General features: G+C 43.4%; 1 protein-coding gene across 1 annotated transcript; it reads right to left on the bottom strand.

The window, feature by feature from the left end:
• Positions 1 to 16,247: 16,247 nt before the first annotated feature.
• On the bottom strand, positions 16,248 to 41,722 carry LOC311126889 (zinc finger protein 516-like). The gene is made up of 5 exons (XM_084158581.1): positions 41,437 to 41,722; positions 25,609 to 27,289; positions 22,910 to 24,283; positions 20,413 to 20,477; positions 16,248 to 19,595 (listed from the first exon to the last, which is right to left on the bottom strand). The coding sequence occupies exons 2-5, from the start codon at positions 27,128 to 27,130 to the stop codon at positions 19,545 to 19,547; spliced, it is 3,012 nt and encodes a 1,003-aa protein (XP_084014707.1). The 5' UTR covers positions 27,131 to 27,289; positions 41,437 to 41,722; the 3' UTR covers positions 16,248 to 19,544.
• Between the last annotated feature and the right edge of the window lie 30,367 nt (positions 41,723 to 72,089).

A 72,089-nucleotide genomic window follows, 5' to 3' on the forward strand; every position in this document is an offset into this window, starting at 1 on the left:
TATTATCAGTGGAGGCTGCTAAGGGGAGGATTGCTCATAATAATTTCTGGAACGGAGCGAATGGAATGTCATCAAACACATGGAAACCATGTGTTTGATGTATTTGATACCATTCCGCTCCAGCCATTACCACGAGCCCGTCTTTCCCAATTAAGGTGCCACCAACCTCCTGTGGTGAGGATGGAGCCCAAAAAAGGTTGAAGGTGTGTGAGCTATTCGGAACTGGAGGGGGTCTATGGTAAAGGGTGAGGAGCGAGTAATGAGATGGGGTGATATAGGGCGAGCGAAGATGAGATCAGAGCAATGCAAAGAAAGACAGAATGTATTATGGAGATGAGAATGCAGAATGTGTGTTCTGTCTAAGCGAAGCCAAAAGAGTGAATGCCGGCCTGTGCTTGTGTGTTTAGCTGAAATAGAGTGGGAGACAACAGAATGTTCTTGCCACTGAGGTATGGAAGGTACTCAGCTTGTACCTTACAGTTCAACTGAAACAGAGCGCATGGGGGAATATTCAGTGTACTTCAGGACCTGCCTGTGTGCTGTTATAGGTTCAATCACCACAAAGCTATGTTACGACGTACAGTACAAGCTACATCTGACATCCGACAAAAACTACAAGCTAGGCTACATCAGATTAAAGTGGTCTGTGTGTTGCGTTTAGTTGTACCAGAAAGGGAGTGTTCAGGTTTAGGCCACTGCAGGCCAAGCCTCATGTCCTCACAGTGTCCTTCCCCACGCCGCTGAAGTCGCTCATCACTCACGCTTTCTCCGTGAACTCCAGATGCTCCCACCCGGGAGAATGGAGTCGGTTCCCGCTCATCCCTCTTCATTCCCGCTAACAATTTGGTAATGAAATATTGATTTTTAGTTAGATTCATATTGATGCTATTAGCTTTGCATTGATAAATCACCCTGGCCAGGGGCTCGGCCGTGACCGCGGCTGGCTACAATAGAGTTGTGGGAGATAACAATCAAGTAGCCCATGTGTTAATTTGATTGATACGTCTTATTTCTCTTCTGTGTCTCTTAGCTGGCTCGCTCTGTCTCTCTCTCCATCTCTCTTAGTCTCGGAACACAGTTTCATAACAATGGCTCAGTACAAATCGCATTTGTGCTGTATTTATGGCTGTCCATTACCTAACTCAGCCCTCAGCCTCTTTCTCTCTAACACACACACACCCACACACCCCAATATTGGTACTCTGATACCTCCTTCAAATTCAACACAATTGGTTACTGGTACAAACTGTTTTGCTCAAATTAGCCTTTTCCAAGTACAATTGTTATTATCAAGAGCATATCATATGCTTTTCGCAGTGCCCTACCGAACTGTTGTTTATAATCTCAAGTTAAGCAGTTCAGCAGTCCCAAATCCATTATTTTTACCTGCTCCGTATCTGCATGATTTAGTTAAGCGCATGTATCATGAAAGTCCCAAGCCATTGCATGTATCCGGGTTGTGTTCATTTAACAGTGTTTTGCAATGGAACACGCTTCCTATTGAACAAGTGCAAGTAGTCTCTCTCTGTTTGACCCTGTTTGCTTCTGTTTGGTGCCTAATGAACACGACCCAGAGGTCGATTATACTGTAGGCACTCAAATGTTGAGAGAGAGGAGTTTGGATGGAAGTCAGTGGCTATATTTGATTTGATTTTATAGGAATCTGGTGAGATGAAACACTAACATTGAATATACTATAGAATTTGTATATGGGTCAGCTTTTTATATGTTACAAACCCATAATCATAAAGTACATGGAACAAACATGTACAGTAAATTTAAACATACAAACCAAACCACACCTCGTGGGTTTGAAGCAAGTACTTTCAAAGAGTTAAGTGGGCTGCTGTTGTAGATGCAAACCTTAATATTAAATCAATATTTAATGCAGCGCTGATATGAGTATGGCTTCAGTCATATGTTTAAGAGTGTAATATAGACGGGTTGGTTGTTTAGCAACTATGAGGCAAAACAGACGGGGTTGGCTTAGATTGTTGACAACATGTAAACTATATTTTGTCTCCAATGTTTATTGAAAACATAGTTGCACAATGAGCAGTTGCCTCTCAAATACATTGTTACAGTTGTTACAGCAAATGTTTTGCCATATTAGCATAGCCATGACATCAGTCAAAACACCTCAAAACAAGACATGGTGTCAACAACAAGATCAAACGATTCACCACACCTTGTCATTGTTGCTAGCTATCTGGCCATCCAGAAACATAACCACACACATCCTTCTCCCCCTTTGAAGCGCGTGCATCGTTTTGTGACGTTGTCAGCTAACCAGTCTGTGTCATAGTATATGACTTGAGTAGACTAAGAGTTACAGTAAGCAGACACCACTAGGGAGGAGAGAGTCTGAAAAAGCAGCTTTTTTCTAATATAAAGATGGAGTGTTCTCCTCGCGTGGTGTGGTGATGGCTCTTTATCAGGAGAGTAATAGCGCTGCACTTCTAACCAGGAGACCCAAGGCTGTTTGTTTTCCTCTAACAAGGTGAGTTTTTGCTTTTTCTTTCCCTCCTCTCTCCTTCCCTCTCTTTATTTCCTTCTCCTGGGAAAGTTGGAGAAGCTGACCAGTTACAGGGGGTCAAAATTGATGCCACTCTGCTCTGGGGTAACACATCACAGCATAGAACAGGGTCAGGCACACAAAGAAAAACGTGTGTTTCTGTTTTTCTTCAGAAATGGCAACTATTCAGGTTGTAGTACCTAAAATGTCTTGGCACTAGATGAGGTAAAAATATTAGATCACAATGCTGCCAAACATTGCATACACTAATGAACATGGCCCAGGTGTACAGGTGATTCTACCTAGAATCATCGTTCTCTATCACGTCCCCGAACCCACTTCAATTTCCTATCATAGGATGTCAAACATCGGTCAGTGAAAGGGAGCGAGGGGGTGGGAGAGTGCTCTAAAGAGGGGTCAGGAGGCTTTCAGGGGTCCTCTAATCACCCTGTCCTCTTCAATCGGTTGCCAATACCAACAGCCGCCGATGGCCATCCTTCACCCCAGCTGGGGCTATAATGATGGCGCCCTCGTTAGCAGTGCAATCACCGAGTGCTTGAGCCAGTGAGATCCATCAGTCGGCCCAGAGAGAGCGCTGCAACTGCCGCTACTGTGCCCCGTAATGGCTGCCACTCCGATTGTCGCCCATACCTCAAGAGGTGTGACAAAATCCCCTGACAGAGAACAGGGCGATGCAGTCATCGGGGATAGAGGGGGTGGAAAGGGAGGAAGGAAGAGAATCGAGGGAAGGGTGAGAGAAAATACTATGCACAGAAGGAGAAAAGAAGAGTGGAGAGGAAAATAGGAGATACAGGAGATATCTCTATGAGAAAGAGAGGGGTGATGATAGAGGGAGGATGAGGGCGGGAGGAGGGGTGAAGTGTTGAGGAAGCGACGGGATCAGCTCAAACATTTCAGGCACAACGCCCCGGAGGCACTGGGTAATGAGGCATCACAGCAGAATATACCCAGGTCGCCGTTTTGATAAAGGCGAGCTGAAACCGGAGCGTGGATAGGTGCTTTTGTGATGCAGACACATGTCCATCCATCACTTCTCTGCACTCCTGAGGGGGAGGTGTGTGTGTGTGTGTGTGTGTGTGTGTGTGTGTGTGTGTGTGTGAGAGGGAGAAAGATAATGAAAAAGTGAGAGAGAGTGTCTAGGTACTGAAATGGTCCAGGAACGGTCACAAACAGGGAAAACAAATGGGATCCAACTACACAGCATAATGATGGGACCCTTAAAGAGAGCAAAAAATATATTTAAAAAACCGAATGGAATCAAACTAGACTAGAATACACTGAGTAAAGGTGAGGCCCTGCTGTACAGTGCTCTTCAATCCTGGTCCTAGAGACCCACAGGTGTGCAGCCCCAAGACCTGGGTCATGTTCAGTAGGGCACACTGTAGCAAAACGTATTATAACAAGTTCAACAGCTAAATAAAATGTCTGGAATGTGAGGCCACAATCAGGGTTTGTTCATTCAAAACATTTGATTTGTTTCATGAATTAACAACAATGAGGAGACTTTTACACCCAAAATTGGATGCTATACTAACTGTACACAGCCATAATGCCAGAACACAATTCCACCCCTCAGCAGAAACAAACAAAGCCCCACTTTGTTCCATTGTTCTCCACATATTGTTCCTCGACTTCCACAGTTGTTTGTTGAACAATGAGTACGCAGTACTGTTCACGTGAAGAAGACATATAATTCTGTAAATTATCTATTGACTTTAGGTTCGATTTATAACCCATCGTCACCTGTTTCTAGTTCAAAAGGCGACCGATACATAACACGGCTGCTGTTGTTTGGTTCTTCGTCACGTGGGAATAAACTGCTTACACGCTTAATAACATGTGGACCCTGCCTTGAGTAGTAGCACCCCCCCCCCCCTCCCCCACTCCAGGAAAAAGTGCTGACTTGATTTTCACAGCACTTGTTGTCTTCCTTTCCACACAATTTCATCAACGTGTTGTTGGTTCAGCATCTATTATTTTCAAGATGGCCACCTGTCCCTATTGATCTCCTGAGATGAGAGACAGGACAGACATTTACACATACTGCATGTGCCAGAGCATAACAAGCACATAATTTACAGTAAAGCTATACAGCTTCTATGTCCATATTAGGACAGCCTCAGACTGTGAGGCAGCCTGACACTTTCTCTGAGTCTGTCCTATTACGGACACTGTATTAGTACAGACTACAGTACGTGATCCTGTTGCTGGTCACAAAACATGATATACTTAAATTAAAAGGCCCTGGTTGAAAATAAAATGCCAATTGAATTGCAAAAAAAAAAGAAAAATGACCCCAACCGTGTATGGGCAGATCATATTTGGTGTTTCCCCAGTCAGACCTTTCAAATCCATAGTAGAATAGACTCTGGGCTGTTCATGACACACGCAAGGGTTCTCAAGCTCTGCAGGTAATGTAGCAGTAAGAGTATCATTAACCTTGTGTGTTAAGTGGCTTTAACTAATGATTCATAAACAGGGTCTGAGAGAAAATGAATACAGCTCCCGTTAATGACTGTGTCTACCAGTCACCATGCCGTGTCAATCACATGGGAGATGGTTATGTTGTTGTATTGAAGAAGTTGTGCATTAATCTAATGTGTGTGTATATGTGTGTGTGTGTGTGTTCAGCAAGTCCCAGCTCGATTTCCTGCACCATTAAAGTCTACTGGCGACGCCCCTGCACGGTAGAAGCACAGGGCTATTGGTTGTCAGCAGCTGGGATTTTAGTGGGAGCTGCTCCCGGCCGAACCCTGTACATCTGAGCAGCTATATTTAGGAACCACACTGCTCACCCCGGCTGGGGAAAGGCCTAGAAAAGGTGACCTAAACATTACCCACTCTAACTCTCCTGGATAGGCTACCGCACCTACCAGGACATTCTGTTTCAGCGGTCGAAAAACGAAATTATAAGAAATATGTCCCCTTATGACTTGCAACATGGAACATAAGGACTCTCTTGGACTCGACACATGGCGCCAACAGGCCCAAACAAAGGACTGCACTCATCGCAGCAGCTGAAGCGATATAACATCGACATCGCTGCACTCAGTGAGCCAAGACTCCTAGGTGAAGGGTCGCTCAGGGAGGAAGGAGAGGGCTACACATTCTTCTGGAGGGATACCCCTCAGAAAGCAACATCTGCATGGTATGGGCACTGCCGTGAAGAACTGCCTCGTGCCAAATCTCACAGAAACACCAACTGGCATAAGCGAAAGGCTAATGTCACTCTGAATTCCCCTCGTTGAAAACCAGCATGCTTATGCAACAGTGCTTAGGAACCAACTCTACCATCAGAAGATGATGCAAAATACCGCTTTTTTAAGAGATGCTGAATGAGGCCCTCCACAGAGTACCAAAAATGACAACATATTGATATTGGATGACTTTAACACAAGACTGGGGAGAGATTGTGAGATATGGAGTGGGGTGATAGGACAGCACAGGCTTGGTCATGCCAATGCAAATGGATTGAGATTGCTAAGCCTTTGTGCTGAACATGAACTCACCATTACCAACACCATGTTCCAAATGAAAAACAAATACAAAACCTGGATGCACCCACGATCAAAGCACTGGCACCTCATAGACTACATGATTGTCAGGGGCTCTGATATCAGGGATGTCCTCATTACGCGAGCCATGAGAGGAGCGGAATGCTGGACAGATCATCGGATGATCTTAACCAAGGTCAGAATGAAGGTTCGCTCAGCTATCCGCCTCAAGAAGTCAACCAAAAAAGGCTGCACTGTGCTCAACTTCAGGAAACAGAGGCATGTAACAACCTAGGTCGCTCTCTAGCAGAACAACTAGATAACAAGAAGGACTCTCCTGAATGCAGAGGGTGCGATTGTAGGCAAATGGTCCTCCCTAAGCACATCACTCTATGTGTCAGCAGCCCACTCCATCAGCTACAGCAGCAAGAAACATCAGGACTGGTTATACGAAAACTCAACAACCCCGCTTCTGAGGCCCTCAAAAACCAATGGCAAGAGCAGCGGAAGGAGGCACAGAGTATTCTACGACAACTACAAAATGAGTGGTGGATCTCCAAAGCATAAGAAATCCAATCTGGTGGAAAAAGATATGACATGCACAACTTTTATGATGCACTGAAGACCACCCCACGGCCCAAGAAGTTGCTCTCTCTGTCTCCTCAGAAGTGCAGATGGGTCTACTCTCATAAAAGACCAAACTAAGATAGGCCAGAGGTGGGGTGAACACTTTGAAGCCCTCTTAAACCAGCCAAACCCAGTTGACTACTCAGTCCTGGATGAGCTCCCAACCTTGCCCACCCTGCCCACCCCACCCACCTTTTCTGAGGTCTGCGCCGCCATCAGGTCACTGAAGAACAACAAAACTCCTGGACCTGACCCCATCCCTGCTGAGATCCTAAAACAGAGGGGATATCTCTGTACCACAGCAGTTCACCTGTTCATCTCTGAGATATGGAGACAAGAGAGCATCCCCCATCAATGGAGGGATGCAAACATTGACATCATATACAAAAACAAGGGGGACAAATCCATCTGCGGCAACAGCAGGGGCATATCCCTCCTTGCAGTTGCTGGAAAAGACCTGGCGAAGGTCATGCTCCGCAGACTCATCGACACCATCACTGAGGACCTGCTACCTGAGTCCCAGCGCGGCTTCAGAAAGAACAGAAGCACGGTGGACATGATCTTCAGTGCACGCCAACTGCAGGAAAAGTGCCTTGAACAGAAAAAAGACCTGTTCATGGCCTTTGTGGACCTCTACAAAACCTTCAACACAGTACACTGTGAACTTCTTTGGAAGGTCCTCCTGCAGCATGGCTAAACCGTGTTGTTGGAGTCCGGCATGCTAGTTGGCTGTGGCGTCTTATGACTAGGTGCCCTGGACGATTTTCACGGAAGAATACTGTACCAAGTTAGCTAGCTGAATAAAATAAGTTAGTCTATTCCTAGAAAACATTGAACCGCTGTAGTTTACAACAATTATAGTTTCTGAGGTGGAAGTTGGGAGAGTTATATTTGGGTGTTTCAGTGAAACGTAAGTGAAGGAGGCCCCGCTCTCTCCTTTCCCAGATGTTTAGTTCATTTCATTCGGATCTCCTTTGCATTATTGTAGCCATTTTCTGTAGCCTGTCAGCTATGCCTCTGTCTATCCCTGTTCTCTCCTCTCCGCACAGGCTATACAAACGCCTCACACCGCGTGGCTGCTGCCTCTCTAACCTGGTGGTCCCTGCACGCACCACCCACGTGGAGTTCCAGGTCTCAGGCAGCCTCTGGAACTGCCATTCTGCTGCCAACAAGGCAGAGTTCATCTCAGCCTATGCTACCCTCCAGTCCCTCGACTTCTTGGCACTGACGGAAACATGGATTACCACTGAAAACACTGCTACTCCTACTGCTCTCTCCTCGTCTGACCATGTGTTCTCGCATACCCCGAGAGCATCTGGTCAGCGGGGTGGTGGCACAGGATTCCTCATCTCTCCCAAGTGGACATTCTCTCTTTTTCCCCTGACCCATCTGCTCATTTGAATTCCATGCTGTCACAGTCACTAGCCCATTCAAGCTTAACATCCTTGTTATTTATCGCCCTCCAGGTTCCCTTGGAGAGTTCATCAATGAGCTTGACGCCTTGATAAGTTCCTTTCCTGAGGATGGCTCACCCCTCACAGTTCTGGGTGACTTCAACCTCCCTACATCTACCTTTGACTCATTTCTCTCTGCCTCCTTCTTTCCACTCCTCTCCTCTTTTGACCTCACCCTCTCACCGTTCCCCCCCCCCCCTACTCACAAGGCAGGCAATACGCTTGACCTCATCTTTACTAGATGCTCTTCTACTAATCTCACTGCAACTCCCCTCCATGTCTCCGACCACTACTTTGTATCCTTTTCTCTCTCGCTCTCCTCCAACACTACTCACTCTGCCCCTACTCAGATGCTAATGCACCGTCGCAACCTTCACTCTCTCTCTCCCGCTACTCTCTCCTCTTCCATCCTATCATCTCTTCCCTCTGCTAAATCCTTCTCCCTCCAATCTCCTGATTCTGCCTCCTCAACCCTCCTCTCCTCCCTATCTGCATCCTTTGACTCTCTATGTCCCCTATCCTCCCGGCCGGCTCGGTCCTCCCCTCCTGCTCCGTGGCTTGATGACTCATTGCGAGCTCACAGAACAGGGCAGCCGAGCTGAAATGGAGGAAAACTAGACTCCCTGCGGACCTGGCATCTTTTCACTCCCTCCTCTCTACATTTTCTTCATCTGTTTCTGCTGCTAAAGCCACTTTCTACCACTCTGAATTCCAAGCATCTGCCTCTAACCCTGGGAAGCTCTTTGCCACCTTCTCCTCCCTGCTGAATCCTCCTCCCCCTCCCCCCGCCCCCTCCTCCCTCTCTGTGGATGACTTCGTCAACCATTTTGAAAAGAAGGTTGACGACATCCGATCCTTGTTTGTTAAGTCAAATGACACTGCTGGTCCTGCTCACACTGCCCTACCCTATGCTTTGACTTATTTCTCCCCTCTCTCTATAGATACAATCTTGCGACTTGTGACGGCCGGCCGCCCAACAACCTGCCCGCTTGACCCCTCCTCTCTTCTCCAGACCATCTCCGGTGACCTTCTTCCTTACCTCACCTCGCTCATCAACTCATCCTTGACCGCTGGCTATGTCCCTTCCGTCTTCAAGAGAGTGAGAGTAGCACCCCTTCTCAAAAAAACAAAACTAGATCCCTCTGATGTCAACAACTACAGACCAGTATCCCTTCTTTCTTTTTTCTCCAAAACTCTTGAGCATGCCGTCTTTAGCCAACTCTCTTGCTATCTCTCTCAGAAAAACCTTCTTGATCCAAACCAATCAGGTTTCAAGACTGGTCATTCAACTGAGACTGCTCTTCTCTTTGTCACGGAGGCTCTCCGCACTGCTAAAGCTAACTCTCTCTCCTCTGCTCTTGTCCTTCTAGACCTGTCTGCTGCCTTTGATACTGTGAACCATCAGATCCTCCTCTCCACCCTCTCTGAGCTGGGCATCTCCGGCGTGGCTCACTCTTGGATTGCGTCCTACCTGACCGGTCGCTCCTACCAAGTGGCGTGGCGAGAAGCTGTCTCCGCACCACGTGCTCTCACCACTGGTGTCCCCCAGGGCTCAGTTCTAGGCCCTCTTCTATTCTCGCTATACACCAAGTCACTTGGCTCTGTCATATCCTCACATGGCCTCTCCTATCATTGCTACGCAGACGACACACAACTAATCTTCTCCTTTCCCCCTTCTGATAACCAGGTGGTGAATCGCATCTCTGCATGTCTGGCAGACATATCAGTGTGGATGACGGATCACCACCTCAAGCTGAACCTCGGCAAGACGGAGCTGCTCTTCCTCCCGGGGAAGGACTGCCCATTCCATGATCTCGCCATCACGGTTGACAACTCCGTTGTGTCCTCCTCCCAGAGTGTGAAGAGCCTTGGCGTGACCCTGGACAACACCCTGTCATTCTCCGCTAACATCAAGCGGTGACCCGATCCTGTAGGTTCATGCTCTACAACATTCGGAGAGTACGACCCTGCCTTACACAGGAAGCGGCACAGGTCCTAATCCAGGCACTTGTCATCTCCCGTCTGGATTACTGCAACTCGCTGTTGGCTGAGCTCCCTGCCTGTGCCATTAAACCCCTACAACTCATCCAGAATGCCACAGCCCGTCTGGTGTTCAACCTTCCCAAGTTCTCTCACGTCACCCCGCTCCTCCGCACACTCCACTGGCTTCCAGTTGAAGCTCGCATCTGCTACAAGACCATGGTGCTTGCCTACGGAGCTGTGAGGGGAACGGCACCTCCGTACCTTCAGGCTCTGATCAGTCCCTACACCCAAACGAGGGCATTGCATTCATCCACCTCTGGCCTGCTGGCCCCCCTACCTCTGCGGAAGCACAGTTCCCGCTCAGCCCAGTCAAAATTGTTCGCTGCTCTGGCACCCCAATGGTGGAACAAGCTTCCTCACGACGCCAGGACAGCGGAGTCACTCACCACCTTCCGGAGACACTTGAAACCCCACCTCTTTAAGGAATACCTGGGATAGGATGAAGTAATCCTTCTACCCCCCCTTACCCCCCCCCCCCCCCCCCCCCAATTTAAAACAAAAAAACATATTGTAAAGTGGTTATCCCACTGTCTATAAGGTGAATGCACCAATTTGTAAGTCGCTCTGGATAAGAGCGTCTGCTAAATTACGTAAATGTAAATGTAATGGCAGCCCTGGGAAATTTGTGAACATTCTGCATCCGTTCCATGAGAATATGATGGCCAGAGTAACAGTTGGTGGTCAGGAGTCTGAACCCTTTAGAGTTGGCACTGGTGTGAGGCAAGGGTATGTGCTAGCGCCGGTCCTATTCCATGTCTTCCTCCTGTGTGTCACAACATTCCTGCACAAGGACATGAAAACAGAGAGTGGGGTGACCCTGGACTTCAGATTGAACGGGAACCTCTTCAACATTAGGAGGCTCCAAGTTCCACAAAGCTAAAATCTGAACGCGTACCAGTACGCAGATGATTGTGCTCTTGTGGCCCATACCCCAGAAGCTCTGCAAGCCAACCTCACAGCAGCTGTGAGAGCATACAGCAGAATGGGGATGTCTGTTAATATCCCAAAAACAGAGGTCCTATGTACTCTCCATCTCAGACTCCTCACTTGCCATTGTACCACACTTTAAATATCTTGGAAGTATCCTCTCGGGAGACTGCAACATCGACCAGGATATCCAGAATCGGGTCAAACAGGCCCCATCCTCCTTTGGACGGCTATTGAAGAGGGGTTTTAACAACCGCAACCTGCACCTACACACAAAAATTGCAGTCTACCAGGCAGTATGTGTATCTACACTCCTTTATGGATGTGAAACACCTAGAAGGCGGAGACAGTACAGGTGCATCAAAGCTGGGACCAAGAGACTGAAAAACAGCTTCTATCTCCAGGGCATCAGACTATCAAATAGTCACAACTAGCCGGCCTCTGCCCAGTACCCTGACCTGAACTTAGTCACTGTTACTAGCCGACTACCACCCACTTCATATGTATATACTGTATTCTATTCAAGGCTAATCCTATGTAACTACTGGAGTACACACCTTTTCTATTCATATACTGTCCATAATGTCTATATACACAATCATATACACTACCGGTCAAAGGTTTTAGAACACCTACTCATTCAAGGGTATTTCTTTATTTGATTTGAACATGAATAATCTAGAGCCGACACTTATAAAAACTAGAGTTCTTTCACATAAAATGCCTCCAACGCATTCTGAAAGTGACCAGGCAGGACCATGTTACACACTCAGAGATCCTACATAGAATCGACTGCAAACTGCAGGAGCATTGAGGCATCCATCCTAGAACACCAGCTTAGATGGCTCGGCCATGCCATCCGAATGCCAGAGGATCGCCTGCCGCGAAAGATGCTGTACGGACAGCTACAACTTGGCCGTCGCTCTGCAGGTGGCCAGAAAAAGCAGCTAAAGGACCACCTGAAGACATCACTAAAGAAGTGTGGGAAAAACCTGTTGCTGCGGATCGTTCCACCTGCCATCAAGGAGTGCAGTTGGCTGAGGAAAAGATAACTGAGCGTCGCCTGGCGAACCCACAAGCAGCAGTGGAAGTCAACATTGGATATGATGGACAAACTTAAGGGTGTGTGTGTGTGTGTGTGTGTGTGTGTGTGTGTGTGTGTGTGCGTGCGTGCGTGTGCCTGTGTGATATTACCTCCCACAGAAGACGTTTCTCTCTGCAGTAATCGAGCTGTGTGCATATGACCCCAACACACACACACACACACACACACACACACACACACACACACACACACACAGAGAGAGAGAGATCCTCCTCACAAGGACCGACAGGACAGCAGACGCCTGTCACTCCAATCAGCCACCAGTCCGTCTCTCCTCTTGCCTGCAAGAGGGCTGAACTAAAGCGAGGCAGTTTCCTGTCAAAGAACATATGCCAACCCATCTCCTTCTCCCTCTCCCAGCCTGACTGGTGACATGATCTACTCTCCGGGCCCTATGGCCAACACGAAACTCACTGGTCCTCTGCTCGTGGCTCCAGCCTTGATCTGTGTATTTTAGGCCGATGATTGACACTGTCAGCCTAGAGATGATGCGGTCTGACAAACAGGATGTGATAGGTGCACGCTACTGTGTGTGTGTGTGTTCAAAAAGCATTGGAAGAAGGAGTTCACTGAGTGGATGCCAGAGGAAGCGACGGAACAGAAAGGATGTAAGGATTTGAGGCATGGATGGAAGCCGTTGATTTAGATTTAGGTTTTGTGCTCAGTAAACAAACATTTTTCACCTGAATTTTCACACCTGAGTGGGGCCAGTTTACCTCAGCTTAAACCCAATCTCAATCATTTTGACTGAAAGAGCAAAACTGATAATGGATCTGTGCTTAGCTGCCCAATTTATGCCCATTGTTTAAACGGATGGCTATCCCGAGGAATGTTACTGATGTCTTTTCAGAATCCACACTTAACAATCTGTACATTTAATAACATTGCTATGGCATTTATATTCCTTGTATTATATGTGTGATGTGGTGACGTTATCCAACTTTTGTCTATAAATGAGCCACTGTTTATCCTAAATGGATAGTCATATTATTTTATGCCTTTCATCCTTTGCAGATGAACTCTTCTCAACCCAATCCTTGGTATTGTGCGCCATCTCCTGATAGAAATTGTACCTACACCATGCCTACCTTTAGAGGTTTAGGGTTGAACTAGGATGTGGATATGGATATTAAGTTAGGCGTAGGGTTGAGGCTAGGGTTAGGAGTGAGCTGAGATGTGGAAAAAAGTTAGGGTTAGGGTAGGATCCAACCGCCCTCTGTTTCGGTGAAAGCTGAAGGATGGGCCTGGAGAAATCTATCCACTCTCAAATTCATATACATGCAGTACATACGGAAAGTATTCAGACCCCTTGACATGCACTGTCAACTGTGGGACCTTATATAGACAGGTGTGTGCCTTTCCAAATCATGTCCAATCAATTGAATTTACCACAGGTGGACTCCAATCAAGTTGTACAAACATCTCAAGGATGATCAATGGAAACTGGGTGCACCTGAGCTCAATTTCGAGTCTCATAGCAAAGTCTCAATACTTATGTAAATAAGGTTTTTCCGTTTTTTTTTTTTTTTTTAATAAATGTGCAATAAATTCTACAAACCTGTTTTCGCTTTGTCATTATGGGGTATGATTGTCCTTGGACAGGATCACCTACAGCGGCGGGTTTGAATAGCAAAATTGCTTCATGAAAACAACCCGGCGTGCACGTAGGATTCTCTGCTCTCCCCTTGTGAAATCAATGCCTTCATGTTTGGCTCCAGCTTCAAGCCAGGGAACGTTGACAGTTGGTACGACCAGGGCACAATGGCAGGGAATTTGGTGTTAGAGAATATTGTTCAGTGCCATAGTGATAGTGGTGTGACCTGGGTAAAAGGTTAGATCCTTGCTGAATGCCATATTCATTGAGATTTTATCGCCTATGCTTTTCTATACTTTGAGCAAATTATTTTATTTATGTTCATGTTTATGATTATTTGAACATGGTTTATCTTGGAACAACATACAGTGCCTTCAGAAAATATTCACACCCCTCGACTTTTTCCACATTTTGTTGTGTTACAGCCTGAATTTAAAATGGATTACATTTAGATTTTGTGTCACTGATCTACACACAATACCCCATAATTTCAAAGTGGAATTCTGTTTTTAGAAATGTTTACAAATTAATAGAAAATGAAAAGCTGAAATGTCTTTAGTCAATAAGTATTTGTTATGGCAAGTCTAAATAAGTTCAGGAGTAAAAATGCACGTAACAAGTCAGACAATAAGTTGCATGGACTAACTCTGTGTGCAATGGCATTTAACATGATTTTTTAATTATTACCACATCTCTGTACCCCACACATACAGTCACCTGTAATGTCCCTCAGTCGAGCAGTGAATTTCAGGCACAGATTCAACGACAAACACCAGAGGTTTTCCAATGCCTCGCAAAGAAGGGCACCTATTGGTAGATGGGTAAAAAAATAAATAATAATATCCCTTTGAGCATGGTGAAGTTATTCAATTACACTTTGGATGGCTTATCAATACACCCAGTCACTACAAAGATACAGGCGTCCTTCCTAACTCAGTTGACGGAAAGGAAGGAAACCGCTCAGGGATTTCACCAATTGTGATTTTAAAGAGTTATTAAATGGCTGTGATAGGCAAAAACTGAGGATGGATCAACAGCATTGTAGTTACTCCACAATATTAACTGAAATGACAGTGGTGGGAAAAAAGGAAGCCTGTACAGAATACAAATATTCGAAAACATGCATCCTGTTTGCAATAACGCACTAAAGTAATTCTGAAAATAAATGTGGCTAAGAAATGAAATATTTTTCGTTATTACAAAGCATTGTGTTTGGGGCAAATCCAACACAATACATCACTGAGTACCACTCTTCACATTTTCAAGCATGATGGTGGCTGAATCATGTTATGGGTATTCTTGTCATCGGCAAGGACTAGGGAGTTTTTTAGGATAAAAAGAAAAGGAATAGAGTTAAGCACAGGCAAAGTCCTAGAGGAAAACCTGGTTCATTCTGCTTTCCAACAGACACTGGGAGACAAATCCACCTTTCCGCAGGGCAATAACCTAAAACGCAAGGCCAAATATACACTGGAGTTACTTACCAAGACGACATTCAATGTTCCTGAGTGGCCAAGCTACAGTTTTGACTTCAATTGGCTTGGAAATGTATGGCAAGACTTGAAAATGGCTGTCTAGCAATGATCAATAACCAACTTGACAGAGCTTGAAGAATGTAAAAAATAATAATGGGCAAATATTGTACAATCCAGTTTTGCAAAGCTCTTAAAGACTTACCCTGAAAGACTCACAGCTGTAATCACTGCCAAATGTGATTTTAACATGTATTGACTCATGGGGGATGAATACTTATCTAATCAAAATATATTAGTGTTTTATTTTCCATTAATACAACAAAAAAAACATTTTAATTCTTCTTCCGCTTTGACATTAGAGTATTTTGTGTAGATCGTTGACAAAAAAAATGACAATTAAATCAATTTTAATCCCACTTTGTAACAATAAAATGAGGCCAAAGTCAAGGGGTGTGAATACTTTATGAAGGCACTGGTAACATACACTGAGTGTACAAAACATTAAGTGAATCCAGGTGAAATCTATGATCCTTATTGATGTCACTTGTTAAATCCGCTTCAATCAGTGTAGATGAAGGGGAGAAGACATGTTAAATAAGGGCCAGCATAGCGTGCCTGTGGAACGCTTGGTACCTTGTAAAGTCCATGCCCTGACAAATTGGGGCTGTTCTAAGGGCAAAAGGGGGTGCAACTCATTGTATATCCATCCTCTCAGATAATGTATGTCAAATTCCTTCCATATTGCTTTGTAACACTTTTTACTTTCTAATAAAACAGCTATATGAGCAAGAATAATTGGTGTAAGCACTGTTGAACAATTATGAGAGATAAATAAGCCTATTACAAATACAGGTAATTATATGAACTTTTCATGTTACATAATCACAACCAGTTATACAACAGTTTCATGTGTGTGATTGTCATAAACAAATCACCTCAAAGGCTGACGAAAGAGCCTCTGGGATAAGGAAATGACCAATACCAAGCCCATGTAAATATATCAAGTTTTATTTGTGCTAACAGGTATTATGCAATATAAATACTTTGAAAATACGGCCCCATCATCTAAAGTCCTAAAAGTCACAGAATATCTGAGCACTGAGTGAACATTGCTAATCATTATGAAGCGTTCTGATTAATACATGTCCATCTAAGCCCTAACCTTTCTTATTACAAATGTCTACCATTTTACAATCTATATAATTCTGACTTCAATTCATAAAAAACTACTTTTTTTTTTCTTTTTTTTTCTTTTTTACATACGACAATCGATCAAGGTGGATATCTATCATATACAATTAAATAAATAACGTAGTAATAACATCAGATTGGTACTGTTTTACATGGATGGCTTTCTTTCCTTGTACGCAGCTAAAATAACTTGAAAGAACTGCAGAAGCCATTTCTAAGACTGAGATATCCAGTGATTCATCAAAACACAAAAGTAAAACACAGCAAAAAGGAACTAAAGAACAGGGTTTCGAAACAGACAATCCAAGACTGACCCACAATCCTCCTCAATAAAGAGTAGTCATTTTCATGGAGTCAAACTGCATGCACATTTACCTTCTAAAGGGAAATGTTTCTGTTCTCAGACCTCAAAAGTGGCCTTCTGTTCAAGTCCACATCACCATTGGTTGTGTAGATCTAGCTATATGCATGAAGCACTGCAAATCTGTAAGTTACATAGTGCTTTTCCATTCATTTGTTTTGGATTCATTTTCCATTCCGTCTGGATCAGATAGCCTGGGACGTGGACTTATCTCAACAGAAGACAACTTTCTGAGGTCTGAGAAACACGTTTGAAATGTTCCACATGGTCAGTGCTCCCTAGCGATGGAAGCCAGTCTTTCAATGTTGGGATATCAACTTGAGTGAACATACAGACTTAACGCAACAGAACATACATAGTCAGCAGTAGTGATGTAGTGGTAAAACAAAAGGTGGGTAAACTATATAAATCCAGTGGGCGATCGAGATAAGACGAACTATACAAATGAAAACGTATTACATTTTTATAGCTGTATTGTTTGCATTTTAATGTAGGCCTATAGGGAAGGTAGGACATTGGGAGATATTGAAATATATCTTATTTTTTAAAGTTTGTTTGATAATATTAATTATTAGTACAGATTTTCTTAGAGGCCACCACATGGGGCCCCGACCCCAAGTTTGGGAACCACTGTACTTACCTCTCTCTCTCTGCTTGCTTCCCCTCTCTCTGTGTCTCCTCTGCCTCCTCCTGCATGCTTTGCAGCCTGCCTCAGCCTCACCACTGTCTGCCACACCACTGTCTGTCTGACTAGTACCACAGATAGAACAATGAGCCAGATATTTCACCGGATGTATAAATGTGAAGCATCCGGTTGGCGTTTCCACTCACTACCAAATATGGTGATGAGAGGAAGCCCAGTTGCCGGCAGTGGGAGAAGATGGAGCGAGATGGATTTTGGGCGACATTCTGCAACAACAAAGAAATGTATGAAACATTTGATTTCCATACAGTTTTCTGTTTACAAAACTAGAATTTGTAACAGAGTGGACTGTGTTTTGTAGACTTTACCCTTTGCCAAAGTTGTGTTGTTTAGTAGGAGTGCAAGGGCGAATTTCGTTATTGCGCACTTCACAGAGTAGGCGTTCCCTAATGGAAATATGGAAATAAATGCTAGAACGCACCAGTTGGATATCACTAACTCGTGCTTGGCTCTGCCCACCTCATTGCTTATTCTGCCCACTATAATTAATTTGCTCCCATTGGAAACCACAGGCTCTGGTCCATCTTGGGTGAGTTATAAAAATCTTAACTAGTACTGTATATAAAGCAAAGGTAGAATGAGAACTTAGTAGCTTTATATTTGTCCTGTTACTTACAAGTGTATAATGGAAATTAGTTTTTTGCATATTCCAACTCCACAAGTCACTTGCAGGGGGTAGGGTCACGACCAGGGTTGCCATTGTACAGCGCCCCTGGAGCAATTAGGGTTAAGTGCCTTGCTCAATGGCACAGCGGCAGATTGTTTTCTTTCACATTGTTGGCTCAAGAATTCGAACCAGCAACCTTTTGGTTACTGGCCCAACGCTCTAACCTCGAGGCTACTTGCCAGCGTTTTGTGTGTTTACCCTCCATTACATCCCTGGTCAGCAGAGTCTAGCATAGTTGTTGTTCATGTAAACATGGCTGGACATGGCTGGTAAGTCACAAACAGCTGCCTCATTATTGCTGCTTAAAGATGGACTCCTCAGTGGGGGAAATCATGCCACTGTCCACCCCATGGCCATTGTTATTGATTTTGTTTGTTGGACGAAGCAGAGGTGGGGAGAGTCGTGCATCAAGGTAAAAAAAAAGAAATGCACTACATATGCTGCTGTTCTATCGCGATGATGTCCGAGAGAAAAAAAGTGTTTGTTGTTTGCAGTAATTTGTTTCTTGTTGTAATATCACAAATGGACATGGCAGTTTCACCATTAAAGATTCCAGCTTTAAAGGTGGATGGTAACTTTGCTTGTGTGAGCTGGATGACCTGACCAATCCAAACCGTTTCCAAATAATACAAAAAAAGTGTCAAAAGCTAAAATAAACAGATGACTAAAACACTTACACACATTCACAGTAAACACACATACCAATCCGATTACTTCAACATTTTCTATCAATTCTCTGCAGGGCTATAATATGAAAGTTTCAGTCGTTGCTTGTCTTTTTGATCTGACATGGATTTAAAGGGTTTGCATTAAAGGTTACATAAAACATCATGGGGGATCCTGGTTTCCTGCCCTTTAACAACTGATTTAGGATCAGTTATCACTAACCCAGCCTGAACTCAATCATCACAAGCTAAACAACTACACCATCTCTAGGTCAGTATACTGTCACCACAGAAACATCTAAGCCCAGTGTGTGATGTAGCAGATGGTTAAGTGAATTGCTACTGCCTTCCTGAGAAGTTATGTCGCTCTGGATGCAGAAATGCCTTGGCCTTTCTGTGTCCAAGGTATTGACGGTGCTTCTTGGGTATGTTGAGTTACAGTGCAGAGGGTTGTGAGTTCACGCCCCAGTTGGGGATAAATGTCCACTCTGCACGTCCACATGTAATGGTAGCTTTTTCAGTCCGGGAGGGTTAGTTAGTTGTAAACAAAGAGTGTCCCTTGAGACAATTGGGCCCATCAAGTGAAGAGCCACTGTTCTCCTGTAGTCATGGCTTGGTTCCTGTGAGGGACTGCAGGCTTCTCATCTTGCAACAGTACATTTTGGGAAGTCGAGTTTTCAGGGCATGTGGCATGCAGAGTTTTCATGTCCCCTTCCTAAGAGAGGCTGTGGAAGCAGAGGAACGACCACTCACCTGCAGAGGACAGAGACAACGAGCAAAATGGAGTCAGATCACAGATCATACTAAGACACGTGTGTGTGCGCGTGCGTTTTTCTGAGTGTATTTGTGTGTGTGCAAGTATACTTCTGTGTGTGTTTCTGAATGTGCAAAAATATCAGTTTGCGTGAGTGTGTGAGTTCATCTTTCGGTGTGTGCCAGTGTGTCATCACGTCTCACGCATTATAAAGGCAACAGAAGAGGAAGAACATAAGAAGAGAACAACAGACAGGTAGGTAGAGAGCGTCCAGGAGGGCCTGCGTGTGGTCATGATTGGCAGGATGTTGACATGCCATATGGAGACGCACGACTGTTTACCCCGAGGGGGATGTCAAGGCTTTTTTATTTTTTGTTTTCCTGTCAGCTCCTCGTACCAAACAGAGAAAGAGGTAGACAGCCGTCTGACACAGACGCTCAAGTATCACTGCCTCGCCTTTAGTGTTTCAAACACTGATTTCTCTTTTGGATTCTCAGAGCTGGGAGCAGAAAAGAGTGGTGAGGGATTTTTTTAAAGGTCTAAATATCGTTTGTATTGTGTTATTGACAGGATAGTGGGAAGGCAAAGAGGGAGCTATACATCGAAGAGGGGCGCAGACAGTAAGGAGACGGATTCTGTTTCTATGCATTAAATCCTATCCGATAGCCGAAATCCAGATAGGTAACTTGTAATAAACTTGGCCCAGGGTGCATATAGGGGGGCATTACCACTCAACCAGACTCTGGCAAAGGTGAGAAATTATAAGGGGGAGAACCGTCACAGCAAAACAAAACCCAAACAAGGAAAATAGCATACTTGTTTGGAGGCCTCTGTGGAGGAATGGACTTCATTTCCAAAATGACCATTGTACTGCAGTATCGCTGTAGAAACAAGAGAGACAGAGCAACACTTTAGAATCCCAAGACCTTCACAACCAAGACAAGAAAAAACTGAATCTAATAATATCACAGTAAGTTAAGGTATCTGGTGTATTTTTCGGGCAATATTCTGTTTAGATTTCAAGGTAATATTGCCTTGGAGTGACAAACGGGAAGAAATTATGGCTTTTCTGCTTATTCTAGTTTTTGGTCTTCCAGTGAATTGTGGGATATATATATATATGCCATTTAGTAGACACTTTTATCAAAAGCAACTTACAGTCACTCATAAGTTTTATATATGGGTGGTCCAGGGAATCGAACCCACTATCCTGGCTTTGCAAGCGCCATGCTCTACCAACTGAACTACAGAGGACCAATGGTCACTGTGCTGGTGGCCAGGCATCTCATTAGCATGCACACACACCAATTACTGTACATCCCCATAACTGACATCTGATTAATAATGTATAAACATTTTCACAGGTCAGTGTCACAAGCAAATGTGTTTGTTCAAAGTTGAAGGACTGCCATCCAAGGACAAAAGCACACACAAAGGCAGACTGGCATGCACAGGCACAACACACACCTTGTAAAGAAATTTCAATTCCTTTTTTTATGTTTTTTCATGTGTGTGTGTGTGCAAATCTGTGCTTGCACCAATCTATTCAGCCTCTGCTTGCACCAATCCAATTCTGGGTTGTTACCGTCTGAAGTCTGAACACAAGAACGCATAGAAAACAATGCCGACCACTGCCGGACCAGCTGGATTATCTAACATACTCCGTTTTCTAACACTTTTATAAAATCATTAACACCACTCTCTTGCCTCTATTTTTCTAGGTTGGTAGCTAGCTAGATAGTTTGCTTTGTTCATGGAGTAAATGCTAGCATTGCAGCTGACCTGCTACAGTATGCTAATGTTAGCTAGCCAGCTAGCTCTAATTGCAGTGTTGGATAGGTAGCTAACCTGTTCCATTGATGAAAATTGAGACAATTTTTACTTATCCAATCGTTTTACCCACCGGTCCTGTGCAGCAGGCATGTATTATGCAAAAACAGTAGCTAGTTAGTTAGCTCATAGTTTTTTTTCCAAGATTTGTATTGAACAGAATAAAGTCAGAGTTATAGCGTGGAAAGAATAGGAGTGAGAGTCAAAGGGCTGTGGGTCAGATTTGAACCCATGCAGTCACAGGTATACATGTGTGCTGGAGGGGGCGAAGCTAACCGCTAGACCACCTAAGCCACAGAGTATTGGGCTCATTACTACTTCCAATGTGCCATTAAGATGGGGGAGGGGTAGGCTTCCTTCAGGGCAGTGGATGACGACTTTCGTACCAAATCTGACAGCCCTGACACACCCCCTGGCTGCCTAGGAGGTAACACATAAATTACTGCAAATTAAATTGCCGGGCCTCTGATGTGCCCTTGGCCAGCGCTCCCGTGTCACATGTCAGATGTGCTCCTCTCGCTCTTTTTCTCTCTCTATGTCTGCCTATCCCTCTCACTAGGTCACTCTTTCACTCCCTCTTGTTTCTCCCTCTCTTTCCCTGTACTTGCTCGCTGCTCTTTCCCCTGCTGTCACCCCGATTGTGTCAGGTCGCTCTGATGTTCTGGGAGTGGAATTTACTGTATGTGTGTGCGTGTGTGTGTGTGTGTGTGTGGCCTCGATGCCGCCTCTTTCATTCTCCCTTTCTCTCTCTGACACACACACACACACACACACACACACACACACACACACACACACACACCCTTATCCTTGTCACACAGTACTGGGTGCCCACTCCCCATCTGTGTCACTGTGATCCCTGCACGCACATACTGACATACCAGTGGAGGCTGCTGAGGGGAAGACGGCTCATAATAATGGCTGGAATGGAGTTAATAGAATGCTATTAAAACACGTGTTTGATACCATTCCATTCACTTCGTTCCAGCCATTATTATGAGCCGTCCTCCCCGTCCACTGTGACACACACACACCACCCCAGGACCTACACACAGGTCGACAGCAGACAGAGAGACCTATTCCTTGACTGGTAGAAACATGCACTGTCCTTCTGTCGGCCTTGGTAAACATGTTTCCCCCAAGCTATTAGTATTCATGGAAAAACACTCGAAGAAAAACAGAAAAGGCGGAGGAGAAATCAAATGAAAAACTCATACTACTAAGGTCACTTTATTACATGTGACTCAAAGGGCTAAAGAGAACGATGATGTTATCTACGACGACAAGCTGCAGGTTAGAGCTGCTACTCTCGACGTGACCTTAGTGTACAGTGTAGAGTACATGGTCCGTTTTGTGAATGTATATCTTTCTCTTCCTCTCTGTGTGTCTGTGTACATGCTGAATTATGTAGGGCTGTGGTGAACATTACCCAATGCCATTGTCATTAATGGACTACATTACCCAACACTCAATCCCCCCTTACCTTGTGGGTCAAGCCTGGGATCTACAAAGCCCCAGTGCTGGTAGAGAGCTGCCAGGTCGTGGGGGTTGTAGTTCTTCAACAGACCCAGGATGTCCATGTCCATCGGGGTGTCTCTGCTGTCCCCAGCAGTCGACTCCCTCTTCCCGTGGCCGAGGAGTGTGGCGGGTGCCAGGTACCCGCTGCTGCCCTGCGCCCCAAACATATTTGTGACTGACCAAAGGTGTTGACCTTTCGGGGCTGCAGGGGGATTCTGTGGATGGCTGTGGGAGTGTGGATGGGGCTGGGGGTGTAGGTGAGTTCTGTCTGGGGTAAGATGGGACGCGTGGTCGGCCCTGCCATGGTTCCTGGCGAGAATAAAGCCGAGGCCCTCTTGTGGAAGCAGGCTTCCCTTCGCAGCCGCCGGATGATGGCTTCCAGATTTTGGGCTGCTTGTCGACTTCTGGGAGAAGCCTCGGATGCTGGTTGAGGCGGTGGTGGCAGGAGCTTTGAGGTGGGCTTCCGTTTTAGATCGGGCGATCTTATTTGCCACCTCCTCCGTATGGCTTGGGCGGCTCGACGACTTCTTCTTTTGCGGTAGGAGCGACTCCCCACCACTAGGGGGCGACCTTGTGGAGGTACGCGACCCTGACACCATGGCCTGGCTGGTGTTGGACTGGGCAGTAGTACTTGTAGTGCTTGTGTGGGTCTTTGGCCTCTTTGTGCCTCCACCTGAAGGTTGTGTGGTGGTGGAACCTGGGGCTTTTGTGCGCTGGGCCCGGGGAACTGGGAGCGCTGGGCAGTCTTTGCCCTCCAGGAACGGTGGGGGCCCTGTGCGTCGTCCTGCAGCCTTGGAGCCCACGAAACCGGCCACGTAGGGGGCCCATTTGGGGGCCAGGGAGCTGCCACTATCCACCCTGTGGGCCACACGCTGGTGGATCCACAGAACCTCCAGGTAATGGGTTGTGTGGGTGCAGAACGGACACTGGTGTCTGACCAGCTTACCCTCGGACGGCGCTGCCACAGGGTTCGCACCACTATCCTCCTGCTGGCCCTCAGGCGGGGCAGATAGGTTGAGGAGGCTGGCGTTGATGATGGCATCCTGAGAGGATTGCCCTTTGACCTTTAGGCTTGACTTCTCTGACTGGCCGCTTGATGCCGCCCTCTCCAGGCCAGGAGGATTCCAGTAGGGCTGGCTGAGCAGTGTGCTCTTCAGCCGGAGATATTCCATGTAACCTGAGGCTTTGGGAGCGCCGTGGCTCGGGTCTTCCATAACAGCTCCCAGTATGTGATGATGTGCATCCCTGATGTGCTTGTGCAGCTTGTGCATGTGGGACGTGAAGCAAGAGGGGTCGCTGGTGTGGAAGTCACAGTGCTTGCAGAAGTATGGCTTGGTATCTGTGGATAGCAGAGTACAGGTAGACTAAGCTCACATTGAAAAACAGACAATTTAAGAAAATGAGCTTCAGCAAGATGTGAAGATTTAATAAATGGTAACATGCTTTCACGAACATGTGGATGAGAGAGGAGGACATTGTCATGCTACTTTTCATCAGTCCTTTTTCAGTCATTTACCCTAACAACTCAACTATTTGCAATATAAGATAAATTCAACTGTGTTCATAATCCAACATAACTTTTAACATTTAATGAAGCCTTCATGAACCCTTTAAGGCATATAGTATATTCCAGAAAACATTCATAAACAAATGTCAAGCTATATGAATGGTACAGAAAGGGTTATGCCTAGAAGTACCAGAAGTAAGGGCCTTTCATATTCCTTTATGTAGGATGAAGGGTGGAATGGGCAATCCATGCCACACGATGGCGCCATGAAGCCATATCATTTGCAGTGGCACCCTAAAGGCAACTGCTGCACACATTTTACCTGTATGAGTACTGCTCCATGGCAACTGAACACCAGCTTTTAACTGGAAAACTGAACTAAGACACCCACTTCCATACTACTTCAAATGTGAGTAATAATTATATCTATCACTTTTTGCTTGTCAATGTCATGAGTGTAATTTCAAACATTACAAGACTATTACAAACTTGTAAGTTGCTAGTTATGGGCATATTTATCATGTAACCATGTACTTATGATTCTTGGTTAATACCGTTATCAAGAGGACTGGGAAGGTAACCATTTATTATCCTATCACAGAGTTTAAAAGTAAAAGCAGCATCACTTTTCAGACTGTCTTGTCTACAATAATCAGTTGGTGTACAATAATACATTCAAATTAAACCACAACATAAGAAGAGGAACCTGTTTGACAAACTGCTCAATGTGCAGTCTACTATGCTAAGTATGCTACATACTTCAGCAGCTCGTGAGAGAGATGTGTCCACATACACTGAGGCATTTAGTTATGTTGAGATCTGTAATTTGATTAATCAACACGAGGTCTCCTGATACCATGGGACGATATTAGATTGATCATAACTCAGGACTGAGTAGCAAAAGAAACCAAACCAACCATGACTGAATCACTGTGAAAAATCAGATTTACTTCAATTAATATGGAAGTGAGATTTGGTGTGGTAATGTCTGTATTTTGGGGGGAATGATTTCATTATTGCTGTAATGCTCATTTTTGAGGAAAACTTTTCAAATCAGGATTTTAAGTGTGAATATAACCAAGATGCCTTTTGTCATGTAATTTCAGGAAAATCAAATTATTGTTGCTAATCTAGGTGATAGTGTGGTTTTGTCTTACCTTCATAGGTTGGGTCCCTGATACTATTCCTCTTTATGGAAATGGCAGAGAGAGAATCTTCTTGTCTTGTTGTGCTGGGCTGACTGGCAGAGTTTGATTTGGTGGCTTGCTTGCTGGCTTGATGACCATCTTTCACCTTTTTCTGCAATATTCCAAACGTCTCTGGGCTGAGCCCATTCAACAAGGTGCGGCTATTTCTACTGTCACCCTGCTGGTGGGAGATCCCACCATTAATGACAACATCCTGGGCCCCTTTCTTCTTCTTGCTTTGGGAGGAGTCCAGCTGCCTCTTCCGCTTCTCCTGTTTCAGCGGCACATACTCGCCCTTCTCCCGGTCAAACGCCACGTCGGCATCCGCCAGCCTCTCCTCCCAGCCTAGGCTTTTATCTGTCACCTCCACCACACGCCCTCCTCTGGTGACCAACTGCCAGGCCTGGTAACTGCATACTGGGTCCAGCTCGGGGATCCGTCTTCCAAGACTCCCCTCCCTAGCTGCCTCTCCAGCCCCAGCTGCCCTGAGGTTAAGGCATTCCAGGAAGCGCCTCTTGGCGGCGGGTGATAACGAGCCGTTGTCGGGGTCTTGCTGCGTCGGCTTGCTGGGGGTGTGGCTCTGCTTGTGGACCCTCTCATGCAGCCTGAGGGTCTTGCGGTCATAAAAGAAGTTGCCACAGCCGGCACACAGCTCGTAGAGACAGTCATCGTTCACCAGGGACGCCGGCTCCCGGGGGACGCCGTTGAGGGTGGTCGGGGACTCGCTGCTGTCACCACCCCCACCTCGCAGCTGGCTCTTGGCCCGATGAATCCTCATGTGGCTCTGGAGGAACCAGGCCTGGCGGAAGCGCCGGCCGCAGATGCGGCAGCCGTGGTCCAGGGAGCCGCGGTGCTTCTTCATGTGGGCCTTGAGAAGCAGGGCCTGGGGGAAGACTTGGCTGCAAGAGCCGCAGGGGAAGGAGCCAGCACTGGCCTCCTCGTCCCTGTCGTCCACCCAGTTGGTCCCTCCCGGAAATGAGTTGCCCTCAGCCGTGGTTTGCGGCTTGTCCTCCTTGCCGTCATCCTGGACGACTGTGTCTTCGCCTTTCTTCTTGGAGCTTTTCTTTTTTGTCTTGCCGTTGACTTTGTGCTTCTTGGCCGAGGTGCCTTTGGCAAGGTTGTTGTCGGGACTATCCAGTTTCTGGGGGTCCCCCTGTGTTTGTCCTTGCTCCCCATCCCCCTCCTCCACCCTTTTCTTGCCCTCCCCTTCCTTCTTGCCCAGGCTTCGGCTGAACAGGCCCAGCTTGTGGCTGCGGATGTGGACTTTCAGGCTGCCCTTCTGGGCCGCCTGGTGTTCGCAGTAGGGACACTTGTAGGGCTTCTCTCCGGTGTGCCTGCGCATGTGCTGGGACAGCGAGCTCAGGAGAGGGAAGCTCCGTCCGCAGAGACCACAGGTGTGGCCAGAGGCCGTCGCATTGTCCTCCTCCTGGTCACTCTTGACAGCGTCGGCCTTGCTTTGGTCCGCCCGCTCCTGCTTCGACACCACCTCCATGGACTGTGGCAGTTCAAGTGTCTGTTGATCCCTGATGAAGAAAATTGACCCGTGCGTTCCAAAGTCATAAGGTTCTCATAGTGATTGTGATGAGGGAAAGGTCTGTAGATGTTGCTTTACTTCTGTTGTTCGAGGGATTTTCTTTAACAATCATTAAGACTGGAGATTATCATTGAAAAACACAAGAAAAAGACAAGAAAAAACAATTAGGCCATATTATAAATCTAAGAATAGGTTTTATTATAACCACGCAACCAATACAATAACTGACATCTGGTAGGCTATATTTTCAACCCAGAGACAGACAGAGACAGACAGGCAGAGACAACACAGTTGATAGTCACCAGTCACTAGGAGGTCAAACAGAGTGGAAATGCTATCATGCTGCAGTTATCAACAACAAAACAACGCTATGACCATACAAAGACCATCAACAACTTTGTCTAAAGGACTAGCCTCTCTACAATGATGGTTGCTAATAAAGAGAAAATACACATCCCATTCCTTGGTATATTTAATATATTTAAATGATATTAACCACACCTTAAGTTTTCATTAATTTGAAAGAGCGTCTCGCACTGGGCCCAAGTGCAAAGTGTTTACATAGGACTACTTGACTAACAATCATAATTTCTACATATAGTCGGTTTTTGAATGTGTATGTTTCACTGTCACAACGTAAGAGAGTGTTACGTCTTTAAGTTGTATAAATGTAACTGTGTGTGTTAGAAAGAGAGGAGAGGGAGAGAATTTGCATTACACTTACTTTTGAATTACTATTGTTCACAACAGGATGATTGACGGTTGTCCTTAAAGGAAGCTTATACTGAAAGTGTGTGTGTGTGTGTCCTCTGTTCTCCATGCCTTAATTGCGTGTGTGTAGTGAAGCATGAAGTCAGGATGAGGCCTCAGGGCCAGTCCACTCCAAACCCCATCAATACACCATTATCAACAAACTACATTTCTTTATCTCTCACACACACACAAACAAACAGGCTGAGACAGTCTCTCACACACACACACACACACACACACACACACACACACACACACACACACACACACACACACACACACACTCACAATACTAACAGTGAACAGCAAGGTCACATCGAGAGTGGTAGTAATATGAAGGGAAATGTAAGTGTGCTGTCATCAACGAACGGTAGTTAAACTCACTCATACAAGAGTCACTGGCATCAGGTGGCATCAGTATAGTTAAGAGATAAATATGATGAAGATTTTCATAATCAACTCCTCCAGCACAATAGATACCCTAAAGTAAAATAAAACGTGAGCTGTTCCTATTTCAAACAACTTCAGAATAAAATAAAAACATACATTCATTATTTATGTCTAAGATAAAGATGTATCTTTGTGAAGGGGCATCTGTTCAGTGTTGTGGATGATATACACTGATATACACACACATCCATTACGGCCAAGTAATTAGCGGCAGGGGGGTGGTTTTACAGACCACAGCAGAAGATGGTGGCTTCCTTCTAGAAAACTATAACAGTGCGCAAAGTGCCCAGGCTCTCTTTTAGCCAATGCAGGGCAGGCAGCCGCGGGAAAGAAACACCATTGTGTCAGCTGCACCAGAACTGTCACATTTCCTCACGTCTCACCCTCCATCCATTACCAGGGGGTCCTACGGTGGCCATTGTTGGGCAATGGGGCCTGCAAAAGATGTCTAGGGGTGGAAGAGCAGTGGCGGGGGGGGGGGGGGGTTTGGGGGGAGGACGATGACAAAAGAGACCTATCTGTCCCGTCTCAGGCCACTCTGAGTCGTATGTGTGTGTGCCTGTGTGTGTGTGTGTGTGTGTCTCAGCATGTGTGCATGTGTGTGTTTGTGTGTCACTACAGGCTTTTCACTGTGTGTGCTGTTCCAGCGAAACAGCCAAGAAACTGGCATGGGCTTCAGAATGGGAGTTGAGTTAGACGAGTGTGGTGGCAGGTGTTAACAGGGCAGACGCTGACGGATTAGCGTACAGACCGAGTGGCACAGTGTCTCTGGAAGGGGGGAGAGACAGGGAGGGGGGTGGTTAGTGGTAATTAAGGGGTTAAGGTGAAGGCCGGGCCGGGCCGGGCCGGGTGATGATGGGTTAACACAATGGGGGGGATGGTGAGATGATGTCAGAGCGAAAGGAGGCAACAGATGGTGGTGGAGGGCCGTCAGGCCTGTGTGTGTGTATGTGTGTCTTACAAGCAGGCTAAATGAGTCACCCCCGGTACAGTTTTCGGGAGAGTATGAAGTGTTTCCAACTAGTTACCAACTAGGTAATTGTTAGGTTTAGGGTCATAAAAATCCATATAGCAACCTTAACTAGCCTAATTGCTTTAAGTCAGCAACACCATCTTTTTATAAACCCTCACAAAATGTAAGACAGACATGAGCAATTCCATGGTCAAACTTATCAATTTCCACTGAACATTTGGTAAAAACACATTTACTTGAAGAACAAAAGTTTTGTAACAGAATGACGGCACAAACAGCACAAGCTGTCAGTCTGTTACAAAACTTTGCATCTGCACTGTTTTTCAAGTAAATGTGCTTTGTAAAATGTTCTGGAAATTGTTAAATGTAGCCCTTGTGCATAGCGTTGTATGGTTTGTTGAACTTTGCAATCATTGGTTTTTGTTTGACATACATTTTAAAGTAAAAAATCTTAGTCTCAACATAATTATGTTGGAATTGCCCACATCCAGACATACTCAGACACTAAATATCACCACCAAACTTTCCTGAATAGAAAACACACACAACATACACACACAAAAACAAACCAAGAATAGTATTTCTTTCAGAGGGTTTAAACACATGCTGTGTCATTTAGTGGAGTGAGAAGGCTTCTGACAGTGTGTTGTGTGTTCCGACCTCTCTAACGTCTGGCTGTTCCTTTATTATGTCACTGTTCGTATAAATCTCAGTGTTCTTCAAAAGCCCAAACTAAACAGAAATGGGCCTAATAGAGAACACCATGATCTTGAATGATCATTGATTTGTGCATTAGACAACATGCTAATAGAAACAAAGAGCAAAAAGACGCTATTTGAAAAAGGTACAATCTGCAATATTTACAATTCAAAACAAATTTAGCAGTGTGCCTTTTAAAGATCTATTAGCTCTACGTTGAACCTTACAAAGAAGGTAAGCTCTATTGAAGATGAGAGGGGCAGTGTTCCCTCAATTGGTCTACATGAAGGAAGGCAATACAATATATAGGCCAGGGGTTTCCAACCCTGTTCCTGGACAGCTATTGTCCTGTCGGTTTTCACTCCAATCCTAATCTAGCGCACCTGATTCTAATAATCAGCTGATTGATAAACTTAATCAGGTTAGTTAAAACTGGGGTTGTAGCAAAAACTTACAGGAGGGTAGCCCTCCAGGAACAGGGTTGGAGAGCCCTGATATACAGTGGGGGAAAAAAAGTATTTAGTCAGCCACCAATTGTGCAAGTTCTCCCTCTTAAAAAGATGAGAGAGGCCTGTAATTTTCATCATAGGTGCACGTCAACTATGACAGACAAAATGAGAAAAAAAAATCCAGAAAATCACATTGTAGGATTTTTAATGAATTTATTTGCAAATTATGGTGGAAAATAAGTATTTGGTCAATAACAAAAATGTCTCAATACTTTGTTATATACCCTTTGTTGGCAATGACACAGGTCAAACGTTTTATGTAAGTCTTCACAAGGTTTCACACACTGTTGCTGGTATTTTGGCCCATTCCTCCATGCAGATCTCCTCTAGAGCAGTGATGTTTTGGGGCTGTCGCTGGGCAACACAGACTTTCAACTCCCTCCAAAGATTTTCTATGGGGTTGAGATCTGGAGACTGGCTAGGCCACTCCAGGACCTTGAAATGCTTCTTACGAAGCCACTCCTTCGTTGCCCGGGCGGTGTGTTTGGGATCATTGTCATGCTGAAAGACCCAGCCACGTTTAATCTTCAATGCCCTTGCTGATGGAAGGAGGTTTTCACTCAAAATCTCACGATACATGGCCCCATTCATTCTTTCCTTTACACGGATCAGTCGTCCTGGTCCCTTTGCAGAAAGACAGCCCCAAAGCATGATGTTTCCACCCCCATGCTTCACAGTAGGTATGGTGTTCTTTGGATGCAACTCAGCATTCTTTGTCCTCCAATCACGACGAGTTGAGTTTTTACCAAAAAGTTCTATGTTGGTTTCATCTGACCATATGACATTCTCCCAATCCTCTTCTGGATCATCCAAATGCACTCTAGCAAACTTCAGACGGGCCTGGACATGTACTGGCTTAAGCAGGGGGACACGTCTGGCACTGCAGGATTTGAGTCCCTGGCGGCATAGTGTGTTACTGATGGTAGGCTTTGTTACTTTGGTCCCAGCTCTCTGCAGGTCATTCACTAGGTCCCCCCGTGTGGTTCTGGGATTTTTGCTCACCGTTCTTGTGATCATTTTGACCCCACGGGGTGAGATCTTGTGTGGAGCCACAGATCGAGGGAGATTATCAGTGGTCTTGTATGTCTTCCATTTCCTAATAATTGCTCCCACAGTTGATTTCTTCAAACCAAGCTACTTACCTATTGCAGATTCAGTCTTCCCAGCCTGGTGCAGGTCTACAATTTTGTTTCTGGTGTCCTTTGACAGCTCTTTGGTCTTGGCCATAGTGGAGTTTGGAGTGTGACTGTTTGAGGTTGTGGACAGGTGTCTTTTATACTGATAACAAGTTCAAACAGGTGCCATTAATACAGGTAACGAGTGGAGGACAGAGGAGCCTCTTAAAGAAGAAGTTACAGGTCTGTGAGAGCCAGAAATCTTGCTTGTTTGTAGGTGACCAAATACTTATTTTCCACCATAATTTGCAAATAAATTCATTAAAAATCCTACAATGTGATTTTCTGGATTTTTTTCCCTCAATTTGTCTGTCATAGTTGACGTGTACCTATGATGAAAATTACAGGCCTCTCTCATCTTTTTAAGTGGGAGAACTTGCACAATTGGTGGCTGACTAAATACTTTTTCCCCCACTGTAGGCTATAGCCTAGCTTAGCTAGATAACACATTCAATGAAAACAAAGATATAACATTAACTTCAAAATAGCGGAAGTGTGATGCTTCAGACAAAAACACAAACAAAAAACAGAGGACACATCGATGGAGGATACACACACAGGCGCAGATAGCCAAACATGATGCTCTGGGCTGACTTTTTCTTTACAGACCCCCTCTCCCTCTCTCTTTTCTCTCCCTCTTTTCTTTGGCAGATGAATAGCCATGTCCAGTCAGCTGTCCTCACATTTATTCAGCCTGACGTCCAAACCAGCTCAGCATAAACTCCCCATGGCCAGGGCTCTGGTGCTGAGCTAAGAGCCTGTGTGTGTGTGTGTCTGAGCTAGTGTGTGTGTGGTGCGTGAGAGAAAGAGACAGAGAGAGACAGTATGTGAATACATGTATGTGTGCCGCTATGTGTACACGCACCAGTGAACCTGTGTCTGAGTATGTGAGTGTGTTGTCTGTGTGTGATGATGAAGTCACCCACATATGCTCTCTCAACCAACCGCAAGCTGTGCCAACATAGCCACTAGAGCTAGCATGTGACAGTCCTTATGCTAATGTGATGCTATACAGTGTGCTTCTGTCAGTGTTCCAAATTAGTGTCTTGCCCAGTCCCAAATCAACCTCTAGCCCTTACTCCCTTCTAGATCTGTAAGGATTGGTTAGGTGTACACAATAAGGTGAACATTCCTGTGAGTTTATCAAAGGGCAAGGTGCAGCTATTATGATATTGCTTACAACTATCCAATTAATTTAGATGCATAGAGGCTAGGGGTCAATTAGGGATTGGGTGAATTTATCCCAGTGATTCACCTTGATTATTTTGTAGGTGGAAGGTCAAAAATACATAAGACAGCAGCCAAAAGAAGAGACAAGACAACATAAAATACACAAAAGAGTGATAGTAAATTGAGCAACAGAGATAGGCAGGGGGATGCCTTTACTTTGATCACAAAGGGATCCTCTTTCGTCCAAAGTGTCCCTATTTTGGCCACAGAGGGTCCCCTCCATTGTCAAGCTACAGAGAGACAGACAGAGGTGTGAGAGGCGACGAGGATGACAGCCGTCTGTCGCGGTGAGGTCACAGTGTAGAGGCCCTTTAAATGAGGCTTTGTTTACTGGGCCGTGCTGCAGCTCGGGCGTCCACCACACTGACTAATACACTGTCTGCCTAATCCACGTCCTGGAGGCCCACTGTGTGGAGACGTGTCAGAAACACTGTATTATAGATGTGTAAGAAACACACGCCCACTGTGTAGACGTGTCAAATAATGTGGAAACAAGAAAAACTGTATGTCTGGGTAAGAAACACTGTTTATAGATTTGTCAAAACACTGTGTGTAGATGTGTTACACACACTGTGTGTCAAAAATACTGTTATGGATAGAATGTAAGAAATATTGTATATAGGTGGGTAAGAAACACTCTGTACACTTGTAAGAAAACTGTGCTGGTATGTAAGAAAAGCTGTGTATAGATGTGTTACATACATTCACTTTGTATAGATGTGGTGCACACAATGTGAGTGTTAGAAATACTGTTTATAGATGTCAATCAGCTAAACAGATACGAGGAAGGATGTCTTGTCGCCATTCCAACTATAACCTAATTCTACAGTGAAACACCACTTTCCAGAATCCACAAAACTATCTAGTCTATATCCCTCAGAAAAGCAAAAAGGTTAAAGTAATTGTTCAAATAAGAGTAAGATATTAAGATATAGGATTAAGTCTCATGTTCATGCTTTGTTTTAACATTATGGCATAAGAGGTGCAAAATGTGCACTGGTGCAAACACACAGCATGTCTGGCCCTTAAAGCAACCAGCAGCTGGTGTGGTTATGCTGCTGCTGCCACTGTGTGTGTGTGTGTGTGTGTGTGTGTTCAACTCTCCACCCTGTTACACAACAAATACACAGGGATTACTCTTGATAGCATGTGATGAGCTGCTCAATGAGCTGCCTTTTAACATTCCCTGCCTGCTACACCACTGCAATGTGCTGGAGGTAAACCAGGGAGGGATCTTGAGCATGGAGGTTGAGGGAATGAAGAAAATGCACGCAAACGCACACACACACACACATATAGCTCCCCTACGTGTTTAAGGCAAGATTTTGAGCAATTCCAGAATGTTGTGTATATGAGGCGGTGTTTCCTGTATTTTCCTGGTGGGCCTGACAGTACAGCACGGACCTCTCCATCTCTGCAGCCTGGATTGGTCGGTGTGGGAGACACTGGAGTATAATCTGGTGGCATTAACTTGCTCTCTAAAAAAAGCACTCTCGACAGGGATTAGATTATCATGGTAAAGTCAGCTCAGACTCTCTCTCTCTCTCTCCATCCAACCCTCTGTCTGTTTCTCTGTCAAACACTGGAATGCTACAAGGGTTGAACACTGAAATGAGAATATCTAAAGTAATATGGCCAACATGGCCAATACATATGAACCATTTCATCCAAGTTAATCTAATTTCGCAGACAGCACATCTTTCATATTTAATTAGCGGCAGCCTGGCAGGCTAATGTTTTGTTGAGCAAACAATGAGTGTCACTATACAGAGATTACAATGAGCGTAAATTTGCTAATTGTATACTTATAATAGTAAATGTGTCAATTTGCTGATTGATGAAATTGGTGGAACTTGATGCTGAAATGGTGCTAAACATGGTGATAATCCTAGAATCGTATAGCCTGGCAATAAGCACAACATTTTCAGATGCATCTCTGTCATGGTAAGAGTAAAGAGCAAGGAAAGCTCACATAATTATGAAATGAAAGGCACGTAGTCTAAAGCCAGTAAAACATATTGCCTAAGGCTGTGTAGGCTACATCTAAGCTATCCCTCTTATGTAGCTTTATCCAGGAAGTAACTAACCACATAGACAACAGATTAACATCCAATTTTGGTTAGCATTGGATTGACTTGTCAACCAATGTGAATTATACTATCACCACCTTTCACAACAAACAGTAGTTAGTCAATAGTTAGGCCTAATTACTTGTTAAAAACTGTCTATTATTAAATCATTTGCAGTCTTACAGTCACTAAATAAAACTGTTTGTAGAAAAAAGAAAGAAGGTGATCGCTGCTAGGGTACACAATAGTAGGTATTTTTGTAAATAGAAGGTGCTCTTTGGCCAGTGAGTGCAAAGTACATCTGTGTACTCCCTGACGAAGGCCATGCTGCTGAAACGTGTCAGAGTTTAAAAATCTTTGTTCCCTTCAACATGCCATACAAATAAAGGCATTTTAATTATATAAAGAGTGCCTTGGTCCTCCTTGTACTATTAGGTGTAAAATGCAAAAAACGCGCCACCATTTCCTGGTTGCTCAAATTCTAATAGTTTGCCTAATTTCAGTTAATGTGACAAAATAAGCTATGTATGTGCATAAGCTAGTGCAGAGAATCACTGTACCATCTAAACGCTGTGAAATATATTTTTAATAACCAAAAATATTGTATTTTCAGCTGGTGTACAAAACCCGAAAGTAAAAGATGCAAAAACTTAAGAACAGGAAGCATAAAAAGAGTGCACATAGAATAGATCTACCGCTTCTTAGACTTGATTTCAATGAGAAAGAAATGTGTGTTATAGATCTGTTGATGTGAATTTGGTTGGGTCGCCCAAAAAGTTACATATTGTAGCTTTAAAATGTATAGTTTGTTGACAGTTTGAACATGTACACATCATTTGTGGGGGATCATTCTAATGAAGTGGTATCCAATATGTCCTCATTTCCTGTGTGCATTTAATTACAGCTGGCAGCATCGGGATCAGGTTCCCTGAGGTGGTGCAGCATCTTTTCCAACACCACCTCATTGAAGACTACAGTATAGACTATAGGTAACCGGACACCCTGAGACCCATCCAATCCTGTCTTCTTCTCCCTGTCTCAGAGGACTGAACAGAAGGGATCTGGGACTGCCTCGCCTCCTCATCTCCCATCTGGACAAATTACCAGTGTTTCCCCTACAGATGTGAGATCTTAATTTGAGCCAGTTTGCTACAGCAGGAAAATAATCCTGCAGCAACAAGAAATATGAATTATGTGGATTATAATTCATGGACATTTTTGTAGGGGTTGATACATTTTTTGTAAGGAAAAAACAAGTCTGAAATTTCAAAGTGGACATTACAAACTTCAAAAGCCTTTTTAAACCTCAAATACACTACAAGTTTTACATTTCCTGACTTGCAGGAATGTTCTCCTGCAACAGGGTGATCAAATTAAGATCTTACATCTGTATATTGAAATGCAGACAAGGCAGGGTTCCCCTCCACCTCACTCTGTTTCCCTCCTCAAGTCTTCTGAATTAAATGTTTTATGTTGGCTGTAATGGATGGTGATTCTGAAAATAAGAATCTAAGGGCATTGTCTTCCGTCAGATAGCTCAACGATTCCACCTGCAGTGATCAGTCTCGTATCTCACAAAGAGTAATGGGATAGATCAAAAGTAGTTTGGCTACAATGTGCAATCTAACATTTGAAAATGTTACCTAGGTGACATCGTCTGCTGATCCCCATTTCTCCCTCAAAACAGTCAGAATTAATCTAAGCTAAAACAATTAAATATGTAAATAAGGTTGATGTTTTTTGGTGAGGAAGTCGCCCCATTTTACATCTAGCTAAGGATTATTGTGCTTCAATGAGCAGTATTTCAGAAGTTTGACTATGGGCCAATACTACAGCAATAGTGGGAGGAGAGAGGGTAACCCTGTATGTGTTTTCCCAGCAGATCAATCATGGGTAGTTAACATCTACCCACAGTCAGACAGACCAAGAGAACATGACCAATCAAATGGGATACACTATAGATCGGAGCTGCACAACTCCAGGCCTTAATGAGTAAACTCACTGTCTTACTGCCTTTTTGACTTCCCTTGGTATTTGATCGATCAATTAATGTCATCATTGAATGGCTGCAAAGTCCACATAACTGTAATGCAGCTATTCGAATGTCAACCATAAGGAAGGATGATCAGACACAGAAAATAATGAAGCACTGACACAGAATAGCCAGGAACTCAGATATGAAAAGGTCACATAAGTCAAATGGGACACACTAGAGGAACTACTGTACTTTTGCAGATAACAGGCCTGCAGACCTAAAAAAAAAAAAAGTTGCTCAGCAACTCCAGAGGACATTGGTTTTATTCAAGTCTAGTTTTATAGCAGACTGTGAATCAATGGGGTGATGGAGTTTGTTTGTGTAAATTATTTAGAAAGAAATGTCTGTTTTTAACCCAAACAACATAAGCATCTCAACTGAATGGTTTATCACATTTGCAATGGATGAATAATACATTAAATGCTATATTAAGTCAGAGAGATTAATATTAACTTCATTGTATGAATTGTAGCTACAATAACGGCCTTTGTGACAAAGGGCTCTATTCAATCCGTATCGCGGAAGTTCAGTGTTACAGTGTGATTGAAATTTAAAGGCAATGTTCCAGCGTTAGCAGGGTCTCAATCAGAAATTACCTTTACATTTCTATCGCGCAATCTGTAACACTTCAGCAATACGGATTGGATAGAGCCCCAAATGTCTCTACAATATACCGCATAGGTCAGGGGTGGCAAACCTTTTGGCTCGAGGTCCACATCAGGATTTTGAAATTCAACAGAAGGCTGCACAGATTTCTTTGGGACCGATTTGTTTGTCAAAATCAATGAGGGCCAGAAAAGGGGCAGTTATTTAGAAAATATATTGGTCCATTATAATTTCTACATGCTTTCTATCTAGTTGTAGACGTTCAAGTGTGGCCTGGAGTGTTTCCCCCCCCCAAAAAAAAATAATCATTTATCACAAAAAAACGGACCTCCTGGATCCAGCCCACGGGCCGTAGTTTGCCCACCCCTTGTATTAGCAGTAGTACAAGGCAATTTGCAGATTTAAAAAGTAACAATGCAACCACTTGCATGAAACCATATGAATAATAAATCGCTAAAAACTACATGACACCTCCCAATGTAGTTTTCTTAAATGACAAGGCCTAATTTGCGGATTTAACTAGTGGAAGAACAAATGTTGGCACCTATATCCATTCACTAATCAGGCAACATGTTCCCCATCTGTATAGAGTGGGAGACCTTAGTGAAAATGTTTTATTAAAGATGCCTAATATTGGCCCTTAAGTGCCGTTGTGTACTGTATATACATTTTGTTAAAACCCATCTGGTTATTTGTTTAGCCTGATTGATAGCTCTGTAAAGGGACTTCATATGAAGCATGGTTATGCTCAAATTATCCCAAAGTTAGAAAGCCAAAAACAGGGACAGTAAGCATACTGAATGCTGGCAAGACAGTCACATGAACAGCCTCTATGGTTAGATAGTAGATCCTCCTGTGTCGCTCTGTTTAGTACCAACATAAAGAGAAGATGCACCTTCAGCAAAATCTCTCTGATGCACACACACACATACACACTAACCGGATGCAAACACATACACACATTAACGGTTGCACAAGCACACACACAAACAAACACACCATGCCAGAACAGAGTCCTCTGCCCACATTGCTCTCAGTTGTGGCATTGCCAACTGACCAGAGCCAAGGTCTTCACCAGACACCAGCATGTGTGTTCTAAACACAGCTGCCGCAAGTGAGCGCTCTCCACACACACGCACACACACACTCTTACCTACATGTTGACTGCCCATTGTCATTAGCATGTAAAAACAACACGCACCTCTACTTACACACACCAAAACCCCTCTTATGTCCTCTACAGCCTTTACACACATTATTGCACAAAGAATATTAAGCAAAAGCACACTCACAGTTTGAGTTTGAAACATGTCAACGGTGTTATGCTCAACTGTCATTCTTGACTATGAATGGTGTTTTTCAGTTACAGTAGTGCACAGTGGCACAGCAGCTGTGAAAACAGTGAATTTGCATACTACTGATGATGCCACTACTGTACCCTGCGCCTGACACGGGAGGTAGGTTATTCAGAAAACATTCCTATTAGGCTATTGATTATATGAGGTATTTATGACGTTGTCTTTTTTTTTAAAGCAGGTTGTCCTGTACCTTACATTGACCGCAGCACTAAGCGTCTTGAATACACCCATCATGGTAATAATACACGACTGCAATGATTTCAAGATCCTACCTATCTACATGATTTCAAAACAACTCTTTCAAGATAAACCCTATCACTGAAAAGTCTCAACACACAACCTCCCTCCACCATGTCTCTCCCACTTAATCTGTATGATTAAATCATTTTTCCTTGGCCCTAATTTTGTTGGGGAGGGCGATACTCTGCCTGCCTGATAGTTGCTGAGCATACTCCCCATTGATCGCCATGCTGAGAAGATTACCCTAATAGCAGCGGATTACCTCCCCACATGTTGGCCACAGGCGGGGGGATGGTGTGTGTGTTTATATGGGGGAGGAGGGAGACGTTATTCAAATAATTATCTACCCATCCATCTATCTCTAGCTAGCTATGTATCTGTATGCCTGTCTACCTACAATATATGTCTCTGCATCTGTCTGTCAAAGAATATCTGTCTGTCTTTGTCTATCTGTCTTTTTGTCTGTCAAATCCAATTAAATGTTATTGGTCGCGTACACATATTTTGCAGATATTGCAGGTGCAGCGAAATACTTATTTCTAGCTCCAACAGCAGTAATACAAAACAATACTAAACAATACCTAACATTACACACAAATCCAAAAAAGTAAATAAAGGAATTAATAAATATCAGAACGAGCAATGTCAGAGTCCAGAATATATATATATATATATATATATATATATATATATATATATATATATATATATATATATATATATATATATATATATATATATATATAATGGTGTATATAGACATTATGGACAGTATATGAATAGAAATGGTGTGTACAGCAGTAGTTATGTAGGATTAGCCTTATTAGCCATACAGGATACAGATAAAGGGGATAAAACAGTATGTAAACATTACTAAAGTGACCAGTGTTCAATGACTATGTACATAGGGCAGCAGTCTCTAAGGTGCAGGGTAGAGTACAGGGTGGTAATCGGCTAGTAACAGTGACTATGTTCAGGGCAGGGTACTGGGCGGAGGCCAGTTTGTGGTGACTATTTAACAGTCTGATGGCCTGGAGATAGACAGACAACACAGACAGCCTTTCAACCATCCAGATCCATCTACAGGCATCTCTCGCTCTCTATCTATATATACACACATCATTACTTTTACAGACCTCTAATCATCAGATTACTATATGGCACATCCTATTTTGCCAAGCTTTATGTCCACTGCGTCAGGCCTACACGGTTATGCTTTATTTCAAAGTGTAGGGCTATCCAGGAGGCAAGTCATCCAAGCCATTTTTATTTGGGTGACCAAAGATTTTGTACGTTTTCCCTAGTCACAAGACTTAGATTTGAAAGTGGTGTTTTTGTGTCTCTGGCCCTGGCCGACCATTCTATAGCATGCTGTGTGGATACCTACCTGCAATACAGAAATACAACTCAAGATGGAGATGGTCTAACTGTCTATAGCCTAACTGTCCATATCTTATTTATATGTCTCCAACATACTGTGGTGAGAAGGTTAAACAGCAGCAACAGTTGAAGAATGACAAAGGCATTAAAATATTAAAGTTGCCAGTGTGGGTTTTTATGCAGTCCAGATGGAGTAGACTGAGAAGCCATTGAGCGAGCAGAGAGAAAAGGAATTCTAGTAATCTGCTGCTGATCCTGTACAATAGACGCCTTGTCTCTTGTTAGGGCCACTCACAAACACAAGTTTGTGTATGTGCACTGACAATGATAGCACCAATAGTCTGCCTTAGGAATGGAAAGAGAAAGAAAGATATGTGTGAAAAGGATAAGATAGGCCTACAGAAAGAAACCAATGGAAAGCAATTGTGTGACAGCAGAGTAGGCCTAGCCTATGTTTTCGTTATCTTGAGAAGTCAAGTCAAAAATGAAATGCTGTCTCTAATCAAGTCAAGTTGTCTACAATATACATTATAGATCTGGAGATTATAGAACCTTCCAAACTGCCTGTTGAATATGAAGTTCGCATTGTGAATTAATTAACCATTGAAGGACGGTTTATCCCCTCCTCTTCAGAACAATGCACTGTCCTCAACCGTTTTGGGACACCATGAAAAACAATAACTAAAACAATGCCAAATATTTACATATGAACTGTCGTTGCATAGCCTAATATCACTTGAGTTTATTTCCATCGAAGTAGTTTTTTTTTTTTTTTTAAGTCACTTACCTGACTATAATCAAGGGCTAAACGAATTTGTTCTGTCCTCCAGTAGACTAACAACACACTTCAGTAAAAAACAAGAACACGATGACAGTAGCCTACATCCGTTGAAAGTTGTCCAATTATTTTAGCGGGGATAGTCCTCCAATTAGATGTTTATAGCCTACTGCTCCCAGATGAATTCCTGGCGTGATTTCTTTCTGCGCTCACTATGCCCGGTGTGCAAAGTTTCAGACGGGTCGTTTAATCATGGTCTCGATGTCCCGTTTCGACTCGCTACCCTTGAAATAGAATCGGCTTAGTACTAGACAGACTAACAGTTACAAGTAATAGGCTTCCAGACAAAAACAAAAAAAGTAGGAGCTAAGCTCCGCCCTATGCTTCCACCAGACCGTCGTTTCTGTAGCCTAGATATAAAAACATTTTATGACAAAATTAGGCTAGATTTGATCTAATTTCTTCAATGGAATGCGTTGTTGAAATAATCTCTCTCCACTGCCTCTACACGGACATCCACCGTCTATAAATAAACAAATAATGATATAAAATAACCCGGGAACACAGCCCATCACCTTTTATAAAAACGCTTGTAAATGTAGGTAACGTTAGCCTATAATCGTTCTCTTCTTACCTGCACGTTGTTGATGTTAATAAAAGACAAGGGCAGAGTAGATGGCTGTGCATAGATGGTATACTTCAAAGTGAAGATGTCTGCGTGACGCCACCTCCACAGTGTTAGATAGTTACGTTATCTCTGTTTTGGATGTGTAATAAAGTAGGCTAGCTACCCTGACTCACGTAGCCTAATAACAGCTCTCAGCAATCCTATGTGGGTTGAATGGAATTTCACATGAGAATACTCGGGGGGTTCCATTGTTGCCTATACAAGCCAAATGTTTTTCAAACTAGTGTGTCAATATAGATATCATTATTTAATAGACCAACATAACTTTCCCAACCATACCGCTCAAGAAATTAATATGTATGCACTAACTACTGTAAATTGCTCTGAATAAGAGCATCTGCTAAATGACTAAAATGTATAAAAATTACAAACAATTGTTAAATGTAGGCTTCCATTGCCACTAGCTGCTAAAATAATACCTCCAAGTTATTTCCCAATCTTAGATTTTCTCAATTATAGAGCTGCTTGGAAGTCATTTAGGCCTGGTAGGTGTTTAAAAATGTGGGTCATGGACATTAAATAGATAGTCCACTCTCTCTTGTGTTGCAACTAAACAAATATAATAACAATGTAATTATGATTAATTTATTTGGAACTAAAAGAGAAGACGACTGAGATAGTCATCAAACTGTCCATTCAATTTCCTGATTCAGACATGATCTATTCACATATAATCTATGAGGGAATATAAAACACGAATGTAACAGAAAATACATTTAAAAAAGATGACAGAGGCAACGTGTCTTTAATTCTCACCTATTGTCACAAGTGCAAACACTGATGCAACATTGATTTCAATGTTTAGAAAATAAATACAAAGCACAAGGTAGAATTATATTATTTTATTGAGATTAATATGTAAAAGGAGGGAAACACATGTAAGATCCAACACAAAAGAAGACAATTTGAAGAGTGGAAACGGACAAGGAGTAGACAATAAGATTCACCCTTCTGGTCTAATATTACCTGTATTCATAAACATGGACATATTTGGTTCCAACTTAGATTTATGCAACAATTAAATGATCTATGTGAGTATGAAGCAATTAAGTCAAATACAAAGCTGCAAGCCAAGAATGAAAGTAACACACCACAACAACTAGAATGTCCATGAAACCTTCTGAGGTTGTCATGTCAGTTGGGAGTGTGCAGATTTGTGTCTATCATCTCACCAATGTGGGCAACAGCTGTCGCTTGAACAGGACAAAGCCTACTCCGCTGTCTCGCCCTACCATTAAGCAAATGCTCCAGTTTTGCTTGTGTGTCTGAAAAGACATGCAACACGATCCCCTAATCTCCAATTACCCCACAGAAACATAATCTCTCCCCCATCAGCCACCCCCCAATCACTGGGCAACTAGCTGGGAACGGTACCCATGGTCCCATGGAGAGGGTCAAACAAAACAAGAATCACACATTGGTCAAAATCAATAGTGGTTATATGACTTTATCGTACCATCAAATATTCCCAAAATGTTTTTAAATGCTTCCAAGTAACCATGTTTTTGTAGAGGTAGGCAGTGACGTAGGCAGAAATATGTTGATGGCAGGGCCAGCAAAAATGTAGGTGGGCCAAAATTTGGGCACTCAAATCATCATTAAATTCTCATAAAAGCATAGCCTACCCTACTGTAATCGATCACACACAACAAACCATCTAAAGTGATTTCGCATTACAGACAAAATAGTATTGTAGGCCTACGTAACATTTAACATTCAACTCACATAGACCTACATATTATAAACCATAGGCCTATAATTAATAGACTATGAGACTGTAACATAATGCCCTGATATAACAGTAATAATCACAATAGGCAGCCATGGACTGGAACTGTGGTCACCAACCTTTTCTTAGTCGAGATCCCTTCATGAGTCAAAATGCAAGTCGAGTGCAATTCTCTGTTGGGCACGGGAGATCAAGTGTGCCTACAATGTATTGTATGATACAATGTATTGTATGATATTAATTAAATTATTAATAGCTTATATGGCCTAACTATAGTGCATGCGGAGAAGGTATATTTCCAATTTAATTAAATTCCTAAAAATGATAGGCTATTTATACTGAACAAAAATATAAACGCAACATGCAACAATTTCAAAGATTTTACTGAGTTAGAGTTCATATAAGGAAATCAGTCAATTAAAATAAATTATTTAGGCCCTAATCTATGGATTTCACATGACTTGGAATCCAGATAAGCATCTGTTGGTTACAGATACCTTAAAAAAAGGCAGGGTCGTGGATCAGAAAACAAGTCAGTATCTGGTGTGACCACCATTTGCCTCATGCAGCGCAACACATTTCCTTTGCATATAGTTGATCAGGCTGTTGATTGTGGCCTGTGAAATGTTGTTCCACTCCTTTTCAATGGCTGTGGGAAGTTGCTGGATATTGACAGGAACCGGAATACGCTGTCGTACACGTCGATCCAGAGCATCCCCAACATGCTCAATGGGTGATATGTCTGGTGAGTATGCTGGCCATGGAAGAACTGGGACATTTTCAGCTTCCAGGAATTGTGTACAGATCCTTGCGATATGGGGCTGTGTATTATCATGCTGAAACATGAGGTGATGGCGGCGGATGAATGGCACAACAATGGGCCTCAGGATCTCGTAACGGTATCTCTGTGCATTCAAATTGCCATCGATAAAATGCTATTGGTTTCGTTGTCCATAGTTTATGCCTGCCCATACCATAACCCCACCACCACCATAGGGCACTCTGTTCACAACATTGACATCAGCAAACCGCTCGCCCACAAGACACCATACATGTGGTCTGGGGTTGTGAAGCTGGTTGGACGTGCTGCCAAATTCTCTAAAACGATGTTGGAGGCGGCTTATGGTAGAGAAATAAACATTGAATTCTCTGGCAACAGCTCTGGTGGACATTTCAGCAGTCAGCATGCATATTTCACTGTGGAATTGTGTTGTGTGACAAAAATGCACATTTTAGAGTGGCCTTTTATTGTTCCTAGCACAAGGTGCACCTTTGTAATCATAATACTGTTTAATCAGCTTCTTGATATGCCTCACCTATCAGGTGGATGGATTATCTTGGCAAAGGAGAAATGCTCACCAAAAGGATGTAAACAAATTTGTGCACAGAATTTGAGAGAAATACGCTTTTTGTGCGTATGGAAAATGTCTGGCATCTTTTATTTCAGCTCATGAAACATGGGACCAACACTTTACATTTTTGTTCAGTGGTACATTAATATTGTTTCATGCATGTTCCTATTTTAATATACAGTGCCTTCAGAAAGAATTCACACCCCTTGACTGTTTTCACATTTTGTTGTGTTACAGCCTGAATTTAAAATATATTAAATTGTGATTTTTGGTCACTGGCCTACACACAATACTCCATAATGTCAAAGTGGAATTATATTTTTCTAAATGTTTACAAATTAATTTAAAATGAAAAGCTGAAATGTCTTGAGTCAATAATTATTCAACCCCTTTTTCATGGCAAGCCTAAATAATTTCAGTAGTAAAAATGTGCTTAACAAATTACATAATAAGTTATATGGACTCACTATGTGTGTAATAACGGTGTTTGACATTATTTTTTAAGGCATCCTTCCTAACTGAGTTGGCGGAGAGGAAGGAAACTCAGGGATTTCCCAATGAGGCCAATGGTGACTTTAAAACAGTTACAGAGTTCAATGGCTGTGATAGGAAAAAACTGAGGATGGATCAGCAATATTGTAGTTACTCCACAATACTAACCTAAAAAAAACATGCATCCTGTTTGCAACAAGGCACTAAAGTAAAACTGCAAAAAATGTGGCAAAGATATTCACTTTTTGTCCTGAATACAACACATTACTGAGTACCACTCTCCATATTTTCACGTAAAGTGGTGGCTGCATCATGGCACTGCTACTTATCCAAGATGGCGTAGCAGTGCGGTCGCGGTTTTATTCATTGTCCTAGTGTAAATATCCCGTTTCTTGTTTTTTTTGTCTATTTTGTATATATTTCTAAATTTTTACTTTTCATTCTTTAACTAAATATACTTTCCTGCAACCCGCCTCACCCAACGTGGAAAGGATTCTATTATTTCTTTATAACTTTCATCAAGAACCTTAAGCTGAAACTAGTGTAGCTGCAACTGAATGGCTACTTGCTATTAGTCACCGTTAGCGTCTTCACCATTGTCCGTGGCCTACACTATCCACCAGCCAGCTCTAGCTCTAGCCTGGACAATTCGTCGGCCAGTCTGCACAGCGTGCTATCGACCCAGAGCTTATCGGACTTTCTGCCGGAATCACTGGACCCTAGCGCCGGATCATCGCAACCAGCTAGCTAGCTGCAACCTGTTTTTGGCTAATTACCATTGCCCTATAGCAAGCACCAGTTAGCCTTGAGCTAGCCTCAGGCCCATCTCCCGGCTATCTACCTCTCTGTCAACCGGACGGGACCTCCTAGTGTTGACACTGAGCCCCGCCGATCCAACACGACTGGTTTGCCGACGAAATCGTCTGATGTGGTTTCAACAGGCTTCCCATTGCGACGACCACGAAGATCCATCTGCCAGCCCCGGCCCGCTAGCACACGCAAACTACAACTGTGCTCCCTGCTAGCTGTGCTGAAGCACCAATTTGAACTGCTCTCGGACTCACATATTGCTGTTCACTGGACCTTATGATCACTCAGCTGCACAGCTGATGCCTGCTGGACTGTTCCTTTACACGGTACCCTGTCCTGTTTATTCTGTTTAGCCTTAGCCCAAACTTTATCGCTATTACCAGTTGTTGTCTTAGCTCTCTCGAATAACACCTGTGATGGCTTTATGCCTCTCTCCCATGTCAATTATGCCTTGCCTATTGCTGTTTGGGTTAGTTCTTATTATACAATTTCACTGTAGAACCCCTAGTCCCTCTCAAACTGCCTCAAATAGTTCCTTTGTTCCGCCCCCTATACACGCCGAGACCGGCTCAATCGGTGCCTCCAGTGATGCTATCTCTTTCATTGTTACCCAACGCTTAGGGTTACCTCAACTGTACTCATATCCTTCCATATCCTTTTCTGTACATAATGCCCTGAATCTTTTCTACAACGCCCGGAGAACTGCCCCCTTTATTCTATGTACCCAACACACTAGAAGACCAGTTCTTAAAGCCTTTGGTCGTATCCTTATTCTAGTCCTCCTCTGTTCCTCTGGTGATGTAGAGGCTAACCCAGGCCCTGCAGCCCCCAGTATCACTCCTACTCCCCAGGAGCTATCATTTGTTGACTTCTGTAACCGTAAAAGCCTTGGTTTTTTGCACGTAAATATCAGAAGCCTCCTTCCTAAGTTTGAGTTATTCACTGCGTTAGCACACTCCGCCAACCCTGATGTTCTAGCAGTGTCTGAATCCTGGCTTAGGAAGGCCACCAAAAATTCTGAAATTTCCATCCCCAACTATAACATTTTCTGTCAAGATAGAACTGCCAAAGGGGGTGGAGTTGCAATCTACTGTAGAGATAGCCTTCAGAGCTCTATCATACTATCCAGGTCTGTGCCCAAACAGTTTGAGCTTCTACTTCTAAAAATCCACCTTTCCAGAAATAAATCTCTCACTGTTGCCGCTTGCTACAGACCCCCCTCAGCCCCCAGCTGTGCCCTGGACATCATATGTGAATTGATTGCCCCCCATCTATCCTCAGAATTCGTACTGCTTGGTGACCTAAATTGGGATATACTTAACACCCCGGCCATCCTACAATCTAAACTAGATGCCCTCAATCTCACACAAATTATCAACGAACCTACCAGGTACAACCCTAAATCCGTAAACATGGGTACCCTCATAGATATCATCCTGACTAACTTACCCTCTAAATACACCTCCGCTGTCTTCAACCAGGATCTCAGCGATCACTGCCTTATTGCCTGCGTCCGTAACGGGTCCGCGGTCAAACGACCACCCCTCATCACTGTCAAACGCTCCCAAAAACACTTCAGCGAGCAGGCCTTCCTAATTGACCTGGCCCAGGTATCCTGGATGGATATAGATCTCATTCCGTCAGTAGAGGATGCCTGGTTGTTCTTTAAAAGTAATTTCCTCTCAATCTTAAATAAACATGCCCCATTCAAAAAATACAGAACTAAGAACAGATATAGCCCCTGGTTCTCCTCAGACTTGACTGCCCTTGACCAGCACAAAAACATCCTGTGGCGTACTGCATTAGCATCAAATAGCCCCCGCGATATGCAACTTTTCAGGGAAGTTAGGAACCAATATACACAAGCAGTTAGGAAAGCAAAGGCTAACTTTTTCAAACAGAAATTTGCATCCTGTAGCACTAACTCCAAAAAGTTTTGGGACACTGTAAAGTCCATGGAAAATAAGAGCACTTCCTCCCAGCTGCCCACTGCACTGAGGCTAGGAAACACTATCACCACTGATAAATCTACAATAATCGAGAATTTCAACAAGCATTTTGCTACGGCTGGCCATGCTTTCCACCTGGCTACCACTACCCCGGCCACCAGCTCTGCACCCTCCGCTGCAACTTGCCCATGCCCCCCCCGCTTCTCCTTCACACAAATCCAGACAGCTGATGTTCTGAAAGAGCTGCAAAATCTGGACCCCTACAAATCATCTGGGCTAGACAATCTGGACCCTTTCTTTCTAAAACTAGCCGCTGAAATTGTCGCAACCCCTATTACTAGCCTGTTCAACCTCTCTTTCGTAACGTCTGAGATCCCCAGAGATTGGAAAGCTGCCGCGGTCATCCCCCTCTTCAAAGGGGGTGACACTCTAGATCCAAACTGTTACAGACCCATATCCATCCTGCCCTGCCTTTCAAACGTTTTTGAAAGCCAAGTTAACAAACAGATCACCGACCATTTCGAATCCCACCGTACCTTCTCCGCTATGCAATCCGGTTTCCGAACTGGTCATGGGTGCACTTCAGCCACGCTCAAGGTCCTAAACGATATTATAACCGCGATCGATAATAGACAGTACTGTGCAGCCGTTTTCATTGACCTGGCCAAGGCTTTCGACTCTGTCAACCACCGCATTCTTATTGGCAGACTAAATAGCCTTGGTTTCTCAAATGACTGCCTCGCCTGGTTCACCAACTACTTCTCTGATAGAGTTCAATGTGTCAAATCGGAGGGCCTGTTGTCTGGACCTATGGCAGTCTCTATGGGGGTGCCACAGGGTTCAATTCTTGGGCCGACTCTTTTCTCTGTGTATATCAATGACGTCGCTCTTGCTGCTGGTGACTCTCAGATCCACCTCTACGCAGACGACACCATTTTGTATACATCTGGCCCTTCATTGGACACTGTGTTAACAAACCTCCAAACGAGCTTCAATGCCATACAACACTCCTTCAGTAGCCTCCAGCTGCTCTTAAACACTAGTAAAACTAAATGCATGCTCTTCAACCGAACGCTGCTTGCACCCACCCACCCGACTAGAATCACTACTCTCGACGGGTCTGACCTAGAGTATGTGGACAACTACAAATATCTAGGTGTCTGGTTAGACTGTAAACTCTCCTTCCAGACTCACATTAAGAATCTCCAATCCAAAGTTAAATCTAGAATCGGTTTCCTATTTCGCAACAAAGCCTCCTTCACTCATGCTTCCAAACATGCCCTCGTAAAACTGACTATCCTACTGATCCTTGACTTCGGCGATGTCATTTACAAAATAGCCTCCAACACTCTACTCAGCAAATTGGATGTAGTCTATCACAGTGCCATCCGTTTTGTCTCCAAAGCCCCATATACTACCCACCACTGTGACCTGTACGCTCTTGTTGGCTGGTCCTCACTACATATTCGTCGCCAAACCCACTGGCTCCAGGCCATCTATAAATCACTGCTAGGCAAATCCCCGCCTTATCTTAGCTCATTGGTCACCATAGCAACACCCACCCGTAGTATGCGCTCCAGCAGGTATATCTCACTGGTCATCCCCAAAGCCAACACCTCCTTTGGCCGCCATTCCTTCCAGTTCTCTGCTGCCAATGACTGGAACAAATTGCAAAAATCTCTGAAGCTAGAGACACTTATCTCCCTCACTAACTTTAAGCATCAGTTGTCAGAGCACCTTACCGATCACTGCACCTGTACACAGCCCATCTGAAATTAGCCCGCCCAACTACCTCATCCCTATATTGTTATTTATTTTGCTCATTTGTACCCCAGTATCTCTATTTGCACATCATCTCTTGCACATCTATCATTCCAGTGTTAATACTAATTGTAATTATTTTGCACTATAGCCTATTTATTGCCCTACCTCCATAACTTGCTACATTTGCACACACTGTATATATATTTATTTCTGTTGTATTTTTGACTTTGTTTTGTTTTACCCCATATGTAACTCTGTGTTGTTGTTTTTATCGCGCTGCTTTGCTTTATCTTGGCCAGGTCGCAGTTGTAAATGAGAACTTGTTCTCAACTGGCTTACCTGGTTAAATAAAGGTGAAATAAAAAATAAATAAAAATTATGGGTATGCTTGTAATCGTTAAGGACTGGGGAGTTTTTCAGGATGAAAAGAAACGGAATGGAGCTAAGCACAGGCAAAATCCTAGAGGAAAACCTGGTTCAGCCTTCTTTCCACCAGATACTGGGAGATGAATTCACCTTTCAGCAGGACAATAACCTAACACACAAGGCCAAATCTACACTGGAGTTGCTTACCAAGAAGACAGTGAATGTTTTGACTTAAATCAACTTGAAAATCTATGGCAAGACCTGAAAATTGTTGTCTGGCAATTATCAACAACCAATTTGACAGAGCTTGAAGAATTGTGAAAAGAAAAGTGGGCAAATGTTGCACAATCCAGGTGTGGAAAAATCTTAGAGACTTACCCAGAAAGACTCGCTTTTAAAGGTGGCCCATGTTGACGTGATGGCATCACGCCGTTGCTGCAGATTGGATGGCGGTACAGCATGTTCCATCTAATCCCACAGATGCGCTATTGGGTTGAGCTCTGTACTGGCTACTCAAGTAAACTGAATTCGCTGTTGTAAGCTGAACACTCAATTGTCCAGTGTTGGTGATTGTGTGCCCATTGGAGCCACTTCTTCTTGTTTTTAGCTGATAGGAGTGAAACCCGGTGTGGTGTGGTCATCTGCTGCAATAGCCCATCAGTGACAAGAATCAACGAGTTGTGCATTCCGAGTTGCCATTCTGCACACCACTGTTGTACTGTGCCGTTATTTGTCAGTTTGTGGCCCGGCTGTTAGCTTGCACGACTCTTGCCATTCTCCTTCAACCTCTTTCATCAATGAGCTGTTTTCGCCCACAGGACTGCCACTGACTGGATGTTTTTTGTTTGTCACACCATTCTCTGTAAAACCCTAAACTATGTTGTGCATAAAAAGTCCGGGAGGACGGCCATTTCTGAGATACTGGATCCGGCGTGTCTGGCACCGACGAACATACCATGCTCAAAGTCGCTTAGGTCACTCGTTTTGCCCATTCTAACGTTCAATCGAACAGTAACTTAATGACATGATGCCTGTCTGCCTGCTTTATATAGTAAGTCATGGCCACGTGACTCACTGTCTGTATGAGCGATCCATTTTCATGAACGGGGTGGTGTACCTAATTAACTGGCCAGTGAATGTATATGATTTTCGTTTTCCCACCCTCTCCTTTTTTAAATTTTATTTTATTGTTATTTTATTTTTTATTTTATTTTTAGGGGGTAGATCAGCTTTAATACTGCAGATAGATTGTAACTTCCATCAATGTAATTGTCTGCATCACTTCCAATCCACAATATATATTTTTTAGCAAATATATATATATATACTACCAGTCAAAAGTTTGGACACACCTACTCATTCAAGGGTTTTTCTTTATTTAAATGTTTTTACATTGTAGATTAATAGTGAAGACATCAAAACTATGAAATAGCACATATAGTAAACAAAAAAGTGTTAAAAAAATCAAACTATATTTTATATTTGAGATTCTTCAAATAGCCACCCTTTGCCTTGATGACAGCTTTGCACACTCGTGGCATTCTCTCAACCACCTTCATGAGCTAGTCACCTGGAATGTATTTCATTAACAAGTGTGCCTTGTTAAAAGTTAATTTGTGGAATTTATTTCCTTCTTAATGCGTTTGAGCCAATCAGTTGTGGTGTGACAAGGTAGGGGGGTATACAGAAGATAGCTATATTTGGTAAAAGACCAAGTCCATATTATGGCAAGAACAGCTCAAATAAGCAAAGAGAAACGACAGTCCATCATTACTTTAAGAGATGAAGATTAGTCAATACGGAAAATGTCAAGAACTTTGAAAGTTTCTTCAAATGCAGTCGCAAAAACCATCAAGTGCTATGATGAAACTGGCTCTCATGAGGACAGCCACAGGAATGGAAGATCCAGAGTTACCTCTGCTGCAGAGGATAAGTTCATTAGAGTTACCAGCCTCAGAAATAGCATCCCAAATAAATGCTTCACAGAGTTCAAGTAACAGACACATCTCAACATCAACTGTTCAGAGGGGACTGTGTGAATCAGGCCTTCATGGTCGAATTGCTGCAAAGAAACTAAAGGACACCAATAAGAAGAAGTGACCTGCTTAGGCCAAGAAACATGAGCAATGGACATTAGACTGGTGGACATTTGTCCTTTGGTCTGGAGTCCAAATTTGAGATTTTTGGTTCAAACCGCTGTGTCTTTGTGAGATGTGGTGTGGGTGAACGGATGATCTCCGCATGTGTAGTTCCCACCGTAAAGCATGGAGGAGGAGGTGTTATGTTGTGGGGGTGCTTTGCTGGTGACTCTGTCTGTGATTTATTTTTGAATTCAAGGCACACTTAACCAGCATGGCTACCACAGCATTCTGCAGCGATACGCCATCCCATATGGTTTGGGCTTAGTGGGACTATCATTTGTTTTTTCAACAGGACAATGACCCAACATACCTCCAGGCTGTGTAAGGGCTATTTTACCAAGAAGGAGAGTGATGATGTGCTGCATCATATGACCTGGCCTCCACAATCCCCCGACCTCAACCCAATTGAGATGGTTTGGGATGAGTCAGACGGCAGAGTGAAGGAAAAGCAGCCAACAAGTGCTCAGCATATGTGGGAACTCCTTCAAGACTGTTGGTAAACCATTCCAGGTGAAGCTGGTATAGAGAATGCCAAGAGTGTGCAAAGCTGTCATCAAGGCAAAGGGTGGCTATTTGAAGAATCTCAAATATAAAATATATTTTGATTTGTTAAAAAAAATGTTTGGTTACTACATGATTCCAAATGTGTTATTTCATAGTTTCGATGTCTTCACTATTATTCCACTATGTAAAAAATAGTACAAATTCAGAAAAACCCTTGAATGGGTAGGTGTGTCCACACTTTTGACTGGTACTGTATATACGTATACATATAAATGCATACAGTTGATGTTGGAAGTTTACATACACTTAGGTTGGAGTCATTAATACTAGTTTTTCAACCACTCCACACATTTCTTGTTAACAAACTATAGCTTTGGCAAGTCGGTTAGGACATCTACTTTGTGCATGACACAAGTAATTTTTCCAACAATTGTTTACAGACAGATTATTTCACTTATAATTCACTGTATCACAATTCCAGTGGGTCAGAAGTTTACATACACTAAGTTGACTGTGCCTTTAAACAGCTTTGAAAATTCCAGAAAATGATGTCATGGCTTTAGAAGCTTCTGATAGGCTAATTGACATAATTTGAGTCAATTGGAGGTGTACCTGTGGATGTATTTCAAGGCCTACCTTCAAACTCAGTGCCTCTTTGCTTGACATTATGGGAAAATCCAAAGAAATCAGCCAAGACCTCAGAAAAAATTTGTAGACCTCCACAAGTCTGGTTCATCCTTGGGAGCAATTTCCAAACGCCTGAAGGTAACACGTTCATCTGTACAAACAATAGTAGGCAAATATAAACACCATCGAACCACGCAGCCGTCATACCGCTCAGGAAGGAGACGCATTCTGTCTCCTTGAGATGAACGTACTTTGGTGCGAAAAGTGCAAATCAATCCCAGAACAACAGCAAAGGACCTTGTGAAGATGCTGGAGGAAACAGGTACAAAAGTATCTCTAACCACAGTAAAACAAGTCCTATATCGACATAACCTGAAATGCCGCTCAGCAAGGAAGAAGCCACTGTTCCAAAACCGCCATAAAAAAAGCCAGACTACGGTTTGCAACTGCACATGGAGACAAACATCGTACTTTTTGGAGAAATGTCCTCTAGTCTGATGAAAGAAAAATAGAACTGTTTGGCCATCATTTCCATCATTATGTTTGAAGGAAAAAGGGGGTGCCTTGCAAGCCGAAGTACACCATCCCAATCGTGAAGCACGGGGGTGGCAGCATCATGCTGTGGGGGTGCTTTGCTGCAGGAGGGACTGGTGCACTTCACAAAATAGATGGCATAATGAGGAAGGAAAATGATGTGGTATATTGAAGCAACATCTCAAGACATCAGTCAGGAAGTTAAAGCTTGGTCGCAAATGGGTCTTCCAAATGGACAATGACCCCAAGCCTACTTACAAAGTTGTGGCAAAATGGCTTAAGGACAAAAAAGTCAAGGTATTGGAGTGGCCATCACAAAGCCCTGACCACAATCCTATAGAAAATGTGTGGGCAGAACTAAAAAAAGTGTGTGCGAGCAAGGAGGCCTACAAACCTGACTCATTTACAGCCCTCTAACCAATTTTACTATTATGTGTGTTTTTCCGTGTTATTTGTAATTTATTCTGTACATAATGTTTCTGCCACCGCCTCTTATGACCAAAAAGAGCTTCTGGATATCAGGACAGTGATTACTCACCTCGTATTGGTCAAATAATTTTTCTTCAATGAGTCGGATGCGAAGGATATGCTACAGACACCTATCAAGGCCCAAATCCCCGTCATTCCCATGAGAAAGAGACCGAGATATCGTGGACGTAGGTCGGGGTACCTTGTAAGGATCCGACGCGAGTGAGTAAACTGCCACTTCCATCAATCCTATTAGCCAATGTTCAGTCATTTGAAAACAAATTGGATGACCTAAGATTAAGGTTATCCTACCAACAGGACATTAAAAACTGTAATATCTGATGTTTCACCGAGTCGTGGCTGAACGATGACATGGATAACATACAGCTGGCGGGATATACGCTACATCGGCAGGATAGAACGGCTGACTCCGGTAAGACAAGGGGTGGCGGTCTGTGTATATTTGTAAACAACAGCTGGTGCATAAAATATAATACTAAGGAAGTCTCGAGGTTTTGAACACCGGAGGTAGAGTATCTCATGATAAGCTGTAGACCACACTATTTACCAAGAGAGTTTTCAATTATATTTTTCATAGCTGTCTATCTACCACCACAAACCGATGCTGCCACTAAGATTGCCTCAATGAGCTGTATAAGGCCATAAGTAAACAGGAATACGCTCACCAGAGGCAGCGTTCCTAGTGGCCGGTGACTTTAATGCAGGGAAACTTAAATCCGTTCTACCTCATTTCTACCAGCATGTTAAATGTGCAACCAGAGGAAAAAAAACCCTATACCACCTTTACTCCACACACAGAGACGCATACAAAGCTCTCCCTCGCCCTCCATTTGGCAAATCTGACCATAACTATATCCTACTGATTCCTGCTTATAAGCAAAAACTAAAGCAGGAAGCACTAGTGACTCGGTTAATAAAAAAGTGGTCAGATGACGCAGATGCTAAGCTACAGGACTGTTTTGCTAGCACAGACTGGAATATGTTCCAGGATTCTTCCGATAGCACTGAGGAGTACACCACATCGGTCACTGGCTTTATCAATAAGTGCATCGATGACGTCGTCCCCACAGTGACTGTACGTACATACCCCAACCAGAAGCCATAGATTACAGGCAACATCCGCACTGAGCTAAAGGGTAGAGCTGCCGCTTTCAAGGAGCGGGACTCTAACCCGGACGCTTATAAGAAATCCCGCTATGCCCTCCGATGAACCATCAAACAGGCAAAGAGTCAATACAGGACTAAGATTGAATCGTACTACACCGACGGATTACCAGGATGTGTACTCAGAGCATGCGCTGACCAACTGGCAAGTGTCTTCACTGACATTTTCAACATGTCCCTGACTGAGTCTGTAATAACAACAACTTTCAAGCAGACCACCATAGTCCATGTGCCCAAGGACACTAAGATAACCTGCCTAAATTACTACCGACCCGTAGCACTCACGTCTGTAGCCATGAAGTGATGTGAAAGGCTGGTCATGGCTCACATCAACACCATTATCCCAGAAACCCTAGACCCACTCCAATTTGCATACCGCCCCAACAGATCCACAGATCCACAGATCCCAACAGATCCACAGATGATGCAATCTCTATTGCACTCCACACTGCCCTTTCCCACCTGGACTCTGCTCTTGTCCTTCTAGACCTGTCTGCTGCCTTTGATACTGTGAACCATCAGATCCTCCTCTCCACCCTCTCCGAGCTGGGCATCTCCGTCGCGGCTCACTCCTGGATTGCGTCCTACCTGACCGGTCGCTCCTACCAAGTGGCGTGGCGAGAAGCTGTCTCCGCACCATGTGCTCTCACCACTGGTGTCCCCCAGGGCTCAGTTCTAGGCCCTCTCCTATTCTCCCTATACACCAAGTCACTTGGCTCTGTCATATCCTCACATGGCCTCTCCTATCATTGCTACGCTGACGATACACAACTAATCTTCTCCTTTCCCCCTTCTGATAACCAGGTGGCGAATCGCATCTCTGCATGTCTGGCAGACATATCAGTATGGATGACGGATCACCACCTCAAGCTGAACCTTGGCAAGACGGAGCTGCACTTCCTCCCGGGGAAGGACTGCCCGTTCCATGATCTCGCCATCACGGTTGACAACTCCGTTGTGTCCTCCTCCCAGAGTGCGAAGAGCCTTGGCGTGATCCTGGACAACACCCTGTCGTTCTCCGCTAACATCAAGGCGGTGACCCGATCCTGCAGGTTCATGCTCTACAACATTCGGAGAGTACGACCCTGCCTTACACAGGAAGCGGCACAGGTCCTAATCCAGGCACTTGTCATCTCCCGTCTGGATTACTGCAACTCGCTGTTGGCTGGGCTCCCTGCCTGTGCCATTAAACCCCTACAACTCATCCAGAATGCCGCAGCCCGTCTGGTGTTCAACCTTCCCAAGTTCTCTCACGTCACCCCGCTCCTCCGCACACTCCACTGGCTTCCAGTTGAAGCTCGCATCTGTTACAAGACCATGGTGCTTGCCTATGGAGCTGTGAGGGGAACGGCACCTCTGTACCTTCAGGATCTGATCAGTCCCTACACCCAAACGAGGGCATTGCGTTCATCCACCTCTGGCCTGCTGGCTCCCCTTCCTCTGCGGAAGCATAGTTCCCGCTCAGCCCAGTCAAAACTGTTCGCTGCTCTGGCACCCCAATGGTGGAACAAGCTCCCTCACGACGCCAGGACAGCGGAGTCACTCACCACCTTCCGGAGACATTTGAAACCCACCTCTTTAAGGAATACCTGGGATAGGATAAAGTAATCCTTCTCCTGTACTCCCTGTTCACCCATGACTGCATGGCCAGGCACGACTCCAACCCCATCATTAAGTTTGCCGACGACACAACAGTGGTAGGCCTGATCACTGACAATGATGAGACAGCCTATAGGGAGGAGGTCAGAGACCTGGCCGTGTGGTGCCAGGATAACAACCTCTCTCTCAACTAAATCAAGATTAAGTAGATGATTGTGGACTACTGGAAGAAAAAAAAAGAGGACAGAGCACGCCCCCATTCTCATCAACGGGGCTGTAGTGGAACAGGTTGAGAGCTTCAAGTTCCTTGGTGTCCACATCACCAACAAACTATCTTGGTCCAAACACACCAAGACAGTCGTGAAGAGGGCACAACAAAGCCTATTCCCTCTCAGGAGACTGAAAAGATTTGGAATGGGTCCTCAGATCCTCAAAAAGTTATACAGCTGCCCCATCGAGAGCATCCTGACTGGTTGCATCACCGCCTGGTATGGCAACTGCTCGGCCTCCAACCGCAAGGCACTACAGAGCTTATTGCATACGGCCCAGTACATCACTGGGTCCAAGCTTCCTGCCACCCAGGACCTCTATACCAGGCTGTGTCAGAGGAAGGCCCAAAAAATTGTCAAAGACTCCAGCCACCCTATTCATAGACTGTTCTCTCTGCTACCGCACGGCAAGCGGTACCGTAGCGCCAAGTCTAGGTCCAAAAGGCTTCTCAACAGCTTCTACCCCCAAGACATAAAACTCCTGAACAGCTAATCATGGCTACCCAGACTATTTGCACTGCCCCCCCACCCCACCCCATTCCCCTCTTTTACGCTGCTGCTACTCTGTTTATTATTTATGCATAGTCACTTTAACTCCTCCCACATGTACATATTACCCCAATTACCTCGACTAGCCGGTGCCCCCGCACATTGACTCTGTACCGGTACCCCCTGTATATAGCCTCCCTACTGTTATTTTATTTTACCGCTGCTCTTTAGTTATTTGCTTTTATTTTTTTACTTAACACTTTTTTTTATTATACTTTTTCTTTCATTGTTGGTTAAGGGCTTATAAGTAAGCAATTCACTGTAATGTCTACACCTGTTGTATTTGGCGCATGTGGCAAATAAAATTTGATTTGATTTGATTACACCAGCTCTGTCAGGAGGAATGGGACAAAATTCACCCAACTTATTGTGGGAAGCTTGTGGAAGCTTGACCCAATTTCAACAATTTAAAGGCAATGCTACCAAATACTAATTGAGTGTATGTAAACTTCTGACCCACTGGGAATGTGATGAAAGAAATCAAAGCTGAAATAAATAATTATCTCTACTATTATTCTGACATTTCACATTCTTAAAATAAAGTGGTGATCCTAACTGAACCAAGGCAGGGAATTTTTACTAGGATTAAATGTCAGGAATTGTGAAAAACTTTTCCTTTATTACTTTCCAACCCCACCACCCCTCCCCTAATTGGAGTAAACGAGTGAACAACAATGCTTAGGCCTCTATTTCCAGCTCATACATACTATATACATTTTATGGACACAGTCAATTTTACAATAGTTCTATTTTGTTTGTTTTTACTTCTGAACTTCCTCTACCCTCAACCTCTCCGATCATTTTCATGATGTCCATCCGGTTTGCTTCTATATGCCATATCTTTCAAACTGTGCTCTTTCATGAAAGTTCTAAACCTACAGTTGAAGTCAGATGTTTATATACACAATTAGTATTTGGTAGAATTGCCTTTAAATTGTTTAACTTGGGTCAAACGTTTTGGGTAGCCTTCCACAAGCTTCCCACAATAAGTTGGGTGAATTTTGGCCCATTCCTCTTGACAGAGCTGGTGTAACTGAGTCATGTTTGTAGGCCTCCTTGTTCGCACACGCTTTTTCAGTTCTGCACACAAATGTTCTATAGGATTGAGGTCAGGGCTTTGTGATGGCCACTCCAATACGTTGACTTTATTGTCCTTAAGCCATTTTGCCAAGTATCTATATCCACAGTAAAACCATACCGCTCAGGAAGGAGACGTGTTCTGTCTCCTAGAGATGAACGTACTTTGGTGCGAAAAGTGCAAATCAATCCCAGAACAACAGCAAAGGACCTTGTGAAGATGCTGAATGAAACAGGTACAAAGATATCTATATCCACAGTAAAACGAGTCCTATATCGACATAACCTGAAAGGCCGCTCAGCAAGGAAGAAGCCACTGCTCAAAAAATGCCATAAAAAAGCCAGACTACGGTTTGCAACTGCACATGGGGACAAACATCGTACTTTTTGGAGAAATGTCCTCTGGTCTGATGAAACAAAAATAGAACTGTTTGGCCATAATGACCATCGTTATGTTTGGAGGAAAAAGGGGGTGCCTTGCAAGCCGAAGAACACCATCCCAAACGTGAAGCACGGGGGTGGTAGCATCATGCTGTGGGGGTGCTTTGCTGCAGGAGGGACTGTTGCACTTCACAAAATAGATGGCATCATGAGAAATGAAAATGATGTGGATATATTGAAGCAACATCTCAAGACATCAGTCAGGAAGTTAAAGCTTGTTCGCAAATGGGTCTTCCAAATGGACAATGACCCCAAGCATACTTCCAAAGTTGTGGTATTAGAGTGGCCATCACAAAGCCCTGACCTCAACCCTATAGATAATTTGTGGACAGAACTGAAAAAGCGTGTGCGAGCAAGGCGGCCTAAAAACCTGACTCAGTTACACCAGCTCTGTCAGGAGAAATGGGCCAAAATTCACCCAACTTATTGTGGGAAGCTTGTGGAAGGCTATCCGAAACATTTGACCCAAGTTAAACAATTTAAAGGCAATGCTACCAAATACTAATTGAGTGTATGTAAACTTCTGACCCACTGGGAATGTGATGAAAGAAATAAAAGCTGAAATAAATAATTCTCTCTACTATTATTCTGACATTTCACATTCTTAAAATAAAGTGGTGATCCTAACTGACATAAAACAGGGAATTTTTACTAGGATTAAATGTCAGGAATTGTGAAAAACTGAGTTTAAATGTATTTGGCTAAGGTGTATGTAAACTTCCGACTTCAACTGTATATACTTATGAACACAGTATGTTTTACATTAGTTATCTTGTTGTTATTAGTTGTTATTAGTCCCAACCTTCAGCTCTATTCAACCCCTCCCATTTATCTCTTAACACCATCCATATTGGATTTCTATTCGCCATATGTTTTTCAACTGTACTGTGATGTTTCACAAAAGTTCTGAACCCTTCTATTCTCATTGTTTCTACAGATTGTAAATTAAAAATAAGCCTTTTTGCTAAAACTATTGTTATATTATTGATCGATTGACTATGACTTTTCAGATCACCCAGTAGTGCTATCTGCAGGGTTAGCTCCAGGTAAATATTGCAATCCTTCAGCCATTCCTGGACCTGTGACCAAAAACAAGCAACAAATGGACAGTACCAAAACAAATGATCTAATGATTCTGTCTCGTCGCAGCAAAATCTGCAGAGCTCGGAAGATTGTAACCCCATATAAATAACATTCTATTTGTAGCAATAATTTTGTATAATCATTTAAATTGAACAATTCTAAGTTTTGTGTATCAGTTCAAAAACCATTTGCCATGGAATTGGTATGTCAAAAATCTCTTCCCAACTATTTTGCAATCTCTATGGGACGGCTGTCAATCCTTTGGTCCTTAAATGAAACTGATATACTTTTTTATTTATAACAATTTTCTTTAACCAATTATGTTCTTTAATGCAGGGCCGACAGACATGTTCCTTACTTTTTCCCCCTTCCACTTTCCTCTTCCATTTTTGCGGGGTAATGCTGCAATTATTTGGTTGTAATTTTGGGTAAAGCAAACATTTCCATATGTTTTTGTTAGCTGCATGTGCGACATAACTCCATCAGTCCTACCTATGATATAATTTACTAAGGTTATACCTTTTAAAACATTTTTTCAAAATATTATGTTTTTTTATCAATTAGTATATTTGAGTTTAACCACAATATTTGTTGCATTATTTGTTCTGTCTTTTCTGGAGGATTAAATTGAGATTGCAACCAACTTTCTATGGCTTGATTTAGAAATAGTGTTTTTAGGAGATGATTTCCTATTCAAATAACTGAAAGTGAGAGGTTGTAATCTGAATAAAGGGAAAAAAGCCATTCTTGAACATGGGGTGAGACAATCTTACTAATTTGCTTGAGAACTAGTTCGGATTTAAGTATGACTTTTTTATGACTGAAGCTTTTAGTGATAGGTCTAATGCTTTAATATTTAATAATTTCTGTCCTCCAAATTCATATTCATTATATAAATAGGTCAGTTTAATTTTGTCTGGCTTGCCGTTCCAAATAAAATGGGAGAACATTTTTTATCATATAATTAAAAAAACTGTTCGCTAGGCGTTTTTAGTTTTTAGTTTTATTTCACCTTTATTTAACCAGGTAAGCCAGTTGAGAACAAGTTCTCATTTACAACTGCGACCTGGCCAAGATAAAGCAAAGCAGTGCGATAAAAACAACAATACAGAGTTACATATGGGGTAAAACAAAACATAAAATAAAAAATACAACAGAAAATATATATACAGTGTGTGCAAATGTAGCAAGTTATGGAGGTAAGGCAATAAATAGGCTATAGTGCAAAATAATTACAATTAGTATTAACACTGGAATGATAGATGTGCAAGAGATGATGTGCAAATAGAGATACTGGGGTGCAAATGAGCAAAATCAATAACAATATAGGGATGAGGTAGTTGGGTGTGCTAATTTCAGATGGGCTGTGTACAGGTGCAGTGATCGGTAAGGTGCTCTGACAACTGATGCTTAAAGTTAGTGAGGGAGATAAGAGTCTCCAACTTCAGAGATTTTTGCAATTCGTTCCAGTCATTGGCAGCAGAGAACTGGAAGGAATGGCGGCCAAAGGAGGTGTTGGCTTTGGGGATGACCAGTGAGATACAGTGGGGGAAAAAAGTATTTAGTCAGCCACCAATTGTGCAAGTTCTCCCACTTAAAAAAAGGCCTGTAATTTTCATCATAGGTACACGTCAACTATGACTGACAAAATGAGGGAAAAAAATCCAGAAAATCACATTGTAAGATTTTTAATGAATTTATTTGCAAATTATGGTGGAAAATAAGTATTTGGTCAATAACAAAAGTTTCTCAATACTTTGTTATATACCCTTTGTTGGCAATGACACAGGTCAAACGTTTTCTGTAAGTCTTCACAAGGTTTTCACACACTGTTGCTGGTATTTTGGCCCATTCCTCCATGCAGATCTCCTCTAGAGCAGTGATGTTTTGGGGCTGTCGCTGGGCAACACAGACTTTCAACTCCCTCCAAAGATTTTCTATGGGGTTGAGATCTGGAGACTGGCTAGGCCACTCCAGGACCTTGAAATGCTTCGTACGAAGCCACTCCTTCATTGCCCGGGCGGTGTGTTTGGGATCATTGTCATGCTGAAAGACCCAGCCACGTTTCATCTTCAATGCCCTTGCTGATGGAAGGAGGTTTTCACTCAAAATCTCACGATACATGGCCCCATTCATTCTTTCCTTTACACGGATCAGTCGTCCTGGTCCCTTTGCAGAAAAACAGCCCCAAAGCATGATGTTTCCACCCCCATGCTTCACAGTAGGTATGGTGTTCTTTGGATGCAACTCAGCATTCTTTGTCCTCCAAACACGACAAGTTGAGTTTTTACCAAAAAGTTCTATTTTGGTTTCATCTGACCATATGACATTCTCCCAATCCTCTTCTGGATCATCCAAATGCACTCTAGCAAACTTCAGACGGGCCTGGACATGTACTGGCTTAAGCAGGTGGACACGTCTGGCACTGCTGTATTTGAGTCCCTTGCGGCGTAGTGTGTTACTGATGGTAGGCTTTTTTACTTTGGTCCCAGCTCTCTGCAGGTCATTCACTAGGTCCCCCCGTGTGGTTCTGGGATTTTTGCTCACCATTCTTGTGATCATTTTGACTCCACGGATGAGATCTTGCGTGGAGCCCCAGATTGAGGGAGATTATCAGTGGTCTTGTATGTCTTCCATTTCCTAATAATTGCTCCCACAGTTGATTTCTTCAAACCAAGCTGCTTACCTATTGCAGATTCAGTCTTCCCAGCCTGGTGCAGGTCTACAATTTTGTTTCTGGTGTCCTTTGACAGCTCTTTGGTCTTGGCCATAGTGGAGTTTGGAGTGTGACTGTTCGAGGTTGTGGACAGGTGTCTTTTATACTGATAACAAGTTCAAAAAGGTGCCATTAATACAGGTAACGAGTGGAGGACAGAGGAGCCTCTTAAAGAAGAAGTTACAGGTCTGTGAGAGCCTGAAATCTTGCTTGTTTGTAGGTGACCAAATACTTATTTTCCACCATAATTTGCAAATAAATTCATTAAAAATCCTACAATGTGATTTTCTGGAAAAAAAATCTCAATTTCTCTGTCATAGTTGACGTGTACCTATGATGAAAATTACAGGCCTCTCTCATCTTTTTAAGTGGGAGAACTTGCACAATTGGTGGCTGACTAAATACTTTTTTCCCCCACTGTATACCTGCTGGAGCGCATACTACGGGTGGGTGTTACTATGTTGACCAATGAGCTAAGATAAGGCGGGGATTTGCCTAGCAGTGATTTATAGATGGCCTGGAGCCAGTGGGTTTGGCGATGAATGTGTAGTGAGGACCAGCCAACAAGAGCGTACAGGTCACAGTGGTGGGTAGTGTATGGGGCTTTGGAGACAAAACAGATGGCACTGTGATAGACTACATACATGGGCAAGTTGCAGCAGAGGGTGCAGAGCTGGTGGCCGGGGTAGTGGTAGCCAGGTGGAAAGCATGGCCAGCCGTAGCAAAATGCTTGTTGAAATTCTCGATTATTGTAGATTTATCGGTGGTGATAGTGTTTCCTAGCCTCAGTGCAGTGGGCCGCTGGGAGGAAGTGCTCTTATTCTCCATGGACTTTACAGTGTCCCAAAACTTTTTGGAGTTAGTGCTACAGGATGCAAATGTCTGTTTGAAAAAGTTAGCCTTTGCTTTCCTAACTGCTGGTGTATATTGGTTCCTAACTTCCCTGAAAAGTTGCGTTTCGCGGGGGCAAGACCATAAGCAAATAGGTAAACTGGGATAATACTAAAGAGTTAATCAGGGTGATTTTTCCACAAATAGGCAGGTATTTACCTTTCCATGGTAGCAAGATCTTATCTATTTTTGCTAACTTTCTATTAAAATGTATTGGAGTGAGATCATTTATTTATTTTGGGATATGTATACTGAGTATATCCACGTCACCATCAGACCATTTTATTGGTAAACTACACGGTAATGTAGAAATTGTATTTTTTTGTGATCCAATACGTAATAAAGTACATTTATCATAATTTGGTTGTAATCCAGAGAGGTTAGAAAATGTATCTAGATCCTCTATGAGGCTGTGGAGGGATTCAAGTTGTGGATTTAAAAGAAAACATGAATCATCAGCTTACAATGACACCTTTGTTTTTAAGCCCTGGATTTCTAATCCCTTGATATTATAGCTAACATTTCGATGGCCATAATAAATAGATATGTCGATAGTGGACAACCTTGTTTTACTCCTCTTGACAGTTTAAAACTTTCGGAGAAATAGCCATTATTTACTATTTTTACACCTAGGGTTACTAAACATGATTTTAACCCATTTTATGAGAGATTCTCCAAAATTGAAATGCTCCAGGCATGTATATATAAACCCCAGTCGTACTTTATCAAAAGCCTTTTTAAAGTGAGCTATGAATAGCAGGCCTGGTTTCCCAGATTTTTGATAGTGTTCTATTGTTTCCAGTACTTGAATTATATTATCTCCAATGTATCGTCCATGTAAAACACCTGTCTGATTAGAATGAATAATGTCCGACAATACCTTTTTAATTCTATGCGCTATACATTTTGCTAGAATTTTTGCATCACAACACTGAAGTGTAAGGTGCCTCCAATTTTTTAAATGGAGTGGATCTTTATATTTCCCACTTGTATCCTGTTTCAGTAATAATGAAATCAGACCTTCTTCTTGAGTGTCTGATAATCTACCATTTACAAAGGAGTGGTTAAAACATGTTAATAACGGTCCTCTGAGTATATAAAAAAAGTTTTGGTATACCTCAACTGGTATGCCATCCAACCCTGGAGTTTTCCCGGACTTAAAGTATTTAATTGCATCCAGAAGTTCCTCCTCTGTAATTTCACCTTCACATGAGTGTTTCTGTATGGCTGTTAATTTGACATTATCAATAGAAAACAAATCCATACAATTAGCTTCAGTTAAAGGAGATGGAGGCGACTGAAATGAAAACACTCCCACCCCCTCCTTAATGCTTGCTATGAATTCCATCTGATGGTGTATGCATGTTAAGGCCAGTGCTTGACTTGGACGGAAATAGGTGGCGGTACCGTTTATATTTAGGTGCAGGAACTCCTAAATTCGTTTGAGCTAATATTCTATAGGAGGTGCAGGAACTCAAGCATAAGAAAATGTGAGGTGCCGGTACTCAGTTCCGGTGAGCTCCTGCCCAAGTCAAGTAATGTGATTAGGTAAAAATACAAATATTGTCCTGTTTGGAACACTGACAAATAGAGAAAAAATTATAATAAGAAAAATATATACAGTGAGGAAAAAAAGTATTTGATCCCCTGCTGAATTTGTACGTTTGCCCGCTGACAAAGAAATGATCAGTCTATAATTTTAATTGTAGGTTTATTTGAACAGTGAGAGACAGAATAACAACAACAAAATCCAAAAAAATGCATGTAAAAAATGTTGTAAATTGATTTGCATTTTAATGAGGGAAATAAGTATTTGACCCCCTCTCAATCAGAAAGATTATTGGCTCCCAGGTGTCTTTTTTACAGGTAACGAGCTGAGATTAGGAGCACACTCTTAAAGGGAGTGCTCCTAATCTCAGCTTGTTACCTGTATAAAAGACACCTGTCCACAGAAGCAATCATCAATCAGATTCCAAACTCTCCACCATGGCCAAGACCAAAGAGCTCTCCAAGGATGTCAGGGACAAGATTATAGACCTACACAAGGCTGGAACAAGACCATCGCCAAACAGCTTGGTGAGAAGGTGACAACAGTTGGTGCGATTATTCGCAAATGGAAGAAACACAAAATAACTGTCAATGTTCCTCAGCCTGGGGCTCCATGCAAGATCTCACCTCGTGGAGTCGCAATGATCATGAGAACGGTGTGGAATCAGCCAAGAACTACACGGGAGGATCTTGTCAATGATCTCAAGGCAGCTGGGACCATAGTCACCAAGAAAACAATTGGTAACACACTACGACGTGAAGGACGGCAAGGTCCCCCTGCTCAAGAAAGCACATATACAGGGCTGTCTGAAGTTTGCCAATGAACATCTGAATGATTCAGAGGAGAACTGGGTGAAAGTGTTGTGGTCAGATGAGACCAAAATCGAGCTCTTTGGCATCAACTCAACTCGCCGTGTTTGGAGGAGGAGGAATGCTGCCTATGATCCCAAGAACACCATGCCCACCGTCAAACATGGAGGTGGAAACATTATGCTTTTGAGGTGTTTTTCTGCTAAGGGGACAGGACAACTTCACCGCATCAAAGGGACGATGGACGGGGCCATGTACCATCAAATCTTGGTTGAGAACCTCCTTCCCTCAGCCAGGGCATTGAAAATGGGTAGTGGATGGGTATTCCAGCATGACAATGACCCAAAACACACGGCCAAGGCAACAAAGGAGTGGCTCAAGAAGAGGCACATTAAGGTCCTGGAGTGGCCTAGCCAGTCTCCAGACCTTAATCCCATAGTAAATCTGTGGAGGGAGCTGAAGGTTTGAGCTGCCAAACGTCAGCCTCGAAACCTTAATTACTTGGAGAATATCCTGAGATGTGTGCAAACCTGGTGGCCAACTACAAGAAACGTCTGACCTCTGTGATTGCCAACAAGGGTTTTGCCAAGTCATGTTTTGCAGAGGGGTCAAATACTTATTTCCCTCATTAAAATGCAAATCAATTTATACAATTTTTGACATGCGTTTTTCTGGATTTTATTGTTGTTATTCTGTCTCTCACTGTTCAAATAAACCTACCATTAAAATTATAGACTGATCATGTCTTTGTCAGTGGGCAAACGTACAATATCAGCAGGGGATCAAATACTTTTTTCCCTCACTGTATATATTTGTAATGTTTTTATTTTTCTCAATCTGATTGGGTGGGCCTGGCTCCCCAATGGGTGGGCCTGGTCCAACGCCCCTGTTATACATAGTTTTGCAGCTGTATAGCTAATACTACACTGAGACTCATATGGAGAGTCCATTACTGTATCTACTTCAATATCAGTAGTATGTAGATAATGTAGTAACTCTAATGTTATGTAGCATGTCATGTGTCCAAACATGATCTCTTTTTTTTAGTTTGGTTTTCTCACCTTTTCCCAACAGATCTGGATATCCTTCCTACGTAATCAGTAGCAATGTAGGACATGTAGCTACTCTTTGAATATTATGTAACATGTCAGTTTGCATATTCGTTTGGATTTTCTTCAACGGATGCCCAAATGGAGGCTCAGGGCTTCTTGAAGATGCATGGAGGAAGCTGTTCCTCACTGGGGGAGGGGCAGCAGCTCCAACCCCCATCACATCTCTCTGTCTCTTTCTTTCTCTCTCTCGCTCTCACTCACACACAGACACACACACACACACCAGGGTTGGGTCGAAATGAATTGGCCACACCCCACAGGATGTAGAATTTGAGTTTGAGTGACAGGAAGTATAATTGAATTCAGTGCAATTCAAATAAATTCCACTCAGTCATAGAACATGAGAGTTTCATTGAATCTGACAGTTCACACTTCCAGATACAAAAGAATATATTACTTTTATCTGGAAACAATGTTCATATATGTACTCGTTTAACCTTACTGGTTAGAATAGCCAATTATTGTATTGTATATTCCCACTAACCACATATTTTGTTTGGCTTCCTTTTGAAGGTCTCAGGGTCAACTTGAGGGTTAAACTAATGCATTCTAGGAAAAGTAGTATTTTCACCATATTGAACAAAATATATGTGATTAATGAAATTAGTTTTAAGAGTAATGTATAAGATGTATATTTGTATATCTGTACTGAACAAAAATATAAACACAGCATGCAACAATTTCAAAGATTTTACTGAGTTACAGTTAGTAGAAGGAAATCAGTCAACTGAAATAAATGCATTAGGCCCTAATCTATGGATTTCATATGACTGGGCAGGGGCGCAGGCCCAGCCAATCAGAATAATTTTTTCCCCACAAAAGGGCTTTATTACAGACATAAATACTCCTCAGCACCCCGCCTCCTCCTCCTCAGACAATCCTGCAGGTGAATAAGCCAGATGTGGAGGTCCTGGGCTGGCATGGTTACACGTGGTCTGCAGTTGTGGGGCCGGTTGGATGTGTAGTATCTAAACAGTTTATGACTTTGCTGACGTTTGCAAATGGTGTGTTAGAGGAAGTTGGCTCTTCTTGCGGAAGCATCTGGAAAGCATTACTATAGGGCCCCCCTAAAACAGAGGAAGTCTGTTATGTGAAGGCCAGGGATTGGTCTATGGGAAAACCACCCATATTATGTTACATATTATAAATACCATGGTTGGAACAAAGGAGGGGGAGAAATAACATATTAGAGATTGGGTTGGTTGTTCTCCGGATTTTCTGCAGAAATCTGTAAATTGACGCTGAAATCTTTGATGTAATAAACCATTATAATCGAGGACAATGTCAGCGAATTTATTGTCATCACAGCATGTCAGCATCATTATCTCGACACTACATTAATGGCGACGAGGAATTTGGGACGTGTTGCGTCTTTTCTCAGATTTCCATTCATGGGCGCCGAGCTGACTCCCGCTCAAGAGGCATGCAGATACGGTGAGCTTTCTCACAAACTTTGGGCGCTGGTCAGTTTGTGTGCTTGTGTGTGTGTGCGTTGAAGGACTGCACCGTCAAATGACTTGTGTGTGTACTTTGCTGTTATTTGCTGTGTGATGAGAATCCGTTCTAAATTTCTACATTTGTTTGCGTTGAAAAAACGCAAACAGGGGGGAGTGTCTATAGGAATTGATAACACTGGGCACAGTGATATTTGGCTTGAATAAAATTAAAGGGAAAAGGAATAGCATGAAGGAATAAGGCCAGGAAATACGGAAAATGTATACCAATTAGGACGGACTTGTGTGTGCGCTTTGCTGTTATTTGCTGTGTGATGAGAATCTGTTCTAAATTTCTAAATTTGTTTGCGTTGAAAAAACGCAAACAGGGGGGAGTGTCTATAGGAATTGATAACACTGGGCACAGGGATATTTGGCTTGAATAAAATTAAAGTGAAAAGGAATAGCATGAAGGAATAAGGCCAGGAAATAAGGAAAATGTATACCAATTAGGACGTTGCTGATCTACGGAAGCCCTCAAAAGAGGCGATCATTAGGATGGGCCGAAAATCCTGAAAACTCACTAGGTTGATTTTTAAGGTCAGTTCTGGGAACTGGAGTTTGTGGTAGATACATTCGATTGCATGTTACCCCTCGACATATAGTTGACGAGGTATATGTTTGAAGTAACCTCTCATTGAATATCTGCAACTCAAGGTCTCCAAAACTATTGAGCGTGCCGTCTTTAGCCAACTCTCTTGCTATCTCTCTCAGAATGACCTTCTTTGAGCCAAACCAGTCAGGTTTCAAGACTGGTCATTCAACTGAGACTGCTCTTCTCTGTGTCACGGAGGCTCTCCGCACTGCTAAAGCTAACTCTCTCTCCTCTGATCTTGTCCTTCGAGACCTGTCTGCTGCCTTTGATACTGTGAACCATCAGATCCTCCTCTCCACCCTCTCCGAGCTGGGCATCTCCGGCGCGGCTCACTCTTGGATTGCATCCTACCTGACCGGTCGCTCCTACCAAGTGGCGTGGCGAGAAGCTGTCTCCGCACCACGTGCTCTCACCACTGGTGTCCCCCAGGGCTCAGTTCTAGGCCCTCTCCTATTCTCCCTATACACCAAGTCACTTGGCTCTGTCATATCCTCACATGGCCTCTCCTATCATTGCTACGCTGACGACACACAACTAATCTTCTCCTTTCCCCATTCTGATAACCAGGTGGCGAATCGCATCTCTGCATGTCTGGCAGACATATCAGTATGGATGACGGATCATCACCTCAAGCTGAACCTTGGCAAGACGGAGCTGCTCTTCCTCCCGGGGAAGGACTGCCCATTCCATGATCTCGCCATCACGGTTGACAACTCCGTTGTGTCCTCCTCCCAGAGTGCAAAGAGCCTTGGCGTGACCCTGGACAACACCCTGTCGTTCTCCGCTAACATCAAGGCGGTGACCCGATCCTGTAGGTTCATGCTCTACAACATTCGGAGAGTACGACCCTGCCTTACACAGGAAGCGGCACAGGTCCTAATCCAGGCACTTGTCATCTCCCGTCTGGATTACTGCAACTCGCTGTTGGCTGGGCTCCCTGCCTGTGCCATTAAACCCCTACAACTCATCCAGAATGCCGCAGCCCGTCTGGTGTTCAACCTTCCCAAGTTCTCTCACGTCACCCCGCTCCTCCGCACACTCCACTGGCTTCCAGTTGAAGCTCGCATCTGCTACAAGACCATGGTGCTTGCCTACGGAGCTGTGAGGGGAACGGCACCTCCGTACCTTCAGGCTCTGATCAGTCCCTACACCCAAACGAGGGCATTGCGTTCATCCACCTCTGGCCTGCTGGCTCCCCTACCTCTGCGGAAGCATAGTTCCCGCTCAGCCCAGTCAAAACTGTTCGCTGCTCTGGCACCCCAATGGTGGAACAAGCTCCCTCACGACGCCAGGACAGCAGAGTCACTCACCACCTTCCGGAGACATTTGAAACCCCACCTCTTTAAGGAATACCTGGGATAGGATAAAGTAATCCTTCTACCCCCCCCTTACCCCAACCCCCAAAAAAAAAAAAAAAAAAACATTGTAAAGTGGTGATCCCACTGGCTATAAGGTGAATGCACCTATTTGTAAGTCGCTCTGGATAAGAGCGTCTGCTAAATGACGTAAATGTAAGGTAGCAGAAATTTAAGAAGGAACGATGAGAAATAAGGAGCGACGGTAGCATGCTTTAGAGGACCGTAGGAATGGATGCGTTCCTCTTGAATTGTGTGTGTGTGTGAGAGAGAGAGAGTCTATGTGTATGTGTATAAAAGGGAAGGTCTCTGCTGTGTGTCGACTAAGGCTATGACAACAGGGGTTTTAGTTTTTTGTAAGGAAATATGTTAGTTAAGGTTAAAATCTTATGAGTCTCCATTAGCGAGAACGTTATTAATTGTGAACTATATATGAGCCCCTGGGAGGAAGTTAAGGTTAAAATCTTATGAGTCTCTAATAAAAGAGAACGTTTAATAATTGTTAAAAAACTATG

Source organism: Coregonus lavaretus (genome assembly GCF_964263955.1).
Source record: "Coregonus lavaretus genome assembly, chromosome: 3".
Classification (NCBI taxonomy): Eukaryota; Metazoa; Chordata; class Actinopteri; order Salmoniformes; family Salmonidae; genus Coregonus; species Coregonus lavaretus.

Bases quoted from the DNA above. Each gene is read 5' to 3' on its own strand.
- LOC311126889 (XM_084158581.1), bottom strand. From the start codon at position 27,130: ATGGAGGTGGTGTCGAAGCAGGAGCGGGCGGACCAAAGCAAGGCCGAC. The intron at 20,478-22,909 runs GTAAGGGGGGAT...TTGTTTCTACAG, and splicing joins TCCCAGGCTTGACCCACAAG to CGATACTGCAGTACAATGGT. The intron at 19,596-20,412 runs GTATGCTATTTT...TGTCCTCTGCAG, and splicing joins CCACAGAGGCCTCCAAACAA to GTGAGTGGTCGTTCCTCTGC.